Source organism: Schistocerca americana, chromosome X (assembly GCF_021461395.2).
Source record: "Schistocerca americana isolate TAMUIC-IGC-003095 chromosome X, iqSchAmer2.1, whole genome shotgun sequence".
In the NCBI taxonomy this organism is placed as follows: domain Eukaryota; kingdom Metazoa; phylum Arthropoda; class Insecta; order Orthoptera; family Acrididae; genus Schistocerca; species Schistocerca americana.
This window is the reverse complement of record NC_060130.1, coordinates 511,819,870-511,891,958: the sequence shown is the minus strand read 5'-3', so window position 1 is coordinate 511,891,958 and position 72,089 is coordinate 511,819,870.

Below are 72,089 nucleotides of genomic sequence, written 5' to 3'. Positions count from 1 at the left end.
AGCACTTTTGTTTGTTTCCTTTTTTACTATATTCCATATTGCTTTCGACTTGTTTGCTGTACCTAAGATTACTTTGTCATTGTGCATTGTCTTGGCTGTTTTAATTACTTTCTTATAAATTTTCTTAATTGTCTTAACATATTCTGCAAAGTGTTCATCTTGGATGTCTTTCCTCAGTTGACTGAGAAGTTTTAGCTTTTGACTGGATACTGTGATAGCAGGTGTTATCCACTGGCTACTGTTTCTTGGCATGACATTAATTCTTGTCAGTTTTTTTGAAAAACACATCACAAATATGGACATGAAAGTATAATAAAATGCACTGAATGATTCATCAGTTGGTGATTTTCAGTATACATCTTCTCAGGCTTCTGTTGCTAATGACTGATTTAAAATTATTAACCTTTTCTGGGTAGAAGTGCCTTTTATGTTCCCACTTGTATTTAACCACCTCCGGTACAGAAGAGTTTATGCATGTTACTAGTTTGTTGTCATCTGAAAGACCTAAGTTTACCTTTTGTGCCTTAGTAACATCATTTTGGATATTTGTAAAGATGTTATCTAATAGGGACGAAGATGACTATGTTATTCTAGTGGGGTCCATAAAGAGTGGTTTAATGTGGAAGCTGTTTAGGATATTCAAAAGCTCTCTTTTTTCTTCATTTTCAATTAACAGGTTGATGTTAAAATCCCCACATAGTAATAAGTTCACTTCATTGTTGCACAAAATGTTTAGTACTGCTTCCAGATTTTTAAAAAATATGTTTTTGTCACCTAGTGGTGACCTGTATATTGATATGACAATTAGTTTTTTACGCTTCTCCTCAGATTTTACCTTTATGGCACATGACTCAAAATGTTGCTCGATATTTGTATTGTATGTTTTAGATCTAACTTTATACTGCAGCCCAGCCCTAGTGTACATATAAGACTTAATTCAATGACCCTGCACCAATGTTGTGTAAGACAAATACAAGAGATATCTACAGAGTTGTTTACGGTGACTTCTAATTCTAACACTTTATTCTTGAGACATTGAATATTTTGACTCATTATCTTGAAAATTTGCAAGTATTTGTTATTTTGTCAATACCTGGTGAAGTTATGCTTTGTTGCTGATTTTTGAAACTTATCAGCAATTTTTCAGGCTGGGTTGTAACAATCTCTTCCTTTTCTTCGTTTGGTGCCATAAAAAAATCATCACTAAGTGAAGCAGCTATACCTAGGCTTTGGCTCCTCCTCAGGCAGTGTTGATCAGCTGCTACGGTTGTTGGAAGTTCAGTGGCTGCTGCTGTTGGTGACATGGTTTCTCGTACAGTGACTGTGTTTGCTTTTTTACTGACACTGTTACTGCTGGATGTGGGGCTGCTGCTGTAACTGTAGTTGGTTTTTCCTCAGCTACTGATGATTCTTTTGCTGTTGATGTAGGTTTAGTTGTTATTGCTGTTTCTTCTGTTGTTGTTGTCATTGTTTTTGTTGATGTTGTCGGTGGTGGTGGTGGTGGTGGTGGTAGGAGTGGTACTGCTGCTGGTGTCATTTGTGTTGTACTTGCTACAACTGGCTTTGCTGATTTTACTGATATTGCTGTTTGTTTTGCAGATATTTGCAGGTGTCTCTTGATTTTTTCCAGTAACTTCTGGTTCACAATTTCCTTCCCTAGACTGTTCAAGTGAATGCCACGTGATGTGTGAAACCTGTGCCCAATGTTGCTAATATCAACAACATCAATGTTTTTGAATTGCTTACATAAATCAGTAAGAAGTTCGTTGGCAGCTCTGATCTTCTTGCTTACAGAAGACCAATGTGGCAAATTGTAGCGGTGGCGAATGGTCACAAAGAGAACGTCTGTGTGCAACATATGAACCAGTTGTTTCCTTAATTCTGAGCAAGCTGTGGATGTTTCGTTTCTGCATATATCATTTGAGCCGTCAAACAGGGCTATAAAGTCGCCTGAAGATAACTCCATAATTTCTTTATAATGGATAGCATTCATTATTTCTGAGAGAGGCACTCCTCATGTAACAAAGCCCATGGCTTTCACAACTTCTGTCTCATTAACACGTGAGGTGATTCCGCATCCATGGCTATCAGCTAAAATATAAAGATTCATCAAGTGATCATGAATTTTTTGCTGCAACATAGGCACATGTTGTCATAGTTTGCGGGTTTTCAGGGGTGCAGAAACAGTTGGTTTAGGTATCTGAATGTTTGCAGTAGCATTTTCTGATGCAGATCTTTTCTTGCAGCCATCTGCTCTAAATTGCAATCTTGGGCCCTATGTGCCTTGTGATGAGAAACTTGAGGCTTTCCATGGGTGCTGCAGTTTCATACAATATATTCCCAATAAGACTGCAAAATATCAAGATCTTTGCTATGTCCCACTTAAAAACATTTTTTACTAGTTACTTGGAAGTACACTGTGGAAAACTAGAGGATGGCCCATATCAGACCTCATACAAGCCAAGTCACATAGTGATGCACCTTATTCCTGACATCGAAGGTAGCAGTAGGAATATCATTTTTGATAACTGGTGCACCAGTTACCTATTGGCGATATCTCTCCTGAAGAAGCAGATCACTTGTATTGGCACATTGAAGAAGGGCAAAAGAGAAGTATTTACTTAATTTCGGGCAAGCAAAAATCAAAAAGTTGAGTCTTCAACTTTTGGATTTCAAAAAGATGTCATATGCCCCAAAGAGAAACAGATCAGTGATATTATTATCAATGATGTATGAACTACCAAAACTTGATGATTGCATGAATTTCTTCCATTTAGAACACATGGCTCCAAGAAAAGATGAGTGGCAGCTAGTTTGTCTATTTTTCTTCTTTCAGCTCGTGTCCTCATCATCAAATCTCATATGTCAGAGTAAAAACAAAAATCTCCTGTAACTTACACATGCTCTTAGAAATTGCAGTCACATTCTGTCTGAGTTCCATAGTTTGAGTGCACTAGTCTGATGTCCATTCTTTATAACAAACCTGAAATAATAATGGACTACAACATGACAAAATAGGGAGTTGACAGCATGGATCAATTATGTAATGCATACAACATCTTGCGCATACCGAGGCGATGGCCAATGTGTCTTTTACTCTCTCATGAATGTAGCAGATTTTCTATTCTTCAAATCCAAAAAAAACATATATCAGGCATGAAGAACTTTTTTAAAGAATTTATCAAAAGCATTGCTGAAGCCCGATTGACTGGAAGATCCAAAATAATGTGTCTACCTGGTGACCATTCAGCAGTTTTGATTAAATATTGAGAACCCTTGGAAAAGAAAGACATATGTCAATCTACTTCTCAAGAATCAGCAAGCAAGAAGTGTAGGAGGTGTGTAATTTGTGGCTGAGCAAGAAATGTGTTGACATCATTATATGTGATATATGCAAAAAATTTGTTTGTAAGAAACATGTGACAGTTGCTTGCAATTGCAACAACTGTTACAACAAAGTCCTTCTTTCAACTGTGACATATGTTCAGCAGGCTTAAATTATAGGGAACATGTACAAGACTGAAAAACAAAGTAAGTAAACCTCAAGTGAAACACTTTCTATTAACTTTTCTTGAAATATTTAAATTTTTCCCTGAAAAAGTTCAAATAATCAATCAGGTTCACAAAAAATATAGAATTAAAATGACCAGTATCATATTCACAAAATAAACATCATTTTCCCAAAGTTTTGGACTGAGCTATGTAAATTATGTACTGGGGTATAAAATATCTGTGCACCTGCTCATGGGTTAATAGGAAGACAACTAATGTTGAACCAATTTATAATACCCATATGAAACTTATTAAATGACAGTTAATGAGCTATCAATAAGTACCATAGTATCATTAGCAAAGATAATAAATTCACAATATTCTATACAAAGTGGGTGATCACAATAAAAAACTATAAAAAGTAGGAGACCCTGAACTGAGCCCTGAGGCACTCCACATGTGATGATGTTCTATTATGATGATGCTGAGGCACTTGAGTAACTGCACAATACAATTTTCTGCTGTATGTTACAAAGGTATGATCCAAGCCACTTCCCTGCTCACCATTTATAACTAGATACTTATGCAGACAACCTTGTAGGTAGGGCTACCATAGTTATGAGTAGTCATCTTGGGTGTTAATAAATCACTTCAGCTCTGTTTAGTCCTTTTATTATTGGATCACTGCTTGTTTCATGGCACTGAAAGCCACATCTCCAGGTGAACATCTGACTAAAACATTAGAGAGTAAAAGCTTGGAACCTTTTTAGCCAACATTTGGTTTTCCATCAGAAAAAAACACCACTAGTAGGCGGTATGTCATAGAATAAAACATTCAGATTCCAATATAGTGGATGGGTCTTCTTTGCAATTCCATATAGATCAGAGAAGTTGGGTAAAAAGGTTCTGAGCTTTTTCGCTCTGATGCTTTAGTCATATGTTCACCAGAGAATGTGGTTTTTAGTGCTACAAAACTGGTAGTGATACAATAATAAAAGGACTAAATACAGCTGAAGTGGTTTGTTAATCCCAAATGTAACTAGATAATTACCTTTGTGTAAAAGTATTTGGTGACACACAGAGCTGAATATAGTACTTTTGTTACGTAACAAAATATTTTAACCATCTTCATTTTTCTGATAGATTATGAAACACTGATAGCAAATACCAATATTTCATCTTCTGTTGACAACCCTTTCTGAAAACCAAACTAACTCTCATTGATGATAATAAAGTCACTAAGCTGCTTAACAGTCCTAGAATGCAACAATTTCTCTTAAAACTCATAAAAACTTGTGAGTAGTGACAATGGCCAGTAGTTAAAAGTATCTGTCTTACCTCTCAACTTATACAGTGCTTTTATAAATGCATACTTAAGCCTTTAAGGAACTGGGAACTAGATTACTGGAGAAATCAACAACAATGTTTTACTTCGTAATATTACGAACATCAAATTTAGTGAATTCTAGTGAACTGTGCATAATTTGCCTTAACTCTATGTTAGGTAAGTGTAAAAGTAATAAAGTGAGATGGACTACTTCATTAATACAATGTATACCTCTGTGGGGATTTTCCAAGTTTTGTGTATATTTCTCAGCTTTGTAACTTCCTAATTTTCTTCCTTTTTTGATTTGCACATTGCATGGATACCCAAATGCATTTTCTATGACAGAAAACATAGGGCAACAAACATATATCATCAGTATTTGGAATTAAATAAGCTTAAATGTTCAAATGCCAAAAGTATTTTTAGGTGAGTGAAAACTTTATGATGCAAATAATAGTTTAGTTAGTGACTTTTCAGAAAAAATAAACTGTTTACTGCAAAGAGGGTAATGAGGCCTTTCAGATGGCTATGTCCTTTAGTGAATAAACAATTATTAGCTCACAAAATTTTTAAGATGACGTAGCCCATGAACACAGTAAACTACTAAAAACTCTTAAAAGAAAAGGTTTCCTGACTATGATTTCATAAGAAAATAAAAAAAAAGTAGTTTTCTCATGAGTAGAATTATTGCAGCTGGAGTTATTCCACTTTGATAGTTTTTACTCTTGCTCATCTGTCTAATAACATATTAAAAACTCAACAAAAAGTCAAATCACAACAGGAAACATCACAGAAGGTCTTTAGAAAAAACAGAAATTATGTTAACTGACTTGTTACATATAAACCACATCTGAACAGAAGAATGGAAATCAAAATAAAAGACAAATTTAAACACTTACAAGGGAACATAACAAATAACCTCAACAAAAACCCTACATGACACAGGAGAGCAAAGAAAGTGACAGAAGAATAATAGATCACCAGGAAAACATATAACAGAAAAGGCTCCTTAACAGCCACAAGATTGAAACTCTACAAATCAGTGAATAGCCAGAAATAATACAGTAGAGTCCCGTTAATCTGAACTAACTGGGACTGGACTTTGTTCGGATAACCAATTTCTTAAGATGAGCCGGAATTACGGTGACAAGTTTCTAGAATGAAGTATACCAAGAACATAGGTAAGTACACCATGGTAACAAATGGAAACAAGTGTGGGAACAATGGCTTACTCTCACTTCCTGCCCTTGTTGTGCACTGTAGAGACTTTCGTAGTACCTGATGGCAGTGCACTGACAGTTGCTCCCAAAGCGCTTGGTTATGTTAGTTATCAATCACTGGCACGTGCAACAGTTGTATTGTATTTGTGCAGGTGTAGTGGTGTATGTATTTTCGTCATGAGTAAACAGAAACGTACAACGTTAACTCTCAAAGAAAAACTGAATGCTTTGAAGTGGATAGACAGTGGTGAGAATGAATCTAAACTAGCAATGGAACTGGGTGTTGCTAAAGCAACCATTTGTGATTGGAAGAAGAACCAAGTGAAGCTTGAACAGTCCTGTGCAGCATCTTCGGGAAAAACGCTCAAAATTTGGCAGACTTTGAAACAGTCCCAGTACGATAAAGTGTATGAAGCTCTTTTTCTTTGATTTACACATGAAAGAGAAAGGGGAACTCCTTTCAGTGGAGCACTGGTTCAGGAGAAGGCTGTTAACCTGAACAAGTTAATGAATGGTGATGAGTCTTTTAGTGCAAGTACAGGTTGGTTGGACAGATTCAAAAAACGTCATGGAATGCGCAGCTAACAATTACTGTAGAGAAGCTTTCTTCTGACCGTGATGCAGCGAAGAAATATTTGGTGAGTTTGAAAACATGATAAGAGAGGGAAAGTATTCTCCCCAATAAATTTATAACACTGATGAGACCGGCCTTAATTTTAGGGCATTGCCAACAAAAAGCCTGGCATCAAAGCAGAAGACCATGCTCCTGGTTTTAAAATGTGTAAAGATCGTGTGACTTTATTAGCATGCAGCAACGCTGCTGATAATCACAAGCTGCCTTTAATGCTGATCAGCAAATCTGCTAGGCCCAGAGCTTTTAAAAACTGCAACAAGAAGTCCTTGCCTGTATATTATCGCAACTAGAAAAAAGCATGGATGGATGGTAAGCTGTTCAGAGAATGGTTTCACGGCCAGTTTATTCCCTCTGTTCAATGATCTCCCCATGCAATCCTTTTGATAGATAGCACACCATCTCACCCCAGCACTGACGATTTATGTGATGGAGAATTTGTGGCGAAGTTTTTGCCACTGAATGTTACACTACTTCTACAGCCTATGGATCAGGGCAAACATTAAAACTGATTTACAGAAAACAATTTTTAAGAATGCTGATCCGAGATGATATCATTCCTTTAGTGGACAAAAGACCAATGTGAAGGATGTTGTTTATTGGGCCGCTGAGGCATGGCAGGATATTTCAGAAAATGCTCTGAGAAAATTGTGGAGAAAACTGTGGACATTTTTTGAATTTCAGGACAACCTAGTTGAAAATGAAGAGGAAAATCTACTACAAATGATACAGACAATCCCTGGATGTGAAGAAGCTAGTGAAGGAGACGTATATGAGTGGATGGCAGCAGATGGGGCATGTGTGGAGAACCTTATAGATGCTGATTTAGTTGCTTCTGCGACTCAAGACCAGGAAGAAGTGAACTGCTGTGACGGAAGTGACAATGAGCCTGAAAGCAACAAAGGAGAGCTGGTGCCACACAGTGATGCAGCAGAAGCCCTTGGCCTCGCGCTACGTTATTTTGAACACCTGCTACACCTGCTGATTTGATGTTTATGAGATTATGGCACAACTATGCATCATATAAGAGACTGTCTTCATTATGCCAAAAAATGACTGAGTTTTTGTCATTTAAAAATTAGGGATAAAATGTCCGCTGTATTTTAGTAAGTTTGACAGCTTTTCTTTCATTGTTATGCGTTGTTTAAACCTAATGTTTTCTTGCCAATTTTTCTAACACATGTTTACTGTACTGCGTAAATTAAAATAGTGTGTATGTGCAGCAGTTTGCCGCACAGTTTTCCATAATTAGACTAACATTTTTCATATTTGGATCAACTGAACGTTTGGATTACTGGGGTTCAGATTAGAGGGACTCTGTTGTAAATGCAAGTCATAATATTTTCAAAGCTACTAATACTGCAGAGATACGCATAACACCCAATATACGAAAAAGAATAGTCAGGACATTTATAAACAAAAAACAAAGTACACAGACACTGGAGAATAAGTTCTAATAAAACAGTCTACATGGCAATGGAATCAGTAATAAGCAGAAGCAGGAAAATACACATTTTGTTCTTTAGATATCTATATTAAATGTAGATTAAGAATTAAACAGACAAAATCTAGAAACTCAGAGACAAACAACCATTAAGAACGGTGGTTTCAGTTGAATGGCAAATGTCGAGATTTGAATCAATGAAGAAATACTGGCTGTCAGAAAACTGAAAAACCTTTACCTCATTCCCTTGAATGGCACAAAATGCATATACCATATTTATAGATTTATTTATTCCTATTCAACAATACATCTATGGTATAGAAGGAGTTGTCAAGGAGATATGATTTCAATTTATTTTTGAAGCTATTACTGCTGTCTGTCAGACATTTTATTTCATGTGGTAATTTGTCAAAAATTTTTATAGCAGCATATTTTACCCCTTTCTGTGCCAAAGATAGGTTGAGTAAAGGATAGTGTAAGTCTTTCTTTTTTCTGGTATTATAATCATGAACGTCACTGTTGTTTTTAAACTGGTCCATGTTGTTAAGAACAAATTTCAGCAGTGAGTAAGTGTACTGTGAAGCTCTTGTAAGAATTCCCAATCTTTTAAATTGATGCCTACAAGATGTGTGACTATGAACCCCACACATTATTGTAATCACTTTCTTTTGAGCAGTGAATACTTTTTCTCTATTTATTGAGTTACCCCAAAATATTATCCCGTATGACATCGAAGAGTGAAAGTATGCAAAGTATATTAGCTTACTAATTTCTATATCCTCAAAATTGGCAATTACTCTGATTGCAAAAGTTGCTGAACCTAGTCACTTTAGAAGATCCAAAATATGAATTTTCCAATTAAGATTCTCATCTATATGTACACCTAAAAACTTAGTATGCTCTACCCTGTCTGCTGACTTCTGTTGATGTGTTACATTTATTGAAGGAACTGTACTTTTTGCAGCAGAAAATTGGATGTACTGTGTTTTTTCAAAGTTTAGAACAAGCCCATTTGCAGAAAACCAATTAATGACTTTTCCAAAGACATTATTTGTATCAGTTTCAATTGGAGTCTGTTTTACTGGATTAATATTGATGCTTGTATCATCAGCAAACAGTGTCAGTTCAGCTTCCTGTTTCAGATAGGAAGGAAGGTCGTTCACATATATCAAGAACAGAAGTAGAGCCATGATTCAACCCTGTGGAACAGCTAATGGAATTTCATCCCAGTTAGATGAAGTGGCAAACTTATTTAAATCACTTGGCCCATATAAGGAAACTTTTTGCTTCCTGTTCTGTAGGTATGACTTAAACCACTCATAGGCTATTCCATTTATACCATAGAACTGTAATTTCTGTAACATAATGTCATGGTTCACACAATCAAATGCTTTGGACAAGTCACAGAAAATTTCTGTTGGTCACATTTTACTATTTAAAGACTCTATTATGTGGACAGTGAAATTGTGTATTCCTGTCTCAATGGAACAGCATTTTTGAAATCCGAACTGTGATTTACTAAGTATCCCATTACTGTTGAGATGGCTAACCACTCTTGAGTACATTACTTGCTCGAATATTTTTGAAAATGCTGTAAGCAAGGATACTGGCCAATAATTATTGACATCTGTGGTGTCCCCCGTTTTGTAGAGATGCCTGACAATGGCATATTTTAACCTGTCTGGGAAAATATCTTGAGTTAGTGATGCATTACATATGTGAATCAGAACATCAGCTGTAATTGCTCCGCATTGTTTTAATATCTTACTAGAGATGTCATCTACTCCAACAGAACATTTATTTTTCAAAGATTTAATAATTTTACTTATTTCACAAGAGGTTGATAGGTGAAAGTTAATCTGATTAAAATTTTTCAAAACTGGCTCTTCCATGTACTGCCTGGCTTTTTCTTTTGAACTGTTCTCACCAATTTTTTCTTCTACACTTAAGAAATGGTTGTTAAATACATTAGCTACTTGTGTACTGTTGGTTAGGATGGTCTCGTTCTCTTTAATAGCAATGCTACTTACCCGAGTGGTTACTTTCCCTGTCTCTCTCCTAACAACATTCCATAATGATTTGATTTTATTGCCAGAGTTGTTAATTTCTTCTCTCACATAATTATTTCTTGATTTCCTTACAACTGTTCTCAATATGTTACAATAATTTTTATAGTGTACAACTACTTCTGGATCTTTACTAGTTATTGCTGTCTCATACAGTTTTCTTCTCCTTTCTGAAGACACTTTAATACCTGTAGTATCCAAGGTTTCTTTGAAAAGTGTGTGGTGTTACATTTAGTAATTTTGTTTGGGAAACAATGTTATATAAATTTATCAAGAAATATGTTGCATTTATCATTAGCATTTGGCTCATTATGTACATCTCCCAACTTAACATTTCTTAAGCTTTTTCTGAAGTGCTCTACAGATACCAGGTTTAGCGACCTCACACTTTTACTTAATGGTTTCCGAACTGTACACTCTGTTAGGTTTTCTAAGTTAATCAGTTCTGCATCATAGAGAGCATAATAGGGAGTCAAACTTTTTATGAACAGCTACCAGTCTCCTAATGGGGACCTGTACACTGTTGCTAATGTCAATACTACATTATCTAGCTGAAGTTCACATGCACACACCTCAAAGTACTGATCAACACAAAATTTGCTTACTTCTACAGTTTTGCATCTATACCCTTGTTTTATGAAAATGGCAACTCCTCCTTTATCCATCTTAGATCTACAAGTATAAGATGCTAAATTATACCCACTTATACTGACACTTTCCGTGCCCACAGTTACATGGTGTTCAGACAGACAGAGTATATCAATCTCATTCTTATTTTTGAGATCATGTAAACACACTAATAGCCCATCTACTTTATTTTTTATTCCCCTGATATTTTGATGAAGTAAGTTGATACTGCCCTTAGCTTTACCCCTATTTACTGTACATGAAGATTCATTTTGTTCTATTTATGTTGATTGTCATCTGTCTGGACTTTGGCTTTAACTTAAAAAACCTGTCTGCCTACACCCATTAACCACAGGGATCACCTTATTTTTCCCCATCCTATTCAGGTGCAGGCCATGTGTAATGTATCCCCACCTACCAATGGCATTTACTGGAACAACACTTATGTGAGATTTTGCCAGTGTCCGGAGCATCCTGTTCAGCTCAGTGTTAACATGCCTTACAGCAGTGTTTACCCAGGGCTGACCACAGCACTGAAAGACCTCCACAAACCCCACATTTGTGTGCTCAGTTTCTGCTCCTACTTTATCCAGGTCACTCCTAATACTGTATCTAGGATTCATAGCCAGGCTGTTTCCTACTCCCCCAACAATAATTACCTGATCTTCCTTCTCAAAGTCCCTGCATAGCTGACCTAAGTTTTCTGTCACCTGGCTAAGGCTAGCACTTGGTTTCACAAAACTAGTGACCTGGTACCCTGCACCTAATTTCTCCTGAAACTGCTGGCCCATACCCTTCCCATGACTGCTGCCTATAAACAGAATTCTTCTTTTTCTATTCTGGTTTGATTCCGACCTGTCTTTTTTCTTTAAGTTAATATTCTGCTTCACCCGAATTTCAACTACATCTGTATGAGGCCCTTCTTCCACTTCAGATAGCAAGCCAAATTGATTTACTAATTGAATTTGTGGAGTTTTTTCAAGTGTTTCCCTTTTTCGCCCTTTGCTTGCTACCTTTTCCCAGTTCCCATTCTCTTTTTCCTCCCTTAACCTACATAATTCCAAGTTCGCATTTTCTAATTCAGCCTTAAGGGCACAAATTTTTGCCTCCTGTTCAGTGATTTTTCTGTCCTTTCTACACAACCTACACTGCCATGGAAGAGCCTCATTTTCTACCCGCATTTCCTCACCTCTACATTCGCCCCAAAGAAACCATAACTTACAGTCTTCACAGAACACCCCCTCTTTCAAATTTCTAAGGCAACCATCACATCTGTCGCACTTGGTTTTATAGACAAACTTAACACAAAAGCAGAGAATAAGTTGGCACAAGACCACAGTAGTTTCGTAACCTGTAGCCTACTAATCTGTAAATAAACACTAATGTAAACAAACTTTTAAACTTACTTCTGAAAGTTTTAACTACCTAAACTCTGTATGACTGACACGAATTAATTTGACTTTGAAGCGATAACTCTAGTCAAAAACGAAATCTCCACTCCCATGAGATTTATGGCTAAGAATTGTTTTACAAGGAGGCCCTAAAATCTAACTAAATAAATAAAAAATTAAAACACTAGTCACAAATTAGTAAATTAATGTTAGACTTAACTCATTTAACACATAAAAATAACCTTGAGCTCTTGATTGACATTTCCTGCCTACTGTTATCACCAAAGATTTTGTGCACATCATATCTTTAGTTTTCAATCTTTTGTTTTCTTAAACCCTTATGTTTTTGTAAAAGTCATTGAATTGTTACTTGACAATTGCCTATAAATAAAAAGCAATTTGTAATAAATACAAACCATAACACACCACTTTTCCATGTAAAAAGTCTAAACCTCATCAAGATTCATGTTATACTATTACAACTGAATAATAATGACTTACTGGCTTCAACAATAGATCATAATGGAAGACAGTGAGTAAAATTCATTGGTATCCAAGGGGGTAAAAAACTGAAATGGGGTCACCACGTAAATTAATAATATTTCCATTTAGAACTACCTCTCATTTTATTGACTTGAAGACAAGGGTGTTAGCATATTTTGTGTAATTTCATTCCTGAAGATTTAAGAAATTGTTGTGGGGCAGTGTGGTTTCAGGAAATTAAATATTTTTTTAGCAAAGAGGAACAGTAAGAATACTATTAGAGTTAGATGGTTGCACATCTTGCAAAGCTTCCAGTGGTTCTGCATTCATTACACTTACTTTCCAACACATTTAATCCATAAAAGTATTTTATGCTAATAATAAAATTGTACTTCAATGAACTAAGAATTAAAAAACTGCAATACAGATAAAGAATCACAATCAGCATACATACAGCAAGAAACTAGGACTTTATCTAGATTTAAAAGAGGGATGAAAACATAATTCCTTAGTCAGGCTTTGAACAAATTATCTGATTATCTAGATTGAAGACTGAAAACAATCAAAATTGGTATCGTTAATTTTAAAAAGTTCTATAGTACTATAGTACCTACAGCATGCAGATAATTGGTTTTCTGTTTAACTGTCATTGTAGTCATGTAAATATAAAGTGAGAAGTAGTAAATAGTACATATTTAGTATAACTGAGGAATCAGTTGTTTTCTTTTCAAAGTAGCAGCTTTCTTACTGAATTTTATTATGTTTATTTTAGCAAGTGGAAGCAACAATGTGTAAGTTGGTGGCTGAATGCACAGGTTTCCTTGTTACTTTTTGCTTCTTTAACATCTGGTAAAGATTTGTTAGTGACCCAACACTGCAGTCAGTGAATTGTTCCTTTTTCTCTCTCTTGCACCTAAATGTAAGAACAAAAAGGGCTATCAGTGACTTATGTCTATTGGAAATTGATATTTCGTGGTGTACAAAAAGACATAGCATTTCTAAAGTGTATATATTATTGCTGATGTTTCTTTTTCTATTTGGTAATAGTATTGTCACACTGCTATGTTTTGAATGCAAACCCAATTAGCTGCACTTACCTATTCTTATCCTGATGGGAGAGTTCTGCATCTCCCTCATGCCGTGACTCCTTGGTTTCTAAGACAAGAATTTGACCCAGGTTAGAGGCAGCCAGAGAATGCTGGTTTAAGCGAATACTTAAGCTAATGAAAATCATAGTTACAGGCTGACAACAGCAAAAGCTTTATTCCTTTTCCTCCAGTTGTTCAAAGGGTGTACAATATAACAAGCTTTGAGGATAAAGTGAATATAATAATCAATTGTCTTACAGATATCCTGTAGCTTTTTCAAATTAGTAGAATTCAGTGTGCTGATTTGCACACCTGCAAAGCACAGTTTGAACTAGATTTTTCTCTGCTGCCAGTCACAGTTTAACACTCCTGAGTGCTGTTCTTATTAGAACTGGCACAGCTCAAAACAGGTGTTGGTAAATTTGACCATGTACATATGGTTTAACAGATGGACAAAGTCACAAAAAATATCTTTAAAAGAATATATGTGAAATATATATTAATGGTCATTTATAAAAAATGTAAGCAGAAGGGTTAAGTAATTTGTCAGTTGGTTCCAGATCCACATGAGCTGGTGTAATGGCATCTTTGTTCAGTATAACCCTTAAGTGTTCTTTGCTTAGCTGGAAATACTGGTATTCTTACCTCCTGCAATTTAGAACATAAATCATGTAGATACTGTAGAAGTTCCTGCTGTGATGATTATATTGTCCCAGTAGTTCACATAGATAAAAATGGAGTCTAGTAATATGTGACTAAACTTCATTTCTACCTTTTTTCTCACTTTACCTTATTAATCCCACCTGAGGTGCAAATCTAACAACTGTTTCACTCTGTCACTGTTAAGTGATAAACTGAAGCAGACGAAATGCCTAGTATATCCATGCACTCCTTGAAAGTGGAGCTGAAGCTCTGAAACACAATAGACAGCAATTAGAAAATAAAATTTGTGACTGATAATGGAATATAACTTGGGCTCGACCACATGGCTTTCATCTTCTGTACCGGTCAAAAACTTCCACATTTGCACTTAAGTTCTGAAACTATTTAAAATATTTATGAGAGTATTATATGACTCAAATGGTGTGTATCAACCTATTTTACTGTGATGTGAGTGAGTATTAGACTTACTATTATTTCCATTTTCATAACAGAGAAAATAAAATAAGAAATTGCAAAAATTATTTTGAGGAGTGACAGTTCACAAGTTTAGTTTGACATGCTTACATATTCAACATGAAATCTGACATGATTATTTACATTCAGAGTGACTTAATAATCATTGCAATTTCCTACTTCTGTTGCTAAATATGCAATTTATTCATTTTGTTATTGTAGCTTCATGTTATTTTAGTTATACATAAATGAAATTGCCTACAAAATGGCATAGAGTAAGTCCTGGGGGGAGTGGGGGGGGGGGGGGGGGGGAGTGGAGAGAGAGACCAGAGTAGATGGAATGAGATGAGAATGATATGATGTATCTATTTTTGAGCAAGGGCAAAGGAAATTGTGTTCATTGCTTCTTATGAGACTGCTGTATTAAGAAACAGTCATTACTGAAAACAGGAAGTACGTAATCTATTGTATTCCCTATCTGCCTGTTCTTTCAACATGTCAGTGGGCAGTAAAATCTATTTGTGTAATTTAAGTGCCTCTACGATACTGAATTTTGTGCCTCAAGTTTGTATGTAACAAATTGTGACATCTGTACTTATGTCTGGAATGCCGTCATAAACGTGAGTTGCCACTGCAGATTTATAATTTACAATTAACCAAAGAGCTGAAATGTGTTCTTTATATTGTCCAGCAACTGACTGCCCTGTCCCACCTGCGTAATAACTGGGACAGCCTGGACATATGATCTTGTGAACACCTATTTCTTTATGTTTGTCAAGTTTGCTGCAGCTGTGAGGTACGCTTTATTTTATTACATGTATAATAGCTCACTTTGATGCCATGCCTTTTGAGTTGATTGGCAATTTTATAAGATCTTTCAAGAATGGAAAAGTGGAATATGTTGTTTTTTTATACCAGCTGGTATATTTTTCATATGATTAAAGAGGTAATCAGTTGTGGATGGTGAACACCTGTCATTAGTGGCTATTTGTTTGATTAATGCAATTTCATAAAGAAGATAATGTGGTGCAATTGGGATATTAACTATACCATTAATCACACTCATGTATGCTGCTAAACTAAAAAACTAGTATGATATTATCAAATAATTACTCCTAACCTAGAAGTTACAGTCATGGACAGCCTACCATTTCATATCTGTTAATACCTACGTTTTTATCTGGTTCCTCATATGCACCAAATAACTGCTGAATTTGCCATCTTGTGGTAAGATGTACAGTCATGCTCAAAAGTATCCGAACGACCTGAATTGCATTTCGCCGGATTCGCATGCAACCCACATAACGCAGCTGTCTAGCAGGTCCTCTAATCGCCCTTCGGTACAACGGCGTTATGATAGAAAAATGAGACACTGAGAAGGGGATTTGGTGGTCTGTTGGGGTGATGACAGGTTCATGTATCTATGGTCTGGGTTCGCTTCTAACTTCAGTCAGTGATTTTAGATAGGGAGAGACAGATTCCATTCTCTTCTGGCTACACCAAGTGAAGAAGATATAATGGCATTGTGGTCTGAAATTCACTTTAAAAATGATATTCCTTCTCTACCAAGTAGGCGTTAGGTTGAGCCACAATAAAATCTGGAGTGGCGACATGTAGAAACTCTATCACCAACAACCTTTCTTATATTAGTTATTTATTTCTAGTGACGAAACAAACGCTATGTAGGTTCACAGGACACTTATTCCATCTTTTATCTGAGCTTATGTATGTCGATAAAATTGGTTCTGAACTGGGAATGCAACTCAGACCACCCTTAATGCAGAATTTGTTCCCTTCGCGACAATACAGCTTGTCTACAATTTGTTGTTTGTTCAAAACTGCAGATTCCTCAACATCTCCACATATTGCACGTGAATGGGTTTGAATCCTGGCCCGGCACTAAAGATTTCATTATGTATTATCAAGATCTACCATGAGAACACCTATCTCCTGGTGGATAATAATTTCGATGTTTAATGTATTTTCATTTGTTGTCCACACTAACGATATTTGACGTTTTTGACTCCCAATGAGGCACAGAACTATTTGTGAGATCACTGTAAGTTCAAGATGTTATTCCGAGTTGCTGGTGGAGAAAAATTTGGTAGCTGCCGTCTCTTTGTGTGTAGTCAACAACGATATGTGTGGAGCTCTATTCCCAGTCAGCACTGAACTCTTCGTCATATTATTTCTAGTTCAAACATGCTCACATGTTGCTGCTGGTGCAACAAACCCATATTTAACATTTGTTTTCTCTAGAATATAACAGCGATAGGTGCCGGGTTGGAGTCCTGGGAAGGAAAAAATTAATGTTTCGCCTCGTCATTTCCGTTAAAACATCTAGCTACTGCCAAGAAAATGCGATATGTCACAGTTGATTGTGCTTCGATATCTATCTTATTAGGTTCTGGGTTCGAATCCCTGTCCAACACAAAGGTTTACCTCACGGCATTTCAAGTAAGTTACTTGTTAAGAAACAATATTTAACATCTCTCGTCGTTCGTTAACAGGGACAATAGGTGCTGGGTAGGAATTCGCGTCCATTAAAAATGTTTGCATTATGTAATTTATAGTTGGTATTTGCTAATTGATACTGTCTAAAATTGAGGTATATCACTCTCTGTATGCCTAATCGGGAATCACTGTTAGTTTCCGTCAGTCATGAAATCTTTGCTTAGTCTGCATGACCTGGGTTTGAATCCATATGCAGAACAAGACAGTTCGTCGTTTCATTTGAAGTTCATACATATTCTCAACTAGCTGCTCGTGTATAACTTAAATTTTTAATGTAATTTTGTGTTTAATAATAAGTACGGTATGTTACTTTGAAGAGGAAATCATGAATACGACAAACTTACTACGTGCATTACCTATCTGATGTAATAATTAGAGTGGTAACATTTCAGGTATGTCATTTATTGTAATAAATGTGAGCTTATAATCCTTAAGGACAGTCTTATCTGTGATAAGGAGTTCCCTGATATTTGTAGTATCGTAGTATTACTTTACATATTGAGTTACTGCGATAGAGAGCAGTGTTTTCTAGTGGTGACTTGTTGGAACCATTTTCAATAGTCAAACGACTGTACCAAGGAGTGATTAGAGGACCTGCTAGACAGCTGCGTTATGTGGATTGCATGCGAATCCGGTGAAATGCAATTCAGGTCATTCGGATACTTTTGAGTATGACTGTTCATACTGAATGTTGACGTGAGACATTGGATCATCCATTAGCCTAAAAAGAGGTGACTTCAGAAAAGAAAAAGGTCTGGAATCCATGAAAGTTGACTGGTATGGCTGCAGCTCCAGTAGTGAAGCTGAACAGCTTCCACTGGGTCACACTGAAGGCTGCTATATCTCAAAGGCTTTGCTTAGCTGTGAGAGAAATTTCCAAAGCTTTGGATATGGCAATAACTTTGTGTTACACAATTTTTTGTTTCAATGCTGTTGATTTCAACTCCTAATCCAATAAAAAAAGAACAACAGCGTACTTAACTAACGAGTATCCACTGGACCTCTTAGCCTCAGTTTCGGAAGATGCAAACTGATGGTGGTGATCAAGGCCAGGCACAACTGCAGTCCAGAATCCATATAACTGTATTAGTAACTTCTATCATTGGTGGAACATGAAACTTGTGGTTATAATATGAATTTTTGTTGCATAATGAGCAGCCAACAATTATGAATTTCAGAGAAGGTTAATGTACTGACAGCTACGACTGTTGCAAGAAACACAAAATCTACAGAAAAATGAGAAAGAAAGAAGGCACAATTCTGCCTTGGTGATTCTACTGGCAAAACTCAGAAGTGTCATTGTAAAAGTCATAACTATCGTTCCTAACCTTGTACAACATTGTTAAATGACGTAAAAGGCATAGCATCTGGATGCAACACTGTTGTGGGTTGTGCTAAAAAGAGCTACGTTTATTTTTGATGTTGTTGCTGCAACCTCTCCAATTGCTGCTAACACCACTCTTAATGCTATTGTAAACATTACTCTTGTTATTCCAAGCGCTGTGCTTGGGTTTCCAAAAAAAAAAAAAAATTAAGTTGAAATGGATCCATACTGCACGAATGTAAATCCACTTCACCACCATGAAAAGTATGCCAAATGTCATTTCTAACACAGTGTAAAATACATAGAAGGCAAAATACAATCACATATACAAAATCCTTCAGAACACCTAAATCCAAATAATTGTGAGGTGTACAGCATTGTTATAGAGCTGGCAGATAGGCATTATTGTACAATTAGCTTTTCCCTGCTGGAGTCACAAGCTGGCAAGCTTCATGTATCACTGTTAGTTGCCAGCTTGGAGACAACATTACACAATGTAACTGAATAGAAGACAAATGATGACTTATAACTTTATGAAAGTGAAACTTACAGTGATTATAACAGTCTCAATTACTTTGCTCCAGTGCTTGCAATTTTTCCAGCCTTCTGTTAAATACTTCAGAATTTTAATCTTGTCTACAGCAACATTGGACCTTTATCATATTGTAGACTGTATTAGAAAAAAGCCTGCCTCCAAATGTCATGCAAAACAAGTGCAATGTGCACATTTAGCATGGAACAGTACAAATAGCCAATTCCATGAGAAGTAAGAAAAAACTTTCTCAGTTGACATGAAGTAGTAACAGATATCAGCTCTGTATAAGTATTTATGATCTTTTACATATCTATTTCCACCATATCAAGGATGTGTAAAATGGCTTTGACATCAATGGAAAAAGACAGTGAAGTCTTTATTAATCCCAGATACTACTTTAACAATCCTTGTCATTCTTAGAATTATCCTAATAAATTGTTCTGTATCACAGCAAAAACAGTGTTATCTAAGGTGGCTAATTCTACTTATTACAGTGCTAAAACATTATCTCAGTGACTTAAATGACAACATGTTTTTAATTTGTCTAGGCTGGGTAGACAACATTTCCAAAATTGACACTTGGAAGAGCGCATTTGGGATTTTATTTAAAGTAAATTCACGTTATAACTGGAGACTTCAACTGTTGTTGAAAAGGATATTTAGTTATTCGTGTTTTTGGAGCTCTCTGAAATAACTGTTTAATATTCTTTTGATTTTTAGTAAATGATAAATCAGAACTGCTGTAGGGAAAGGCATGATAAAGCAAAAGGCTGTTCTTCAAACAATGTCTCACTTGGAAATTAAAAATAGAAATACCATAATGTCAAGTAGATTAAGCATGATTTATTCACACAAATAATCCAAATAAGAACACAATTATTTGAAATGTAAGGAACACAATACCAAAAATACAAATAATACAAAGGAAAAAAAGCTCTTAATACCAAACAAAAATTACCAAATCACAGCTAATTAATCCAGAAATTTATAAAACTACAAAAATAAAGCTACTCTTCAACTTTATATCAAACAAATAGCTGGGTGAAAGAAATAGTTGTTATGAATTGTCCACAAACAGTCAACAGAAGAATTCAGTACTTTCAAATAACTTCACTTTATATCAAAGCAATAGCTGTGTGAAGGACACAATCTTACAAAAGGCTCACAAACATTAGTCATTGTTCGTCACAAAAAATATGATGAATACAATATTATAAAAATAAGATATCAAATTTACATCAGACAAGCAACTGGAAGAAACACGTGATTCAAAAGAAATTTGCAAAATATTGTTTGTTGTTAATCATAATAATAAAGCAAAAAAATTTACCATGAATAAAATTTTGTTATTTCAAAATAATGGACAAAGTTCTGAAATATCCACATTATATTTGGCATTATATACAGCTGATAGGATGGTACTTGAACTTTTACTATCAAGTATCCTGTGTGGGTTGAATAGTCCGTCTTCATCTCTTCCAGTGTCTCTCTGCTGTAACAAGTTAAAGAATAACATTGCAAGAAAGTCACAGCACCTCATTTTTATACTTTATATGAGAAGTTGCACATTAACACAAAATGCAATGAAAGTGTTTTACAGTTTTTTTATCAGTTACGGTAAAGGCACTTATATATGCTTATGTTGTTAATCCAATAAATATTTCTACTCTGTCACTATCACTTTACCAATATCAAGAAATTTAAATGTATCACTTTAGCACAGAATGACACCTTGCATTCTGCACAAATATAAACTGAAGGCCCCAACTGTGATTTCTGTCTGTACATTCAGGCCTACTCTCAGGAACTACTGTAGGGATCTTGATACCATTTTCCCTAGTAGATAGATTGATTTCCAAGGAAGTTTTGTGGGCACAGAAGATAGGTGTAAGACCATGAGAATGAAGTTCCAGGCCAATGGCCACTACTGCTACCAGGGGGCAAGTGCAAGCTACTGCTTACTTCCTAAGCAACCTGCAATGCTGGACATATTAGTATTTGTATTTGTATCTGTATCTTCATTTATCCGTGCAATAATTCATTGTACAGAAGTGTACAATATGATATGGGACAAGCCAGATGTTATGAGAACATATATAGACATAACATTGTTTCTTACAGTGTAAATCACACTGAATATATGTTACCAGTACATGTGCATTCATAATAATATAAGTTCAAATAATAATGCTAGTCATAATCAAACAGCTGAAATTCATTACTGGACAATAGCTTATTTCTAATAAAACAATTTAGTTTTAAAAGATAATCAAAACATATAATTTATGAAAGAATACAGTCAAGAAAATCTTGTATATCTAGAAGTGATGCTTTGTTAGGTGTTCTCAAAAAGCATATATACTTTTTTTGGATATGGTTGTCTAGTTGGATTTCTATACATTTAATACTATTACTATACAGTTTAGTAAAATGAGAAACTAGTCTTAACAGTTATTTTGACCTTGTATCATGGTGGTGACTGTTCAGAAGGTTCTTGTGCAGTATACTGATGTTTTGTTTAATAAAACAGAGGAGTTCAAGTATATATCGATTAGGGAGAGGCAGTGTGTTTAATCTTTTAAAGAGTGGTTTACAGGTTTCTCTTTACTGTTTTTTGCAGTATAAATAATTTCACAGATTCAGTACTTTGATCACAGAAAGTAATTCCATAGCACAGTACTGAATGGAAAAGAGCAAAATACATGCACGTCAATGTGCTGGCATTTAGCTCATTTCTCAGTGAGTGGAGCATAAAACAGACTTTGCATAGCCTTGAACTAATCATGTCGATGTGGTTTTTCTGTGTGAAAGTATCAGTGATGTGAAACCCTCAAAATTTAACACTGCTGGCACTTAGTGTTACTGTTGGAACCTGGGGAGTTCTGTTCTAAACAGTGTAGAAGGTTAGGCTTACTCTCTTCTTTGCATTGAGGATCAGTCTGTTTCATGCAAGCCATGAGTTTAGGAGGGCTGTATTTCTATGAACTGCTGACTGGAGAGATTCATCTGTATTTGAGATAAGGGCATTAGTGTCATCAGTGAACAGAAATGACTTACTAATGGGCAGAGTGGAGGGGAGGTCATTTATATAAAGTAGAAATAAAAGGGACCTATAACTGATCCTGTGGCAAAACATGTTTTATGACTTGTGTAAATGCATGGTCTTTGACATGATTGCTGAGCCAGTCATGGGCAGCCCCTTATCCCACAAGAATTCAACTTTTGCAAAAGTGTGTTGTGATTTATTATGTCAAAAGCCCTTGTGAGGTCAAGATAGACACCTATAGCTGGGCATTTCTTGTATCAGGAAATTCATATATTGCAACAGCAGTGGTTTTATTTTCTTGGAAACCATACTGAGCAGAAGAAAGAATGTTATTTTTTTCTAAGAAACGATTTTAGGCTGACAGTCACTGCATATTGAAATATTTTGCTGAATACAAACAGCACTGCAACTGTACAGTTGTTGTCAGGATGTTCTTTATATTCTTTTCTATGTATGGTTATGACTCTTGCTATTTTAAGATTTCTTGGGTATATTGTATCTGAAAACAAAGCATTTAATACACTAGACAGTAGCTTACTAACAAGTTAGCTGTATCTGTGGAGAAGGAAGCAGGGGATCATGTCTTCTCTTGCTGATGATTTTTCTTTATTTTACTATGAATTATCTTTTACATCTCTGCCCCCCATTCCAGCAATAAAAAATCGTGTTTATGAAGGTACTGAGGACTGACAGAGGAGCAATTACCTTTTACATGTTCTGTTAGTTTTCTACAATATCAATAAAGCATTAATTAAATATCAATAAAGTATTAATTAAATTCCTGGGATAATTCCTCTTGGCCAGTGTTGTGACTCTCCAATCTTTCGAAGTGCCGCCGCGCAGTTACGCGCGTCCTGTACATGCGGCGCTGTCTGCCAGCCATGCAGCAGCAGCGCCACCTAAGCGGCCAGCCAGCCAGTGGCCGCTAGACTTGGACTCAGTTATGATTTGACTGTTGAAGTGTATACACGTCTTACTCTGTTTACTTGATCTGTGACTTTCATGTATTGTGTCTTCCTTGAAATATATTTGTTCAACTTGAAGTTATTACAATTGGCGACAAGGATGGCATTTTTCTTTTCCATCGTTGACCCATGTGTTTCCATGGCTCCTTTAGAGCAACTATTGCAAGGTCTCGTAGAACAGCAAACGCTTCTCACAAATGCGATTTGTGATTTTGTCGTGGCATCAAACCTACTTTTCCTCCTTACGACGAGACGGCGGAAGACGGGTCTGATTACGACAGCACTTCTTGGCATTTCATGTCGCGAATGAACAAAAATGTTAAGTCTGTTCCTTTCATGGATTTCACCTCAAATGTATCGGTTGTTGGCTCCTTTGAAAGATCCTGCGTCTTTGACCTTTGCTGAAACGTGCTCACTTCTGTCCATCTATTTTCAAAAGCAAACGCATGTGGTAGCCTCTCGTGTTGCCTTTTATCATTGTCAAATACAACCGAATCAATCCTATCGCTCTTGGGTTGCTGAACTTCACGGCCTCAGTAGAAAGTGTCAATTTGTTACTGAAGTTCACAAAGAATCCTACGCCGATTCCATGGTATGGGATGCTATTATCCGATCAGCGCCCGACAAGGAAGTTAGGCAACATGCCCTTCAGTTGGCAAATCTGACTCTAGATGAAGTCCTATCCATTGCTCAGTCTTTTGATATTTCTCGCCCCGCTGGAGAGCAAATAGAGGCATGGGGCAACGTCGGGGAAATACAACCTCTGTGCGATGTTGACGAAGCGTGTGGCGTGTCCCCGCGGACCGACATGGCCGCAGTACGCTCCCAACCGTAAACAGACCTCTAAGAAACAGCAGCAAAACCCACGGCAACTTCCTTCATGTCCACGGTGTTTTACGAAACATTCATGAGAAGATTGTTCGCAACGTTGGGCCGTGTGTCACAAATGCAAAAAAAAGGCCATGTGTCATCCGTTTGCAAATCCAACCGCATATATAATGTTCATGAACATGACGCTGATTCTGATTCTGTGTTGTCTGTCAACTGTAATTCTTCCCTTTCAGGGAAGTTATTCCTCACTGTCCAAATACTTGGTCGAGATGTCTGCATGCAGGTGGATACTGGTTCTGCTGCTACTATCATCAATTCCCAGACGTATCTTCAGTTGGGTTCTCCAATCCTGTCACCTGTCACTAGGCAATTACAGACTTACAATAAACAGAAGATTTCTTTCTTGGGACAATTTGACGCTGAGGTATCTTACAAATCTGTTGTTCGCACTGTTCCCATACTTGTTGTCGACCATAGTAATGCGGAGAATCTTTTTGGTTTCGATGCCTTTCGCATTTTTGGGTTCTCCATAGATGACTGTCAATATCGTCTCTGATGCTATTCCTTATACTCAATTGGATTCCTTGTCGACAACATTTTCGTCCCTTTTTTCTCCAGGGTTAGGCCGTGCAAACGACTTTGAAGCTCATATCATGCTCAAACCCACTGCTCAACCTAAGTTTTTTCGGGCTTCGTGATCAGCTCAAATGGGAGCTGGATCGTCTCACTGCTTCAGGGGTCTTGCTTCCTGTCGTTGTCGTTGCTAAGCCAAATGGTGATATTTGCCTCTGTGGCGATTTTAAAGCCACTGTAAATGCTCAATGCCTTATCGACACTTACCCTATGCCTCGACCTGAAGAATTGTTCACTAAACTTGCTGGAGGCCAGTATTTTTCTAAACTTGACCTGTCAGAAGCTTATCATCATCATCTTCCTCTCGACACTGCTTCCCGGCAGTTTCTGGTCCTTAACACGCCTTTCGGCCTCTATCAATACCAATGATTGCCATTCGGGGTTGCCAGCACCCCTGTTCTCTTTCAGCGATTCTTGGAACAATTATTGCTCACTGTCCCTGGGTGTATAAATTACCAGGACGACATTGTTGTCACTGGCTCCAGGGTGTATAAATTACCAGGACGACATTGTTGTCACTGGCTCCACCACTGACGAACATCTTCAAAATCTCCACACACTTTTTCATGTCTTACAGACTGCCGGTCTTAAGTGTAATCTTCAGAAACCAATTTTTTTCAGGCATCTATCACGTACTTGAGGTTTCAACTCTCTCGGGATGGTATTCGTCCGCTTCAGCAAACTGTCGATGCGATCGATGCCCTTCCTCGTCCTACATCTGTAAAGTAACTGCAGGCCTTCTTGGGGAAAATACCATACTATCACAAGTTTTTACCGTCTGCTGCTTTGGTGGCTCAGCCGTTGCATCGTCTGTTGCATAAAAACATGCCTTTTCACTGGTCCGCGTCATGCAATGTGGCTTTCCAGAAATTGAAGACTATGCTGAAACAGGCCCCATGCCTGGCTACTTATCGACCTGAGCAACATCTTGTTCTTGCCACGAACGCCTCTCAATATGGGGTCAGTGCAGTCCTTGCGCACCGTTTTTCTGACGGTTCTGAACTACCCATTGCTTATGCCTCCAAAACACTCATGGATGCCCAACAAAAGTACTCTCAAATTGAAAATGAAGCTTTGGCCATTATTTATGCTTTTCATAAGTTTGGTGTTTTTCTCTATGGATCCAAATTTCATCTTGTTACGGATCACAAACCACTTGTTTCCTTGTTTCATCCATCAACATCACTTCCCGACAAGGCTGCACACTGCCTCCATTGTTGGGCTCTTTACTTGTCTCGTTTTAATTATGAGATTCATTTCCAGCCGACAGCTCAACATGCGAATGCTGATGCACTGTCTTGCCTTCCCATGGGTCCTGATCTGGCATTCAATAGGGACTAACTTTTGTGTTTCCACCTGGATGTTATCGAGCAGCGGGTTGTGGACAGGTTCCCCATCACCGGGGACCAGCTGGCGGCTGCTATGGGTTCTGACCCTACCTTCTCCCGGGTTTTACGCTGTATTCAGAAGGGTTGGCCAGATTGTCCGTCCGCTAAGACTTCTGATCCGTTGCGGAACTACTACGCTTTGCGTTACCGCCTCATGGCTAGGGATGGTGTTATCCTCCTTTCGACCGAAAATGCTCCGCCGCGTGTTGTGGTACCTGCGTCTTTGTGTGCTTCGGTCTTGTGCCTCCTTCACCAAGGGCACTGGGGTGTCTCTCGCACAAAATCTCTGGCACGCCGTCATGTGTACTGGCCTGGCATCGACTCTGAAATTGCACACATGTCGCTGCCTGCAGCACTTGTGCGTCACAGGCTGCCGCCCCGAAGTCAACTTTGTCACAGTGGCCTTTGCCTGAGAAGCCCTGGGAGGGTATTCATGCTGACTTTGCGGGAACTTTTTTAGGTACTTACTGGCTTCTCATTATTGACGCCTACTCTAACTTTCCTTTCATTGTCCGTTGCATGTCGCCTACCACCACGGCAACCACCAATGCTCTAGCTTGCATTTTCTCTTTGGAAGGCCTTCCCTCAGCTCTTGTTACTGATAATAGTCCACAATTTGCCTCTTCCGATTTTGCGGATTTTTGTGCCCGTCATGGTGTCATGCATGTCAAGGCCCCTCCGTTCCATCCACAGTCAAACGGTGAGGCTGAACGACTGGTCCGCACATTTAAGGCTCAGATGAGGAAACTCCTGACTTCTTCTGACGATGATGCGCTTCTCCAATTTCTGGCTTCTTACTGTTTCATCCCCATGGGCGACCACAGCCTGGATGAGCTCTTACATGGCCGACAGCCCCGCACGGTACTTCATCTTCTGCAGCCTTCCACCTCACGGCCGTGGGTGCCTTCGCTTGGCCAGTTCACCGACGACGACCTTGTATGGGTACAGGGATATGGCAGGCGGCCAAAATGGAGTCATGGCCGCATCTTACGACACCGTGGCCAATGCCTGTATGAAATCCAGATGGACACGGGTGTTGCAGTGTGTCATTCGGACCAGCTTCGGCCTCATGTGTCAGCAGCGCCTGTTCCAGATGCCGCTACACCACCTTCGGCTCTACCTGATGCTCGGGATACTGGAATCTCTCATTACTCACAACACAGTCCTCTCACCATCATATCGGTGCCAGCACAAGGACTGACACCACCAGGAGACGTGCCCATGCAGTAACCAGATGACCATCATCTGTCGGAGCAACTCTACTCGCCTCTTTCTCCTACGGATGCAGACACATCGCCCATGTCTCCTGTTATAACAACCGGACTTGCCGCAACGGGCAGACTGGTGCACGGGGCCCCAGCAGATTCGACCCCGACGTCTCCTGTCATCTTGACCCGTTATCATCGGGGACACTTCCGTCCGTATGGGAAGCCTCCTCCTTGCGACTTTACACCCAGTCAAACAACACCTATGGACGTTAGCAATCTACAAGCCACCTCCATCGAGACCTGTGCCAAAAAATTCAAAGGGAGGAAAAGGGTTGTGACTCGCCAATCTTTCAAGGTGCCGCCGCGCAGTTACGCACGTCCTCTACATGCGGCGCTGTCTGCCAGTCATGCAGCAGCAGCGCCACCTAAGTGGCCAGCCAGCCAGTGGCCGCTAGACTTGGACTCAGTTATGATTTGACTGTTAAAGTGTATACACGTCTTACTCTGTTTACTTGATCTGTGACTTTCATGTATTGTGTCTTCCTTGAAATATATTTGTTCAACTTGAAGTTATTACAGCCAGTAGTCAATGTTGCATTTACTTAAAGTTTCATGTTACTAACACTATTCCTATTCCTACCTGTTTCTGCATTACTTACTTGAAACATGCCTTTGCTTTTATTTTATGAAGACTTCAAAAGGATGTCATTTTGTAGTTTTTTGCAGCATTCATTACATTTATAAATATTCTTTTGTATGCAGTGAAGTAATTCTTAAATTGCAGTTATGATTTCTGCTGTAATCCAGTTGGAGGATGCTCTGTTGGTACACATATTTTTTGTGTTAAAGGGAAATAGCAACTGAAATGTTTAAAAAAGTTTCAAATATTTTGTTTACTATTCGAGAGTTGTATACAGTCTTCCAGTTTTCTCTATGCATATAGGACAAAAAATTACGGACATTGCTTTGACAAAAACTTCTGCTCTGTATTGTTTATTTTTTGTGTTAAAGCGAAATAGCAACTGAAATGTTTAAAAAAGTTTCAAATATTTTGCCTACTGTTTGAGAGTCTCCCAGTTTTCTCTCTGCATATAGGACAAAAAATTAAGGACATTGCTTTGACAAAAACTTCTGCTCTGTATTGTCATTTTTTGGGTTGAGGTTTACTTTCCAGAAAGACTGCTGTGTAATCAGCGCATTATGGTCAGGAAATCCAAGATTTGCAGACCTAATGGAACAATTCATTTCGCTAGTTACTTGGTCAAGAGCACTCATACTTTGCTTGGTTACCCCAGTTCGAACTGTACCCTTCATATCAAGGTTGTAGTCATTCATTGCCTTCTGTAGGGAAACTGATATAAAAAATGACCACAGATTATGACCCTTGATGGTTTCCTTTTTATCAGTTTTTCTAATACTGATGTGAAATTTCTATAAAAGGAAGCTTATCAGCATCCAGTAATTCAGAGGTCCCTGTAAATGCAAATAATGTGTACCAAAGAACCACAATAAAAAGAACAATGCCATCAGAAACCAAAAATATATCTATTAATATACCAGGGTGGCATCAGTCTAGTACTTGGGATGACATGCCTCTGTATGAAGAGCATGCAAAATATATTAATTTTTCACATGTTTTCAACAGTTCTATGTAATTAACCAACCTTAATGGTTCTCAAAAGTGTGCCCTTTTCCTCAGCATAAAAATAAGTGAGAAGTATGCAAAACTTGCATCAGTTTGGTAGCCTGGACAGACACTGAACTGTTGTTACATTGGTAATCTGGCAGCATATTTCATCTTTGCTGTAACCATCTATGGGGCAGTGGACTATCTTTGCCCTGTTGTTCCTTTGTCATATGCATATACGATGTACTTTTGATGATGACGTAATGTTTATATATCCATACCATCATAAACACCATCACATTCTAACAAATTATGAGCCCAGTATGGTAAATTTATGCAGTGAATTTCTATGTAATACTGGTAGGAATATAAATCACTGAAAGGTGTACCAGGTCATGTGACTACACTATTTGTGAAACTTGTTGGGTTAGCTTGTGAATTCAGGTTTTTAAGACTATTCAAATTTAAGTTTGATGAAAACCACGACTCCAGTGGCAGATAAATTGAAGGACAAAAATGATTACAACACATGGAAGTTTAGGATGAAACTAATTCCAACATGTGAAAAATTATGGGACTATTCCATGAGTGCAAGTGCTGCTATCAATATAAAGGATACAGAAACATTGACACTTATGCTTTTGCATGTGGATAATCTCTGTATACACATCTGGAAAAAACAACAAAACAAAGGCATCTTGAAATACCCTATAAAAGCTGCTTCCTGGTAAAAACACAACTAGGTGGACGAATCTCTGGGATGCTCTGTTGGATACCACATTATCCAGATTTGAAGAAAGTGATCATTATCACATAACTCATATTTTGAATGCAGTCAACAAACTGCAGAGCATAGGCAACCCAATTTGCAATGTACTAATTGCACTTATTAAGTGCAATGGAATAATTGCACTTATTACGATGAGAGGTTTACCAAAAAAAAAATTGTCCGTCTTACCAGATGGATAAAGAGTCAAGTACAATGGATGAAAATTTCACACCAGAAAACATGAAAGCGCAGTTGTAAAATGGGAGTGTGGATTACTGCATCAAGTTGGATAAAGACAGTGGTGACAGTAATTTATTCATAAAGCATTGCAGCAAATCACAGTAGGGTATTTACAATGACAAACAAGAAAATAAAGTGTTTCAGTTGCTGGAAGTATGGCCACTTCAAGATCGATGGTCTTTGGAGGCAAAAATAGTTATAAAAGGATTCCAAGGGAGCAGACAAGTCATCTTTTCATGCAATTGGTGTGGCAGGTTTCCACCAGAATGAGTGAATTGCTGGTTGTGAAGCATTATCACACATAATATCAAGAAAGGGATAGCTTCAAGATTTTATACCATAAAACTGCAAATAATAAATTCTGAGGCACGTAGAAAATTTTGAATTACTAAGTGAATGGAAAGGTAATTTTGTTGTCAATATATACATATACCTTCAATCAAAAATATTATTCATGTCCCTGGATTAGCCACTAATTTGTAGTTAGTTTCTGTTTTGGTTAAGAAAGGCACAAATGTTGTTTTTGGCAAAGATGGGTGTAAGATGTCCAAAAGGGGTGAGCTACTGTGCTATGGACCAAAGTTAAATGACATTTATGACTAAAAAAATGTTGAACCTGTGTTAGTTAAACATGCTGTAGCTATTACTAAAATTACACTGCCTGACAAAAAAATTAAGGAACCAGGAGACTTGGTCAGATGTAAATGTAACTTTGTACACGTACATGCCACTTGCAGATACATAAATGATTATAACTGCAGTTTTGTGTGGCAGAATGGCCACCAGAATGCACCAGTGTTGTTCATATTTAGTGTCAGTACCAATTCTGGTGGGTCTATAGGGAGTGTGAACAGCATCAACGTTGAGTGATCACTGTGATGAATGTGGAGATGCTGCTTACTTGTGTCAGAAAGCATTATCAGCACCTCACTGACTTTAAAAGGGGCCTCATTTTTTTGTGGGTCATTCAGATAATACAGTGGCATTATACTGGACTGCATGGGAAGTTGAGGGCAGACACAGTCATTCTCCACATTCTGGTCAACCACATCTGTCTGCAATAAGGAAGATTCACCAGACTGTACACCAATTGTGCTGCAACCCTTTCACATCTATGCTTGCCATCTGAGAACAAGTGATGGATTCACTGAAACATTCTGTTTCATCCTACACCATTTGTTGGAGACTAGCAGCAACCAGACTACAGAATTACTGTCTCATGCATAGGCTGCTGTTAACACACCAACACAAGCAGTTGCGTTGGAAGTGGTTCCATAACTGGGATTATGGACTGCTGATGAATTGCATTGCATTCTATTTAGGGATGAATTGTGGTTCTGCACAACTTTGGATACAATTTTTGGCAAGTATGGTGGTGACCTGAGGAGAGGTACCCTTCTTCCAAAGTTTTGTAGAAGCCGGGTGGTGTTACTCCTGACATCAGGGTGTGGAGAGCTATCGAGTATGACTTCAGGTCACAGTTTGTAGTGATTAAGGGAACTCTGATGGCACAATGGTATGTCACAGACATCTTGCATCCTCATACATTACCTATTATGTGACAGTTCCCTGGTGTCATTTTCCAACAGGACAGTGCTTGTCCTCACATTGCTTCTACTCATTGGTCATGTGATGCTGAGGTCATGGCCAGCAAGATCCCCAGATATGTCTCCAGTAGAACTTCGTGTGGAATCAGCTCAGATGTCAACTCTGTCCCAAAGCCATTATCGAGGGTATCAAGGACCAGTTACAACAGGTGTGGGTCGCTTGCCACAGGAATGCATACAGTGGCTTTATGACACACTCAGAACTGAATCAGTGCATGCATACAGGCCAGAGGGGGTTCAACCTCATACTGATATGTGGGCTCATACTAATAAGTTATTTATAAAGTTAACATGATTTTGTAATCATTGCAATAACATCACATATCCCCTTCACCCATGATGTTTCATTTCATTACCTCCTTCCCTTAAGGGTGCTCCACTTTTTTCTTCGGGTAGTGTAGTAACATGGGAGACTTACAGCTTCATGGAATTGGTCATGTTGGAATTGACACTGAACTTAACCCATGTTTACAGAGTGAAAGGTTGATGTTGAAGTGGTGTGATTCTGAATCAATTGAAAAGAGTAGTTCATGTGTGCTTGGTAAGATGTTTAAATTTCCATTTCCTAAGGCTGGTAGACATTGTGCATCTGAGGTGCTTGGTTTGCTGCATATGGATGTATGTGATCACATGGAGCAAATGCTACATTGCATGGGTAACTACATGTGTTTACTAAAGAATGACTATTCTAGGATGATGTTCTGTTATTTTCTCAAGGATTAGGATCAAAGATTTAATTTTGCTATGAGTTTAAACATCGGGAAGAAAACAGTATTGGTGCAAACATCAATGCTATTAAATCAAACAATGCCACTGAATTTGTGAACTCTACATTTGATTCAGTTCATAGGGAGAATGAGGGTGAGCATCAGATTAGTGTGCCCTATAGTTTAGAACAGACTGACGCTGTGCGCAGGACTAGCAGATCAGTTAATGAGATGGCACAGTGTTTTGTTATTTGTCTCTGGTCTACCTCAGCAATGTTGGATAGAGGCAGGCAATATGGATGTTTACATTAAGAACTGTGTCCCTCATACAGTACTTAATGATATGACTCTACAGGTGTTACAAAAGGGTGAAGTATCTTCTTTGGACCATTTAAAAGTGGTTGCAAGCCCTTTTCCAAGTGCCAGATCAAAACAGTCAAAGAGGGATGCCATGGCAAGCCACTTCTTTTTATAGCTTACAATGAAATGACTAAAGTTTACAGACTATCTGATCAACACAGTCCCAAGGAAACTGTGAAAGGCAGGAATGTTGTTTTTGTGGAGAATGAGTACAGGGCTGGCAGTAACAGGGCAACCAGCTGTAAGTGAATATTAAGGTATGTTCTGGCCAAATGAACAGTATGCTGAACAGCTTGAGGCAGGGGAAGTAGTGGAAGGCAAGAGTGACAGTGTAATGCCACTTGAGACCTCGACTACATCCTGGATGCTCAGTCAGTGGTAGACATAGAGGTGAGTGAGATGGTGCCAATGGACCATGAGATGACCAGCCAGTCAGACTGTCAGCCCATCTACCCAAACTCAAAGAGTACAGCCACGATTATATCATCTATCTGCTAAGTGATTTCTCCAGTTTGGGAGAATATCTTGTGAACTTGTATGAAGCTATGTCAAGGAGGGACAGACAAGACTGGATAAAGGTCATGGAAGAGGAAATAAAATGTGATCAGGTTATTGGCATTTGGGAACTTGTGCAGCCAGCAACGAGTAAAAGTATCATAAGTAACAAGTGGGTATGTAAATTGAAATGGAATGCAGGTGGTGCAGTACCCTATTGTGATACATCTGTTGCTGAAGGATTTCCTGAAAAGCTAGGTATAGATTATGATGATGACTCTACTAATTATCACACATAGTACTCTTAGTGCTTCATTAGTTTAGCTGTAAATATTGTTGGGGCTGAGCTGCTCAAGATGGTGGTCATGCGTGTTTGCTTGTGTGCATGAATGTGTATTTCCTTGTCTGAAGAAGACTTTGGCCAAAAGCGAATGTGTAAGTGTGTTTTTGTTGTGTCTGTCTGTAACTCAACATGTCATCTTTCTACTGAGATGCAGTCTTTCACAAAGTTAGTTATAAGAATATAGCAGGCACTGACAAACCAAGGCCTACGGGTATGTTCATGGATGATAAATGCAGGAGACCATCAATGTGAAATAAAATTATGTTTAGAAACATTTCACAATTATCATAGCATTCTATGATCCTTTGATTCATCCATAATATACCCTTTTCCTTTTTCCCTTTCAAGCTAGGTGGTACAGCAGTAAGACATCAGACTAACATTCAGGAGGGTGAGGGTTCAATTCTCTGTCCAGCCATTGACATTTAGGTTTTCTGTGGTTTCCCTAAATCATTTAAGACAAATTCTAGGAATGTTTCTTCGAAAAGGACACAACCAGTTTCCTTTCAAATCCTTCCCCAATCTGTGTTCATGTTCCATCTCTAAGGACTTTGTTGTTGATGGAATATTAAACCCTAATCTTCCTTCCTTCACCTTTTTTCTGTATCTATATGGTATACTTTTTTAAGCCCTTAGCATAACTGTTGCTGTGATGGAAAAAACTAAAAGTTTCAACAGATTTACAGGAAATAACATGAGATAATATAGATGTTGCTAGGAAGGACTAATCGGCCTTTTAAAGGGGTTTTTACATGAATAGTACTATTATGATGGGTCAATTGTCCCCTGTCGATTGAGTTTTCCCCTGTGCTCCATGTACACTGAAGAGCCAAAGAAACTGGTCCATCTGACTAATGTGTAGGGACCCCACGAGCATGCAGAAGTGCCACAACACAATGTGACATGGACTCTACTAATGTCTGAAGCAGTGCTGGATGGAACTGGCACCATGAATCCAGAAGGAGTGTCCATAAATATGCAAGAGTATGAGGGGGTGAAGATCTCTTCTGAACAGCAAAAAAACGGTTCAAATGGTTCTGAGCACTATGGGACTTAACATCAGAGGTCATCAGTCCCCTAGAACTTAGAACTACTTAAACCTAACTAACCTAAGGACATCACACACATCCATGCCCGAGGCAGGATTCGAACCTGCGACCGTAGCAGTCGCGCGGTTGCGGACTAGAGCGCCTAGATCCGCATGGCCACCGCGGCCGGCAAACAGCACACTGCAAGGCATCCCAGATATGCTCAATAATGTTCATGTCTGGGGAGTTTAGTGCCCAGCAGAAGTGTTTAAACACAGAAAAGAGTTCCTGGAGCCACTCTGTAGCATTTCTGGATGCGTGGGGTGTCCCATTGTCATGCTGGCGTTGCCCAAGTTCGTCAGAATGCACAATGGACAAGAATGGATGCAGGTGATCAGACACGATGCTTATGTATGAATCACCTGTCATAGCCATATCAGGGGTCCCATACACTCCAACTGCACATACCCCACACAATTACAGAGCCTTCTCCAGCTTGAACAGTCCCCTGCTGACATGCCAGGTCCATGGATTCATGTGGTTGTCTCCATACCTGTACACGTCCATTCACTTGATACAATGTGAAACAAGACTTGTCCGACCAGGCAATGTCTTTCCAGTCATCAACAATCCAATGTTGGTGTTGACAGGCACAGGCAAGGCATAAAGCTTTGTGTCGTGCAGTCATCAAGGGTACACGAGTGGGCCTTTGGCTCCGAAAGCCCATATCAATGATGTTTCATTAAATGGTTCACACGCTGTGGTTGGCAATGCCTATATAAGACAGCAACTGTCTCGTGCTGTTGTTAGATAGATTACTGCTGCTACACTGGTGGGTTATCAAGAGTTAAGTGAATCTGAATGTGGTGTATGAAAGAACAGACACCACGTATTCATACAATTGAGAAATGAATGTGTTGTTAAGGGCATTCACAGTAGTGGCAGACTGCAATACCAGAACTTTAACCTGATGTGCCTGTATAGGAATATCTTGGTTCTAGTAACATGAGCACTTTGTGGATGTGATGTTGCAGTTTTCATAAATATTTACAATATCTTACATAGCTGCACATACACACTTTGGAGGAGTGGTCTGAAGAATACATGTTGAGTTCCATCATTTTGAGTGAACCCCAAATTAATTACATATCGGTTATCCATCAGTCAATGTGATCTCAATCTCTGTATGGAAACTGAAGCCAAATTATAAATAGTGTGGTTGGGCATACCACAAAACTACTTACAACATTTAATTACAACACTGCTGTATCACACTGCAGTGACACAGAACACAAAAAGTTTATCTATACAGCATTAAATAGGTTAGTCATAGTTCAGCGATGATGCTTTGTGCTATTTAGACAGAGGATGTAACAAAATGATACCAACAAACCTCAAAGATCTGAAGAAGGTGTCTTGAGGCACAAAAGGGGGGGGGGGGGGCTGGAACCCATATTGGGAATTGCTAACATCTTCTGCTCACAAGCCCTTCCACAGCTGGAACTTCACATAATGGGCATCACAGCTTTCATGTTACACAGGCATCTAAAGCTTCACTGTACAAATATAAAACTCACATCTGCTGCCAAACAAATGGCCAAGTGGCAGGTGTTGGTCCAGTAACTTCGACACTATTTAGCACCATTGGATGATGTTTTCAAAAATGGATTCCCCTTGACAATTTGCACCTCAAGGTGCCCACTACACTCCTAGACATTGAAATCATTCTGTTACACTCAACAAATAACGGAATTGCTGTAGAAGGTGCTTTGAGGAACAAACTGGGGAATGGGACCTACGAATAATAAGTAAATGCTAGATGTAGTGTGTATTTCGATTCTTGTTAGTTAAATTGGAAATGAAATTAAGCGAGAGGGTAAAACTCCATCCTGAGAGGCTTCATCAGGAGCATATTGGTGGTAAAAGTGTAAAGTGAGAATATTAGATTTTCAGGACTTTGTGATAGAGAGGTTACTAATGTACATTCAACTATGTACTGCCTTCAAAAGATGCATGCACTAAAACTACCAACTTTTGCAACTCAGACAGAATTTATGCATTCGTTTCTTCTTGAAAATGCTAATGATGCTGCTTTCTGACAGGTGACAGTGGCAGATCAAACCTACTTTACACATCTTATCTGTTCTCATAGCTAAATTACATAAACAGTGCACCTTACTACATGAACCCATATGTGTTTGTTGTAAGATCTCACTAACAAAGTTTTCCTTGAACATTCAGACTGAAGCTGTTCCTCTGCAGAACACTTAAATGGACTGACTTACTTTCAGTTTCTTTGTACTGCACTTATGGAACTACTGGTCACAGCACTGCTCGCTGTTAGCAGCAAGCTCTGATTCCAGTGTGATGGAACTGATGATGGTTTAGCATGGACTTGTTGCTTGCTCAGTGCATTTCTTTGATTTAATCAAAGTCTTTTTATGAGGGAGGTCAAGAGGTCACCTACAATGCTCCAGTATCCACCAGAGTTGAGTTGACTGTCTGCATCAGTGATGCATTTCAGAAGATGAAACACAATAATGCCCTCATACAGTAGTTTGGTCAAGTCTTCCAGCATGTAGTTAGGCAAATGGCTGGCTGGCTGGCTCTCAGCACTATGGGACTTAACATCAATGGTCATCAGTCCCCTAGAACTTAGAACTACTTAAACCTAACGAACCTAAGGACAGCATACAACACTCAGCCATCACGAGGCAGAGAAAATCCCTGACCCCGCCGGGAATCGAACCCGGGAACCCGGGCGTGGGAAGCGAGAACGCTACCGCACGACCACGAGATGGGGGCTTAGGCAAATGGAAGACTGTTTGAGCATCTTTCATAAACTTATTTTAGTAAAATTAATGTTGTGTACAGTTGTTGTTCTTCATTCTATCATACCAATATCTCCTGTACATAACACATGAACAGTGGATCAAAAATATATTCCATATTTGAAGGTGAAGCATTAAGCAGAACCAATAAAACATTTCAATAAATTAGACCTGGATGATACTGGCACACTAAAAATACATTTTCTATTGCTACAGCAATAAAACAATTCAGACTAGATGCTCACTGGAAAATTATGCAAATATGACACATTTCATCTGTTATTTTGTTGTGCACATATGTTAGCTGCAAAGTCTGAGAAGTTATTTCACATTTAAAAAGAATGGAGACAAAGCCGCTGCTGATTTATGTAATGAGCTGATGTGGTATCCATGCACAATAATTCAAAAGAACCATAGAAAAATGCAATTAGGATGAATAAGCAGACATTAATGAATTCAATTAACACAAATACTAGGATCAACAGTAAGAAAACAATGAATTTAAGAGCTAATAGGCAATCACACAATCACACCTTCCCCATAATGTAGAAGTTTGTTATAACATGCACCAGTGACATATAATTCTTTCTTCTCTTTCACTTTGACTTTGTTCTTCAATTATGCTACAATTATCTAAGAGAGTAAGAGACACTTGCCTTATCCATTTTTGTCCTAAACAAAATGAAGTCATATGCTCTGTACTAACACTTGGTTCAAGAATCATTAAAGAAGGTTGTATACATGGAAGAAGCCTGGAGATACTGACAGGTTTCAGATTATATAATGGCAAGACAGAGATTTAGGAACCAGGTTTTAAATTGTAAGACATTTCCAGGGGCAGATGTGGACTCTGACCACAATCTATTGGTTATGAACTGTAGATTAAAACTGAAGAAACTGCAAAAAGGGGGGAATTTAAGGTGATGGGACCTGGATAAACTGACTAAACCAGAGGTTGTACAGAGTTTCAGGGAGACATACGGGAACAATCGACAGGAATGGGGGAAAGAAATACAGTAGAAGAAGAATGGGTAGCTCTGAGGGATGAAGTAGTGAAGGCAGCAGAGGATCAAGTAAGTAAAAAGACGAGGGCTAGTAGAAATCCTTGGGTAACAGAAGAAATATTGAATTTAATTGATGAAAGGAGAAAATATAAAAATGCAGTAAATGAAGCAGGCGAAAAGGAATACAAACGTCTCAAAAATGAGATCGACAGGAATTGCAAAAGACTAAGCAGGGATGGCTAGAGGACAAATGTAAGGATGTAGAGGCTTATCTCACTAGGGGTAAGATAGATACTGCCTACAGGAAAATTAAAGAGACCTTTGGAGAAAAGAGAACCACTTGTATGAATATCACGAGCTCAGATGGAAACCCAGTTCTAAGCAAAGAAGGGAAAACAGAAAGGTGGAAGGAGTATATAGAGGGTCTATACAAGGGCAATGTACTTGAGGACAATATTATGGAAATGGAAGAGGATGTAGATGAAGATGAAAGGGAGATACGATACTGTGTGAAGAGTTTGACAGAGCACTGAAAGACCTGAGTCGAAACAAGGCCCCGGGAGTAGACAACATTCCATTAGAACTACTGACAGCCTTGGGAGAGCCAGTCCTGACAAAACTCTACCATCTGGTGAGCAAGATGTATGAGACAGGTGAAATACCCTCAGACTTCAAGAAGAATATAATAATTCCAACCCCAAAGAAAGCAGGTGCTGACAGATGTGAAAATTACCAAACTATCAGTTTAATAAGTCACGGATGCAAAATGCTAACGCGAGTTCGTTACAGACGAATGGAAAAACTGGTAGAAGCCGACCTCGGGAAAGATCAGTTTGGATTCCGTGGAAATATTGGAACACGTGAGGCAATACTGACCCTACGACTTATCTTAGAAGCTAGATTAAGGAAAGGCAAACCTACATTTCTAGCGTTTGTAGATTTAGAGAAAGCTTTTGACAGTGTGGACTGGAATACTCTCTTTCAAATTCTGAAGGTGGCAGTGGTAAAATACAGGGAGCGAAAGGCTATTTACAATTTGTACAGAAACCAGATGGCAGTTATAAGAGTCGAGGGACACGAAAGGGAAGCAGTGGTTGGGAAGGGAGTGAGACAGGGTTGTAGTCTCTCCCCGATGTTATTCAATCTGTATATTGAGCAAGCAGTGAAGGAAACAAAAGAAAAACTCGGAGTAGGTATTAAAATCCACGGAGAAGAAATAAAAACTTTGAGGTTCGCCGATGACATTGTAATTCTGTCAGAGACAGCAAAGGACTTGGAAGAGCAGGTGAACGAAACGGACAGTGTCATGAAAGGAGGATATAAGATGAACATCAAAAAAAGCAAAACGAGGATAATGGAGTGTAGTCGAATTAAGTTGGGTGATGCTGAGGAATTAGATTAGGAAATGAGACACTTAAAGTAGTAAAGGAGTTTTGCTATTTGGGGAGCAAAATAACTGATGATGGTCGAAGTAGAGAGGATATAAAATGTAGACTGGCAATGGCAAGGAAAGCGTTTCTGAAGAAGAGAAATTTGTTAACATCGAGTACAGATTTAAGTGTCAGGAAGTCGTTTCTGAAAGTATTTGTATGGAGCGTAGCCATTTATGGAAGTGAAACATGGACGATAACTAGTTTGGACAAGAAGAGAATAGAAGCTTTCGAAATGTGGTGCTACAGAATAAGGCTGAAGATTAGATGGGTAGATCATATAACTAATGAGGAGGCATTGAATAGGATTGGGGAGAAGAGAAGTTTGTGGCACAACTTGACTAGAAGAAGGGATCGGTTGGTAGGACATGTTCTGAGGCATCAAGGGATCACCAATTTCGTACTGGAGGGCAGCGTGGAGGGTAAAATGGCTAATGGCTCCGAGCACTATGGGACTGAACTTCTGAGGTCATTAGTCCCCTAGAACTTAGAATTAGTTAAACCTAACTAACCTAAGGAGATCACACACATCCATGCCCGAGGCAGGATTTGAACCTGCGACTGTAGCGGTCTCGCAGTTCCAGACTGCACCGCCGAGAACCGCACGGCCACTTCGGCTGGCTGTGGAGGGTAAAAATCGTAGAGGGAGACCAAGAGATGAATACACTCAGCAGATTCAGAAGGATGTAGGTTGCAGTAGGTACTGAGAGATGATGAAGCTTGCAGAGGATAGAGTAGCATGGAGAGCTGCATCAAACCAGTCTCAGGACTGAAGACCACAACAACAACAACAACACTCTGTACATGAACATTTATAAAATCGCTCAGCCAAGAATATATGTGATTAAAATTAAGATCTACCAGATATAATGCATATGAAAAACATAGGTTATATGAAAAAAAAAAAGATTTCTGACTTTGACACTTTCGAATTGTGTAAGGTCTCAAATGATGCAAAGGGCCGCGCAGGATTAGCCGAGCGGTCTAAGGTGTTGCATTTATGGACTGTGCGGCTGGTCCCGCCAGAGGGTCAAGTCCTCCCTCGGGCATGGGTGTGTGTGTTTGTCCTTAAGATAATTTAGGTTAAGTAGGGTGTAAGCTTAGGGACTGATAACCTTAGCAGTTAAGTCCCATAAGATTTCACACACATTTGAACATTTTTTTAATGCAAAGGTTATACCGGGGGGGGGGGGGGGGGGGGGAAAATTTCAGACTTTGACAATTTCGAACTGTGTAAGGTCTCAAATGATGCAATCTGAGATAGTACGTGTTGCTAGGAGATCTTCCTTTACATCATTTGCATGTGAGACTACAAAGTATTAGCTATGGTTGCTGAAAGATCATGGTGAATAAGTTGTCTACCAGTTCATGAGATGCACTTGACAGGATGCAGACAGGTGAAAATTTATGATGGATAAATAGTGTTTTTGTATGAAACAGGGTTGTATATCCTTCACCACTTGAACTTGGACACTGTTATGCTGAAATATGGAAAGTGGAGTTACCCAAAAGTAGTCCAGAACCTCATACTCCAAAACGCTTCATGGTATAGTCGTTGTTGTTCAGATAGCCTTCACTACCTGTCCAGTATAACCACTTAATTACATAATGGCGTTTCTCTGCTATGCCACTCACTAATAAAAACAAAGAGACTATGGCCTCCAGGTCAGTGTCTAACAAAATGGTTCAAATGGCTCTGAGCACTATGGGACTCAACTGCGGTGGTCATCAGTCCCCTAGAACTTAGAACTACTTAAACCTAATTAACCTAAGGACATCACACACATCCATGCCCGAGGCAGGATTCGAACCTGCGACTGTAGCAGTCACACGGTTCCGGACTGCGCGCCTAGAACCGCGAGACCACCGCGGCTGGCAGTGTCTAACAAATATACAGTCACCTCAGTAGGAAAAGTTGAAGTGGCATTCATCTAAAAAATCTGAATTTGCCACTCAGCATCATTCCAATTGGACCATCCACACTCTCTTTACAGTGAAAGCTGACACAATGCACACATGCCACCTGTGGTTTGTTCTGTTTCAGTCTCTGTTTCCAAGAAGAAAAATGAGTGGCAATAAATGAATAGAGTTACCTGCAGATGTCCTTAAGCTTGTGGCATCCAGCACGAGCAGGTCTTCGGATACCATCAATTTGAGTCTGCACTTTGTTCCTGAGTCTGTTTTATCTTACTGTTGGCCTGTGCAGTATCCTGACTCGTACTTGATGTTGGCACAGGCAGATTCATTTCGAGGGTGCCCTGAGTCTGTTTTATCTCACTGTTGGCCTGTGCAGTATCCTGACTCGTACTTGATGTTGGCACAGGCAGATTCATTTCGAGGGTGCCCTGAGTCTGTTTTATCTCACTGTTGGCCTGTGCAGTATCCTGACTCGTACTTGATGCTGGCACAGGTTGGTTCATGTCGAGGGTGCCCATTAAACGACGCATTTCCTGAAGTGGGGTCTCTACATTTTGCAAATGTTTACCCCACTCCTGGCGGTATTTGGAGTACTGCCCTCGTGCTTTAACCAACTTCTGGCCTTTCACAGTTTGATCAAGTGGATGCTCCCTTTGCTTAGCAACGACATCTCGTGAAGAATCGCGACTACTGGAGAGAAAAAGTAGAAAAAGTAAAAAACGTGAGAGTACTGAAATTATGTTTCACGTGGGGAACTCTATTGGTTAATGAATAATGGGTGACTGTTGACGTACCTCACGTTCTTCGATTTCGCCAATTTTCTCAAATCTGGCTCGCTGCGTGGACGCTTATCACCATTGTTGTCCTAAAACAAAGAATGGCGCCCACAGCAACAGTGAGAAAAGTCAGCAATGAACTATATCTGGCTGCAGTCATGAGATAGTAAAGCAACGAAAACTATGAACGCATTCACAGAAAAACTGAGAAAAATAGAACATAACACTACATTAGCGTTCTTCTAGAAAGTGAAGTGTCTCACTGATAGTTTAGCTTCAATGAATTAAACCTTATTTTAGAAACAAGTATCTTATTTGCATCAGTAATTGTATTCTGCCGGATGACAGCGGAAGGTGCAAACTACACCATATCATTTTGGTGCAAATGTATTCCATTACGGACGGGTAAGCAATAAGAACGGTTTTTGGTGCGCCTCTGAATTTCTCTATTTCAAAATTCCGAGAGCCCACGTTCCAACACGAGTAAAGAAATAACCGCAACAATAACGTAAGTGATGTATACTGGGCATGTAGTATCTTTTTTTACTCGTACTGGAACGTGGGATCTGGCAATGTTCATAATAGGGCCCACAAGATGAACAATACATTTTGCAATATGGCGTCAATTGAAATGATTTGGGCGAGAATTAAAATCTTCGTTTACTTTTTGGTCGTAGAGCTGAACTAAGAAAATAAGAGAGAAAAGTTGATTTCGCGCAAAAATAACAAGAAGGTATCAAATACACTTACAAAAGAAACAGCGCTCTTAAGGGGAACATACAATCGTTAACTGTATACTGTACCAGAACAGTTGGCATTTTGGATTTAAAATAGCTTAAGCTACGCTGAAGTTATTGTCTCCAGCCCTTAGAAAGTTAGCTGACTTAATTTCATACATTCATTGGCCAGAAACTGCATTTATGCTCTGATTTAGCTGCCATAACCAGAATTGCTAGTTCAGCACGATGGTTTGTAACTCAACATTATTAACTTTCACATTTACTGGAATGAACTGAGCTACTGGGATAGCTATAAATTACATGTTACAAATTAATTTAGTAATTGCAGTAAGCGAATTTACTGCACGACATCAGAGACTCACCATGTTGGGGAAGAACGTCCGACTTACGACCATTAACACTGAAACTAAGTAAGGTGGCTGGGGGGGAGGGGGGGGGGGGGTTAGGAAAACGAGTGGCGTCACTACCGGTAAGTTCAAACTGCTCTGGTAGAGTCGTTATACAAATGCACGGAAGTTTCACCAAATTTTTATAGTTTACTGCCTAAAGATAATAACCAATCCTTCCAAATAGCGTACCGGAACCATATGACAACAATTATAAATTTCACTTGCAATATATTGGCTCTCCAACAATTGTGTAGTCAGATTAGTGTGAAATTTTAAAAGTATTTCGCCGTTCGCCACTATTCTCTTTGCTTCCGAAAATGTGAGATGGCTCTGGATACTAAAAGCTTGTAAAAGTGTTGTACCTTTAATTAGCGATGTCTTTTTTTTTTCTTGCTGTCAGCCAGTGGCAAAAAATCTACGAAAATATTCGTGTAGCGAGTATTCACATTTATTGCCTGAATATTAACTGTCTTGACAGCAAAATTACATGTAGAAACCACACAAAATTTTCTCTCTCATTTACGTACATTGTTGGTAGAGTCGCAAGTAGCCTTTTGGTAATCAATAAACACAATTTTTTAGCAGTGTTGAGTTTTATTTTATAAAAAAGTATTGCATTGGCTCGGAACTACGTTACTATTTGGAAACACATAATTCCTCACCTCTCATGCTTTGCCACAAGATTCTAAAAGGCAGATAGCTTTACACACTATTTAACTATGTACAGAAATATTCTTATTAATTCCCACTACTTATGAGTACTGTTAGTCTCCGAAGCAGGGGCGCCGACTAATAAAAAATATTGGAAGGGGGGGGGGGCATACTGGGGTCTTGCCCCGGGAAAATTTTCTAATTTTTAGATGAAAAATAGTGAGTTTTAAATTTTTTAAAGTATTTTAGAGTCATATGATCAACATTAGAACCACGAAAACTGGCCTCTCGATAACTTGGCACTCGGGGAAACTCGACAAGCCTGACACATGTTTTGCCTTTGAAAAAAGAAACAAAACATAAACATGCACAGTGTTTTCGTAAAAAGCTAATTTAATTTACAGTAATATTCATGCTTATAGACTATTACAGAGCAGTGAATATATAGCTCTCAAAAGACTGAAATTATATTTACATAAATCCTAAACTACGTGTCATTGAAAGAATAAAACATAAAATATTGCTGTCGCACAGTAACTGCACTTTGATCAATAAGTGATATAGCTAATTTAAGCTTACTCTGAATAAGGCTCAGGGTTCATTAAATAAAAACGGTACCTCAAAGTTAATGATTTAATACAGCTAATACAGAATGCCTAATACTTTCAGTAAAAAAGTATGTAAATAGCGGGTTTTAATTGGGTCATACACCCTAAAAATATTGAAGTACAGTACTATAGTAATGTAGTAATACAGTACTAAACTAGTACTAATATTTCGAAACTGAAAATTTAACATTATGTATGTATTTAATCCTCTATTTTATAAAGATTTTTAATATTGCTCTAAATGCCATTATTAGGGCTAGAGAGTCTTTAGAATGGTGCATTGTCGACGGTCTGACTGGATTACTGAATATGAAGTCGTTGATGACTGGTCGAATATCCAATTCATCCAAAACATCTCGGTGTTCAATCGCTTCTGCCCCATCGTTGATCGGAGATATGACTTCAGACGTCTAAGGGCGCTAAATGATCGTTCTGCTGTTGCTGTCGTGATTGGAACTACTTGGAGAAGCTTAATGCACTTCACTACTTCACATAACAGTTCTCCAACTGCAGGCTCTTGTGTAATGTACTTTCTTACATTACACGTGTTTTTTGAGACCAGTTGTTTTTTATTAGCGATATCGGCTAACATATTCAAGTGTAAGCGCACTCTTTCAATGTCTCGGCCATTTTCGAAAAACTCGGTTGATTTTTCCAAATTTTTTCCACCTCTGTTTACTAAAAGCAAGCACTCTTGTTCAACTGGAATGACCTGTGTGAGTCCAGTTGAAAGAAACCGCTCAGTAATGCAAGATTGCACCTTTCCACAAGCTTCAGTGTAAATAGCTTTGTAGTATTCCTTTGGGTTTTTGACACTGTGCGGTGAGCTGGCTTGTTTGGTATACTTCGATTCAGAGGAAGCGAAGGATCCTCAACTTGTGAAGGTTTTTCTTTTAAACACATTTCCCAAAAGTGTTCAAAACTATCACGCCTTCCATTCAATATACAAATCAACCCCTCATACATTTTTTCCAGATCAGCAACACTTAGATGAGGACACTAAATTTTTTCATTGAAATCCTCTACTTGGTTCATTATATGGCAATAAAGACGTAAAAAGAAATAAATCTTGAATTGTAACATTGACTCAAGGTAGCCTGCACATGTTTCAAAAAGCTCTAGAAGTTCTTCAAAGTTTTTCAGTATTCTCAAGATACTAGGAGCTTGCATGGTCCATCGAGTCGAGCAAAGGGGTTGTAGACCAGCTTGGTCGTTGGCGCTCTCACAGCGTATGCTTCTGATAAGTTCCATCCTTTTGTTGGATTCCCTTACGGTGTTTATTAAGTCCTTGGCTATAGCCATAATATCCCTCATAGACATAAGATGGCGAAGACTGTCTACAACTGCCAAATCTAAACTCTGACCAGTGCAGTGCACATAACGTGATTTTGGTTGTATATCCAAAACTAACTTTTTTAGTCCTTTGACCTTACCTCTCGAGGTACCATCATCCATTGACAAGCAAGAGGAGCAAAAACGTCTTTTAAGATACTAAACAGAGTTTGTGATTCAGTGATGGGGGTCTCGTATACGCCAATAAAGTCTTCATTGATGATTGAGGAATCATCGACAGTACAAATACAAAATGACACTTGTCCGTGAATCGAAGAACCACTTGTTTCATCAACCATGATAGAAAAATATTCAGTCATCTTGATTGAAGCAATACTTTTCTCAACCCATACTTTCCTAGTAGATCAATGATTCCCAATCTTTAAACTCAGGTATGTCATTCTTTCGGAGTTCTAACAATTGAAAAAAAAATTGAGTTTACATCTTCGTGCCCTCTAATTGCTAGTCCTTGTCAGCATAGAAACTGCACGGTAGTAAAAATTGTCTCAAGAGCTAAAAGGCCTTTCTTTATATCAATATCTAACTGTTCATTCAATTGGGAGGCCACACTTCGGTTAGTGATGGAATTTAGTTTCAGAACACCTTCTTTATGTGTAAACGTGTTTTCATGAAGACGAAATTTTTCCAAATCCTTTTTCCAGTTAGAAAACCCTACGGAAGTAAATGCATCTTCTTTTTTTGAAGAAAATTGTAATAGATTTTTAGCATCTGCCCTCTTTGCAGGTTTTGCAAAAAACTTTTTCGGTAGATGCTTCATATTCTAGCCACGTATATTTGATCAACCAAGACTTCTGAAATTATATTCCCTTACCGGATTGTCCAGGTTCTCGCCTGAAGACGACGAATCAATTGATGACACCATAATCGTTGGGGGTTGGCTTGCAGTATCATCAACTTCCAAGCGCGCCTTTCTGGTAACAAATTTATCCACTGCAAACTTAATTCACTCTATACTAAGAGACTAAAGTAAACGAATAAAATACAGTCATATAAAATAGTCCACTAGTCACTAAAGTCGGAACACTAAGCACGTCTGCAGCATGCACTGAACAAAACTATCCACACTGAATGACTGCGACAGCAGGGTGGGCTTTATATAGCCGCGGCGTCGTAATGTCTCAAAGCATCAAGGCAACGCAAAGCGCTAGGGCTCCAGGCGCTTCTGCTCCAGACCTTTTGATGTCGCCGCGGGCGAAGCGCTGGCTCGCCGACGCCAGGCTTCACCCGAAGGTTCGTGCACAGGGACAAATTCTAAGTGTGCTCGCAACACCGCAACACTATCATTATTCACACCACTCGTTTTCAGTTAACCTGCTTACTACCGTAATAATTATTTGTTTTCACTCATTACTGAATATATTTTAAAAGGTAACAATCGTCAAACGAGGAAAATAAAAAATTCCAACATAATTTTATGATTTTCAAAACATAATATAATTTTTGAGGGGCCCGGCCCCCTCAAGTCCTATGGAGTCGGCGCCTGTTCTCCGAAGAACTTTTCTCGTTAACAAAAAGACAGATTTAAAATAATACATCCACAATGTATAGTCACCATGGAAGTTGCAGGGACTTTCTTCTTCTCTGATGTTTTGTAAGATAATCGATTGCCCGTATTTATTAGTTATGTCTAATTGAAATTTACAGGTCATCGACATAGATCTCAAAATTATTTTGAAGGGGTTTCTGGGACATAATTATACACCCATTGCCGTCTGTATGTCACAGTACCGATTTCAAATACGCGGCCAAATACATCCGGACAACAAAATTGCTCTCGAAATTGGGCCGATGACGGAGGGGTGGCACGGGCTCCATGAAACATGGAAGCTTTATGGAATCATCCTAATCCACGACCGCTCAGTCGCTGCATACAACTTAACGAAGATTGGTCAGTGCTAGGACGCATTTCTCTCGATGCGTTCCATAGCTGTTCAGTAGGGCTCAAGTCGGCGGTGGCTGAAGTGGGCACAGAAGCACCCTCTGTCCTCAAATTGTGTAATACAGTTTGGGAGCGACAGGACCATATACTCTTTTTTAAAAGTACCGGGTGACCAAAAAGTCAGTATAAATTTGAAAACTGAATAAATCACGGAATAATATAAATAGAGAGGTACAAATTGACGTACATGCTTGGGATGACATGGGGTTTTATTAGAACAAAAAAAAAGTACAAAAGTTGAAAACATGTCCGACAGATGGCGCTTCATCTGATCAGAATAACAATAATTAGCACAACAAAGTAAGACAAAGCAAAGATGATGTTCTTTACAGGAAATGCTCAATATGTCCACCGTCATTCCTCAACAATAGCTGTAGTCGAGGAATAATGTTGTGAACAGCACTGTAAAGCATGTCCGGAGTTATAGTGAGGCATTGGCGTCGGATGTTGTCTTTCAGCTTTCCTAGACATGTCGGTGGATCACGTTTCACTTGCGACTTCAGGTAACCCCAAAGCCAATAATCGCACGGACTGAGGTATGGGGACCTGGGAGGCCAAGCATGACGAAAGTGGCAGCTGAACACACGATCATCACCAAATGACGCGCGCAAGAGATCTTTCACGCGTCTAGCAATATCAAATATCATGATCTTAAAAAATCGCTCATTTTAATAATACGGATTTCTAACATACATGAGAATAACGTAATTATTATGGTTTTATCTACAGTAGGCACCTACAGTACAACATACAGGATGATTATAACTAAAGTTAGCCGGCCGGAGTGGCCGTGCGGTTCTAGGCGCTGCAGTCTGGAGCCGAGCGACGCTACGGTCGCAGGTTCGAATCCTGCCTCGGGCATGGATGACTGTGATGTCCTTAGGTTAGTTAGGTTTAATTAGTTCTAAGTTCTAGGCGACTGATGACCTGAGAAGTTAAGTCGGATAGTGCTCAGAGCCATTTGAACTAAAGTTAAACTTTCAAAACGCTCTAGAAATAACACCACTGGTCACAATGACGTCAAATTGCAACGGAATGTTATCGGAGATGGCCGAAAACGTATGGCAGAAGAAAAAAAATGTGAAAACTGATCAATAGATGCCGCTATATATGTCAGAATGCGTAGATGAAAACACCTGTCATGCGCACCACCCATTGAAGTTGGTATAAACACGCCGGGTACACAGCTTTTCCTCCTTTCGCGTCTGCGACGTTCGCCATGACTGGCTCAAGGCAGGATCGCGCACTGCTTGTTCAGATAGTTCAAATGGCTCTGAGCACTATGGGACTTAACATCTACGGTCATCAGTCCCCTAGAACTTAGAACTACTTAAACCCAACTAACCTAATGACAGCACACAACACCCAGTCATCACGAGGCAGAGAAAATCCCTGACCCCGCCGGGAATCGAACCCGGGAACCCGGGCGTGGGAAGCGAGAACGCTACCGCACGACCACGAGCTGCGGACGCACTGCTTGTAAAGCTGTATTATAAGAGCAATGACTGTGCACACGTCTCTCTGCAGAAGTTTCGGAAACTGAAGGGTCTGAAAAAACGCGTTGGTATAACGACTGCCGTGCGTCTGGAGAAAATGATTAGGAAATTCGAAAAGACGGTTTCTTTTGGTGTGCAACCTGGTAGAGGGAGGAAATGATTTGATTCGACGTCAGTGGAAGCAGTGGCCACAGAAATGCAGGGGGAGACGAATGGTGGTATGCAAACGTGTAGTGCACGGGGAATTGCCCGAACATTGGACATACCCGTGAGCACGGTGCGTAAAATCCTACGAAACACCCTTCTTTGCTATCCATTAAAAATTACCCATGTGCACAAGTTGTTTCCTGTTGACCTGCCAGCAAGAGAGACCTTTGCTTTAGAATTTCGTCCGCTCATGGAAGTGGACAATGATTGGCCGTGGAAGATTTTGTGGACCGACGAAGCCCAGTTTGCAGCGGCGCGGTTCCTTTTCCTCCTGTTAAACTTGCACCTACCTGTGAACTCGTTGCTGCAGATCGCCGGTAGGAAACGGAGCAGAAAACCAGCGTACTGCAACTCGCACCAGGCTGCGTACAACGTAACTGTTCTAAGAATCGGGAAGAGGTCTTCATTTTGAATGAAAAGTGAAAATACTGGCAAAACTTCGGTATATTCGAATTACAAGTCACTGCGAAGCCAGTGCTCAATCCTAACAGTCATGCACAAACCCTTTCATTCATGTTAGCAAGTCTATGGTAACGTATTTCCCGAAATCCGAACAGCTACTAAGCACGGATTGTTCTTAAATGAAAATGCTCGCCATATAGTTTATCAGTGTCTAAAGCACTCCAGTTTTTAGTCACCAATCTGCCCAATATGTCACGCGGAATTACTGTCTTTTCTCATACATGAAATTACTTAAAAAATCCGTACTTTCTATAAAAAAAACCATGTCGGAATAAATATGCCTACACTTTAAAGCACTTTTGTGGCATGCAGCACAATTAAAACCGGCAAACTTTAACTTCCTTCGGAGCTCATACTACACACGACCGTACCACTGGAAGGCTGGGCTCCGATTACTTAGACTGCTGTAAGCATTCTACATCTTCAAGAGAAAAGGCGCGGGGAGAATACTCGTTCTCATTGGTCAGTTTTCTTTAAGGCCAATAGAAAAACATTATTCTCCCACGTTAGTCCGCGCTTTTCATGACTAACCACTCAACAAATAACACACTTTCGAACTGTGCTTTTTCCCGAAATAAATAGTTAACATTGTGATATTTTGTTTCTACTTTACATTATTAACAATTTTCATTTGCACTCGAATTAGCCTTCCTTTTACCATAAACTTACGTAACATATTATGATACAAAATTCCCCGTCGTCTGCATTCACACTGGCTTAAAAATTTCTCACGCTAGTTCGTACAGCGTTTATCAGTAGAACAATGATCTACGTCCATTCACGCATCATTCACAGTACTAAAAGCATATACAAAACTGTACAAACATAAAACAAAAAAAACCTTCAAGGATTAAACAGAACAATTCACAAAAACATTCTCTTGACCTGTTTCTTGAATGTCTCTGTGCACTACTGGACTCTGGTGGGTGAAAATTAAAACTACGTTCTCGACTGAACCCGCTTCAGGCCACCTGTCACTGTGCAGTGTGCACGCATGAGTCATTCTCCCGTTGCACAGGCTCTAGACAGGAGCGATATAAGGCGCCACGCCTCAACTTCCACCTGACAACAAATGTCAGCACACAGAACTGTCGAATATGGCAACGGAAAATCCTCACGCAAACCATCCAGTACCGCTTTATTCTGAAAAGGTCACTGTGTGATGCGGGTTTACGCCATCATTTATCATAGGGTCATATTTTTTCGAAGAGACAGGTGCTTCCGGTCCTGTAGCCTGTACCGTCACTAGTAAGCTCAATGAGTGTCTTTTGCTCTATCACGTCATTCCAGCTCTCCAACAGCGTGAATGTGCGGATGGAATCATTTTTATGCAATATGGCGCACCTCTGCACATAGCAAATCCAGTTAAGCAGCTGCTGCAGCGCCATTTCGGAAATGCTAGAATTATCAGCCGCCATTTTCCGACAGCCTGGCCGTCCCGATCACCTGATCTTAATCTGTGCGACTTCTGGCTGTAGGGCTATCTGAAAGACGTTGCGTTCAGTGTTCCGATTGCAAACTTAGCTTCAATGAAGGCACGCATTGTGCAACACATTCTGAACGTGATCCCGGAAACACTTCGATCAGTTGTGGAACATGTTGTTTCTCGATTTCAACTTGTTGCAGAAAACAGTGGACAGCATATTGAACATGTTTTGCGCGAGTCCCACTGAAATTAATAATTCAAAAAATGGCTCTGAGCACTATGCGACTTAATTTCTGAGGTCATCAGTCGCCTAGAACTTAGAACTAATTAAACCTAACTAACCTAAGGACATCACACACATCCATGCCCGAGGCAGGATTCGAACCTGCGACCGTAGCGGTCACGCGGTTCCAGAGTGAAGCGCCTTTAACCGCACGGCCACACCGGCCGGCATTAATAATTCGATTTGATTTTGATTCATGCTTTTTATGCGGTTCTTGGCATGTGAATGGTGCTTTTTATGCGGTTTTTGGCCCCAGGACAATTAAAAACCGATTCTTCCCATCCGATGTGATATGACCTTGCCATGGTGGATGGGTTACGTAACTAGCAGTATCACACCTGTACACCCATACATACTGAGTAGTACAGTTCGTTTAATGTCAAACGTACACGTTAGGCATTGTTGTATGATTCGTTTGTCATTTGTAGTCGACCACTATTAAATTATGATGCTTACAGCGCCAATTGCTACATTTTGTAACTATTTATTTTTCTTCTACCATACGTTTTCCCCTTCTCCGATAATATTCCGTTTGAAAGTTTAACTTTAATTATAATTACCCTGTATATTAAGCTCGCTGATGATTTTCTCTGTGATAGGATCTTTTAAGATCTTTGCTGATTTCCTCTGTGATAGGACCTTCCTGGTTACACAGCAAGGAAAATGCTTGAGGATACGTAAAATGTCAATGGGTACCCCTCAACTGTCTGTGTTCTCTCCCATCGTCCTTAACATTTATGTTAATGATATGCCAATCATCCCACACTGACACCTGATGCAATATGGCGACGATATGGCGTTCTATACGACCAGCCACAACAATGGCCAGCTCATTGCTCGGCTCCAGAGGCATCCAGGTCCCATTGTCCCCAGATACCAAATATCTAGAAGTCCACATGGATAAATAACAGTTCTTCTACCAGCTTGTGGAGCACGTCACTCAAAAGAGGAAGAAAACATTGTAACCACTCTTCAACAGTAACTGTTCTGTATGGTTACCAACCCTTCCCTCACTTATGGTTCCATGGCGAGGACCACAGTAAGTGCCTCCAGGATGCCGACCCTCCAAGGCCTGCAGGATAAGGTGCTTCAGTGGAGCCTGCATTCCTCTCCAGTCTCGAGGATTGCAGTCCTTCACGAGGAGACAAACATCGTCCCTCTAAAGATGGCCATTCGAGAGAAGGTACGACATCCTCCATGACACGGTCAATAGCTTGCAACACATTAGCACCACGCCTCCCCACTGCACTGGTACCACCACCCTGTTCCTCTTACCACTCTCAAGGACTTGGTTTCGAACCACGGCTAACGATTACCCTGGAATGGACGTTCATAATGCGACAGTTTTTATACAGTCACTCATCGTACGAAATTCTTGGTATGGCGACCACTGTAACTACCAATGCAATAATGTCACTTCTTTCCGACAACACCGAACTCTCACCGTCGAAGGGTGGTACTGGACTTCAAGTACCACCGCCAAACCTTAACACGTGCAGTACAATAATGTCTTTGAAATTAGGAAGATTTTACTCCTACACCAAGACAGATTGCACTAAACCGGTGACGCTATCACAACGTCCCACAAAAAAATAAAAAAAAAGTTCTAGCGGCCAGTTGCAGTTGAAATTTCGCTTCAGGCCACTCTCCGGTCGCCTACGGCGTTCCACAGCCGCCTCTGGGGCACAAGCTGCGCTATGCTGCCCAGAAGCCATCATCACTCTCCCTGGGACCCATTGCTATGGTGTAGTTGCATAGCAGTGATTACGTCACGATCTACGTTACGAGCTGGGTCACGATCCAGATTACGACAAGCTCTTGGTGTTACTACGTTAACAGTGATTAAGGACGATCATTTCTGTTATCTTTTTCTTATGTGGAACTTTACTTTTCGGCGGTGAGACAGCAACAAATATTAATTGTCAAACGTAACTGTGGAATCATGAATCATTGTGTGCAATACATACTATCGTCGAACCTATGGCGCTGATAAGCTCGCTGTTGAGCGCCCATAACCTACAGACATAGAAGATGCAGATGAGCTGGCATGAATAGTGCAGTGCAATAGTACAGACCGCTATCATGGAGTGAGGTCACGAAACGTGGCATAGGCAGAATCACTGACTCAGATGTTTGCCTGTTAGTGGGGATAGGCCTGGTCCGGCATTTCTTGTGTTGACCTGAACTACTGTATCTCCATCCTGGCCTTCACCTCGAACCGTGGTCCGTTTCTGCGGGCCGGTGTCAATCGTTCGCACTGGCTGCATTTGTGTTAATCTCCATGCTTGTCTCTACGTGCTGTTCGGACTCTGCTTCCACGCAGATTGACTCGTACGTCGAGTTTAATTCCATCTTCCGGAATTCGGCTCGTGTGCTTTGTTGTCGAGCCACAGTCGACTCGTATTGGCAATTTGTGTGGATATAAAAGTTATTGTCCAGCAGTGCACTATTCAAAGTTGTGCAGAATTTTATGCCATCTACCGACCCCGAGTAACTTCGATAAAATTTTTCGGTTTCTCACCCAGTATTTTTGCCACCAATCTCATGTTTGTCGACACGGTTTCAGTTTAACCAGCACCACAATCGTCTTGGGCAATCGTATGTGGCGTGGATCGCCAACCTCCAAGGTCTCTCACGCTGTTATCGGTTTGAGTATCCTCAAAGTATTACCTCGCGTGCGGACTCGCTAATTAGGATCACGATCGCCCGGTTAACAACCAACCCGGAGATCCAAACCAGGTCACTGGTCTTGCCCGACCCTTCTTTAGCCAAAGTCGCTAAGATTGCGGAAGCACATGAACTTACAGCAAACGGTAAGGGACATACAACTGGCAGATGGCGAAGTTAGATGTTGGTGGTAAACAACCCCTGGTGCTCCGAGGGGTGAGCCTTGCCTTCTGCTGAGACCCCGTGTTTTTTCTCTGTTGACGATACGAGTGCAGTGTCGTCATGGCGCTACCCGTCTTCGCCTCCATCGGGCTCGGCGGGTACGCGTCAGTCGAAGCATCGTAATCCCCGCTCACGAAAGTTTCCTGTTTCTCTATGTCGCTCTCCTTCCGCACCATTTTCCGCTCAATAAGCAAACCGGCAGCCCCACCCCCTTTGTTATGTGGCGTATGATCGACAGGACTACCAGCACGTAGATGCCATTTGTGGGATATGCCATAAAATAACTCATCTGGCAACGGTTCGTGACAGTCGGCGAGCCGCAGGACAGTCATTGGAGGCCCCATTGTTTTCACTGGACTCGGAGTCTGCCTCTGATGCCCCGCAAGCACCGCCCTGGCGTACTCTGATAACGTCGGTCGCGGACAGACAACCGATTGAGTTTCTGGTAGACACGGGAGCGGTGGCTGGTTTGGGGGAGTGGATCGAACAGCGAGGTCATCGGTGCCGTCGGGTTAGGGATGGATGGGGAAGGAAGTCGGCCGTGCCCTTTCAAACGAACCATCGCGGCACTTGCCTGAAGCGATTTAGATAAGCCACAGAAAACCTAAATCAGGATGGCCAGACGGGGGTTTGAACCGTCGTCCTACCGCATGTGAGTCCAGTGTGCTAACCACTACGCCACCTCTCGATGGTCAGCCCAATTAATTTACTCATTTAGAAACCTACCCTGAAAATTTTCGCTCAGGAAGTATACACCGAAAGTAATGCACTGTCAAAATGTTAGCTTCTAATGCGCACTGCAAGTTTTTTTTAAAAAATGTTTAAGTTATTTATCTTTGCTGTACTAACATCCTCTTGTAACAGCGGTTTGTACAGCCCTTCCAGTCTAGCGCGCAAATCGGCGAATAAGCAGACGAAGCCGTGACAAGAGAATGTAGCACGAAGTTCAAAGGGCACACACGCTAATTTTATGCACTTAAACCATACCACAAATGATTGCCGGCCAGAGTGGCCGAGCGGTTCTAGGCGCTACAGTCTGTAGCCGCGCGACCGCTACGGTCGCAGGTTCGAATCCTGCCTCGGGCATGGACGTGGGTGATGTCCTTAGGTTAGTTAGGTTTAAGTAGATCTAAGTTCTAGGGGACTGATGACCTCAGCAGTTAAATCCCATAGTGCTCAGAGCCATTTGAACCATTTGAACCACAAATGATTAATTTTTCAGTTAGCATGCAGTTCATATCGACAGCTAAACTGTTGCAGATGCAGGCCTAATTGTTACATAAGTGATTCGGAGAACAAGGAAAATCAAGGCAGAGTGTGATGTTACACTACAGAAGACATCCATCAATCGGGGCTTTAATTTGTTGTCATGAAATATTTTATAACAATTCCTATAGCACAGCTCTTATGATAATTTTTCAGTAACATATATTTTACTAACAATAAAACAGTTCCTTGTTTATTTCTTGTAGTCGTGACAAATATGCGAATTGTGTATTGGATGACGAAAACAAACATTTTCCTTACGTCAGACACCCCTGATAACAGAAAAACAATGCATTCAGGCACTTCACGGTAATTACTAATTTTATTTGGACAAAACTGGGATGGAGTGAGAAATGGTCTTGGCGGTCGTTCTGCATATTGTGCTGTACTCGTATGCCTGACATACTTGATCAGATTCGTAAAACGTGATGATGTAAACTAACAATACAAAAATGACTGAAGTTTAACAATACTGCCTAACTGATAAACCTGAAATGACGAAGAGCTATGGAAATTATACTGCGTGACCGTTTTCTGAAAAATGATTAACACTCTTGAAAAATTCTTTTATCGAGAGGCTGAATCACACTATTATCTCTGGATGGAATATGACTTATATTTCGTCGTTCTTCTAAAGACAAAGGTGTTGTCATGTCCAGGCCAAGAGTGCAACAAAAGCAATGAATCTTTTTCTGAAACTTGTAAGAAGACGTTTTGGATGTACCATGGAAAATTATTCTCTCCTAGTTTTCCAAATTTTGCTACAACGTTTACAAGACTTTAGCAAATAAACAGTTCTTTTTCTTAATTTTTTGAGCCTAATTTACCTTGATGCTCCTGAAAAAAGAGATAAAGCTGCAGAAACTGTAACCCACTGATAATTATCAGTGGCATTGTTGTGCACAAGTGTATCACAGCTTTCATCGAGTGCAAAGCGGCTCTGCCTTTTTTCAGTCGAATTGATAAAGTGCAATGTGTATGCAGTATTTGCACAAAAAGCATTTTAGAGGATAAGAAGAAGTTCATCTTCACGTAAGCTACGAATTTCTCTGTAGTGTTATCTATAAATGACGTCTCCTCTACACATTTGCTTTAAGTAAACACTTAATTTTTTGACGTCCTTTTCCATGAACTTCCTGAAACTGTTTAACTAGATCGAAGAAGTCTGAGAATCAGTAATGTTCATCTCACTTGCAGTTCCGAGGGCCTTGTCTCGCAAATCTCTCTCGGTAACAGTGCACTAACTCTCGCCAGTAGTTTAAATCTTTAGAATAGTTTTTCTTTCACACTTTTGCGAGTTTCATTTTGGTGCGTATTTCGTAGTTCATGTAAATCATTGTTCCATTTATACAGTTCACGTGCAGATTTTACGAAACGAAACCGGCTACGCACAGTCCTTAGCTTGAAGCATTTTCTCCATCCTTTGGTTACCAATAAACTTACGGCCATTTCTTGTCAGTCAAAGTTGTAACTGTAATGTTTTATTTAATGTAGGAGGTACTGTATTTTTGTTCCGGACTTTCATTGGCACAACAATCATCGCTTGAGCCACAATTCACGGAATAATCAGAGTCATTTTCTGTATCTTTTAATGTTTCCACAATTTCTCACAAAAGGTCGACATCATTCGAATGAATATGCAAGAAATCAACTAACAAGTAACACATATGTACGTCTTCAGGAGAAGTATGTTATTTCTACTGCGTACCGCGTTCTTCATATTTCATCTTTGTAAGGTTGAAAACGTTAATTGAATTCCACATTACTGTGAACCTATGGAATCTGCATAGATACATATGCTATTAGCAAGCATATAATAGGGAAACACAAAAAAAATTAATTCACTTTTTCTTCATTGTTAACACTTAGTGACATCACAAAGGCAGCTGCTAATTATTATGAATATTAAGTGAGCTGCAAATTCTACCGAACAGTAGCTGTGAGCGATTGTGACAGAGAAATTATCAACGGAACTGTAATTCGATTTACGAGTTCCGATCGCGTTGTACCGTGTTGTCTGTTTACCGATACGAATCAAAATTGGAAATTTGTGGTAAGGGCTTATGGGACCAAACTGCTGAGGTCATCGGTCCCAAAGCTTACACACTACTTAACCTAACTTAAACTAACGCTAAGGACGACACACACACACACACACACACACACACACACACACACACACACACACACACACACACACACGTCAGAGGACGGACCGTGACAGCACGCCCTAGACCGCGGGCAACCCCGTATGGCGATAACCAGTCAGACAAGGATATTCACCTGCCATGTTGAGCGTGCGCTGTCTGCTGTAGCTACTGCAGGAGTGTGCCTCCTCTAGCCGCCCGGTAAGCTACGAATTTGGCAGCTTTCTACATGTCTGAATAAATAATTGCAGCTAAAATTTTGAAATAGAGTTTCTTTTGTTGTATTCTTCCCGCGTAAAAAATTTCAGGACATACTCTGACATGTCGGATTGGACTGTTCCCATTTTAGACATATACAGGCTCTGGGGCTTCCCTGCATTGCAACGGCTATTACTCCACATTGTGTCTTACAGTAGCCGGCCGCTGTGGCCGAGCGGTTCTAGGCGCTTCAGTCTGGAACCGCGCGACCGCTACTGTCGCAGGTTCGACTCCTGCCTCGGGCATGGGTGTGTGTGATGTCCTTAGGTTAGTTAGGTTTAAGTAGTTCTAAGTTCTAGGGGACTGATGACCTCAGATGTTAAGTCCCATAGTGCTCAGAGCCATTTGAACCATTTGTCGAGTGAGTGTGCCACCCCTACATGGTGTTTCGGAAACCAGCACAATGTGTTGTGGTGAATGCGCACTGTTTCTTCACTGAAGGCCTTTGGAGTGTATTTGTGTTTACTATGGGTGTCATCAATTCTTAGAAATGTCAGTACTACCCTTGAGGTGTCATTTCCTAAGCCAGACCGAGCGAGGTGGCGCAGTGGTTAGCACACTGGACTCGCATTCGGGAGGACGACGGTTCAATCCCGTCTCCGGCCATCCTGATTTAGGTTTTCCGTTGTTTCCCTAAATCGCTTCAGGCAAATGCCGCGATGGTTCCTTAGGAAGGGCACGGCCGATTTCCTTCCCCATCCTTCCCTCATCCGAGCTTGCGCTCCGTCTCTAATGACCTCGTTGTCGACGGGACGTTAAACACTAATATCCTCCTCCTCCTCCTCCTCCTAAGCCAGAGGAGCCTGCTGATTGTCACTGTTTAAAGGGAATATCAGGGAAACTTATTTAAAACAAGTTGAGTGTAAGTTTTGTATTCTTTCTGGGCATGAGCTACCATGTACCAAAGATGTGTCACTTAGCAGTGAAACTTGTAGGTGATTTGAGAATGTGGCATATGATTTTTCTGAATATCTTTGGGCAATGACATGCCAGAAACGTTAGTGTGTACTTATTGATGGTGTGTCTAGGTACAGTTTCTTTTTATTTTTAGTCGCTGTTGTAAACTGCAGTAGTAAGTTACACCAGATGCTTGAGTGAGATTGTTGCCGCTATGACTGAACAGACGGGGTTAAATACCTAGCAACAGCAGGAGAAGTAACGGTTACATAGGAAAATAGGAGCTTTACAGGTGTGGTTCAGCAATTGCTGTCAGGTTACGATAAAGCAAAGGCAGTAGCCCGGAAGCGTAGCCGACCGGTGTGGCCCAGCGGTTCTAGGCGCTTCAGTCTGGAACCGGGCGACCGCTAGGTCGCAGGTTCGAATCCTGCCTCGGGCATGGATGTGTGTGATGTCCCTAGGTTAGGTTAGGTTTAAATAGTTCTAAGTTCTAGGGGACTGATGACCTTAGATGTTAAGTCCCATAGTCTTCAGAGCCATTTGAACCAGAAGCGGAAGGAGTTCGTAGAGAACTTTTCTAATAGGATCTGAAGGGGCAATGAACAGACGCACCAGCTGCCACAAAATACTGAAGCAGGGAGAATCTTCCTCTGGGAAACTGAAAACAGAGCTTTAGACGTTTTCTTACATGGTATTCCTGCAGACATCTCACATAGGACATAGGACGAGGATGGAAAGTCTAGGGGATTTAGCTTATCCAGTAAAATGTACTGCTGTGGGGAAATAGATTCAAGTAAGGATGCCAGAAGCACTAATTGTTTCTAAGCATGGAAAATCTCAAGCTCTTATGTCACTGAAGGACCTACAAGAGTGTGTGTGGGAGAATATCATCATTTGTCCAGCAGGAGAAGTGCGGATTGATGTACAAACAGGCGAGATGCAATAGTTTCTAGGGAGAACAATAACAACAAAGTCCTGGAAAGAAATATTGACACCACGCCCTCATTTCCTAAAGACAGGAGCTAATTGGTCAAATTATGTTTTTCCTCCAGAAACTGTAATTATAAACTGTTTCAGGAAAGGGAAACCTCAGTGCATCGTAAAACTCGAGTTACGTGATGGTGTCATTTTGGTGCATGGTAAGATGTGTGAGATAGGCGGGACAAAGTTTCCGCATTCCAGCTATGCTCACGAGTACGACTGCAAGAAATGGCTCTGAGCACTATGGGACTTAACATCTATGGTCATCAGTCCCCTAGAACCTAGAACTACTTAAACCTAACTAACCTAAGGACACCACACACATCCATGCCCGAGGCAGGATTCGAACCTGCGACCGTAGCAGTCGCGCAGTACGACTGCAGTCCGGTTCACTCCTTCTGCTTTTTTATTGCCCAGACAAACAGTTTGAGGTACTGCCAACCCAAAATTTGACTTATCTTAATAACAAGATGAATCTTGATCTCATACATTCCTTGGATACAATGACAGCATCTCAGAAGGGCAAAATTTGTATGGGCAAATGTTGCAACGTATTCAGCAATTCCAAGAAAACCGACGACGAAACGTAGTAACCATAAGCGTTAAAACCGGTAGCTTTGACGTGTTACTGATAGCAGTTTGCATACTTTACTTTTATCTCAGGCGTAGGGGTATTCATCCGCCAGACTTACTAGAACATCAGAAATCTGTCGAGTGTTTAACTAGCACAAACCGAAGTATAGAATAAGGGAAATTTAATAAGAATATCAGGGTACAACTGCAAGAAAGCCTAAAATTTGAGAATAACGAAATAATTCATGTAACCATCTCTCGAGGACAACAAAAGTTCTGAACCAGGTACAATCATGTAATTAGATTTAAGAAATATGTAGAAACAAAGCAGTTGCGAAATTTGGAACGAATTTTTTGAAATGAAATGGGCATTTTACATAGCAGAAAAATGCTGTTGTGCAGGTATAATAAAATGTATTACAGTTCATCGAGGCAAGCCTGGAATGGTGTAGGCTAGAGTTGAACCGATGTGTCAATTGTGATGTCACATGTCGTACCGCCAATACATCAGACCTTGTAATGGGGTAGACAGAAATGCAAGCACTGCTGTGCTACTTAGCAAGGCACTGTGGAGTAACACTATGTAGCTCCGTGTCCGAACACCGCTACGAAGTCAAACGTTGACAGAAAGACCGAGCTCGATCGCTTAAAATCGTTACTGAAATTACCACAGTGGGACAAGGAGCCCTGAAGGGTCCGATAAGTAGGGAAAAATAGGCTCATGTACTCAGAGCCACCACATCATGGGTGGGGTCTCGGTCCCTCTATATAATGTAGCTTTCCGAGCCCAAGGACACATTCTGTCATGCAGTCATTCTGTCCATGTCGAAGAACCAGAGAGCATGACAGTCTAATGAATTTCAGTGAAACCACGGAAACCACGGTAAGATGACTGACAATGGCCATCCTGCTACGTGCTTGCTGACTTCAACAGCTTCCCGCGCCCGGGTTCCCGGGTTCGATTCCCGGCGGGGTCAGGGATTTTCCCTGCCTCGTGATGACTGGGTGTTGTGTGCTGTCCTTAGGTTAGTTAGGTTTAAGTAGTTCTAAGTACTAGGAGACTGATGACCATAGCTGTTAAGTCCCATAGTTCTCAGAGCCATTTGAACAATTTTTTTTTTTTAACTTCAATAGCCAAACATGCTGCATATCACAGCCTTGGTCTGCCATTTCTGTCTACTGGGTCATCGCAGATGAGAAGACTGGGGACCAGCCAGTCCTCCTCCTTCACTGGATCATCGCAACTGATCTACAAAATACCATACTGGCGCCGACAACGCGAGGCGCTTCCGCACAGCCTCCTGGCCAACTTGTCAACATCTGCTGTAGTCTTGGTAGAATCATGCTATGCGACCAGTGCGTGCATGGCAACGGCATGACAACCACAGCTGGCAAACTCCATCTGAGCGCATGAAAGTGCGATCTTCGAGAATGCTGAGGTGGCAGCCGACCTGGGCCACTGCAGTGCGTCTGTCGGGCCGCACCTGGATCACCTGCCACTGTCGCTAGCACAGCACACAGCCGAAGCTAGAGCACTGCATCCACTTGGCGAATCCGTGAGAGTAGCGTTCGCCTACACCACTAGCTACGCACGCGCACGCAGAACCACGTGACCGGTAGTTCACTCATTCGGTATCATGCGGTGCTCACTCACGGAATTATGGCCAACAGCCGCGTGTCCTTGCCACTCGGGTAAGGAAACAAAGACTCTACAGTCTAAACAGATTCGACACAATGCAGCGGCAGTAATGGGCCTGGCAAGCGTTCGAATGTATTTGGAATTAGAATTTCTTTTTAGCTGTTCATTTTCCATGCTTTCTATGGAGAAGATGTGTGCTGTAAACCTTAGATTCACCAAGCATTACCACACTATAGCGAAGATTAAAGTGATACCCAAATATTGAATGTTACTCAATGTCATTGATCAGTTGTGGAACTGTATATTTTCGTGAAATAATAGCTGATGAAATAATGCTCTCTTTCAGACAGCTGCTAAAGCCTCACTGACATTTAGACATATTTTGGACAGAGCAAATTGAAAAGATTTATGTTGAGAAGTGTGACAATAGACTATTATTGTCAACTTTGTAATTAACAAAAAACTTCAATCTAGCTACACCATAGGCATTCCTGAGTAAATTGAGCAAATGAACCAGTGGGGCTTGTTACAGCTGATAATATGAACAGAAAGCGAAAGGAAGCGTAAGTAGAGCGTTCGAATAGATTTATTCACCAATAAATTATCTGTAAATTAATAGTAACGAATAATATATAATGCCACTGTATTTTCTTCGTTTATTTATTGTACATAATTAGTATTTGTTCCTTTGGCTCAGTGCAGTTTTTGTTTGTTAAATAAACTATTAATGTTCCTGGAGGTATGTTACGTCTTTGCAACTAAATGAAAGGCAGTTTGGTTTTTGCCATACATGTTTCGCTTCTTTTATCTATGAAGTATCTTTGGTGGCAATTTTCGATAATGCTAGTCTATATGTGTGGTCCTGGAGATGTGTTTACTCGGTCCTCATACTACAGATGGACGATTTTCGGCTAAAAGTGTACGGCAAAGAAACAAACTGCCTTTCATTTAGCTGCAAAAACGGAACATTTCTCAAGGAATTTTGAAGCAACTGAGGAACGATGGAAATAATGACGAACTTCTTAGTGGGTTTTCTGAAAATGTGCCTTTGTGGTTCAGTGGTTTAAGTTCCAGACTCAAAACTACACGCTTAGAGTTCGATCAACGGTTGGTCCTACGATTTTCTCTGTTCTGATCGCTTTTTTCACCTATAACAATGACAATAATGCCAAGTCAAGCTGACCGTATTTTGGAGTACGTGTTGAAATGTAGATCCCGCTGTAACTGGCTGTATAAGTCTGTTCATAGATGAAAGGAAGTCAAAGGCACATCACCATGCCTAGTCAAGCACTTCAGTACTGAAAACAAACTCCGAGTTCAGCATAGGTTTACTTGATTTACAGCTCAACAAATAAAACATAAAACCTTTTTTAGGCCTCGGAAGTTTGGGCTATAACACACTAGCCAGCCGCGGTGTTGAACAGTCAGTTTATTCAACCAGTTGACAGTTAGTCGTGGCTGATCAGCCGATCGAGATAGACGTGAAATATGTTATGCCTTTTTTCTCATAACAAATTTACTTCACTATAATCATAAGAATTATTTTTTGGTCGTTTTACTTGCTTCATGCGCTGCGGATTATAAGTTTACTTACATAGATATTATAGCATATGGAAAATGTATTGACTCACCTAGCACACGGAAAATAAAGTGACTCATCTACTTTTAAGCACTCAGTATTGAATGAAAAATTCTTCAGTAAAAATTTACGAATGTCGGAGAAAAGCCCCATATCAAACAATGGAGTACCGATGCTGTGCGTCATTGTCAGAGACAGAGAAAAACCCCTATCAAACAATGGAGTACCGATGCCGTGCACCATTTTCGAAAACGAGGCATTTGTTATATCAGAAAATTTAATGCTTCCTTATGGAGGAAGTAGTAGAACCTTCAATTACCGACTGTCTAGGACTAGGCGGCTTTAGCAAATAAATGGAGAATGGAGAACTTTTCATCGCTCGGTGGACATTCGAGAAGTATTTGCAACTGTCATAATAACTGCGTCCTGTTTTTTAAAAAAAATAATGTGCCAGAAAGAGGTGACTATAAGTTTGAAGACGTATTGTGGGTCCCTCCAGAATTAGAAACTCCCCTCAGATCCTACAAGCTTTCAAAATTCAACGTGAAATTTGTTTCAGGATACAAGAAAGTTCTGGCTACTTCGTAAGTACACGGATTTCGAAGGCAGCCATGCAGTAAATGAAGCAGGCAAAAAGGAATACAAACGCCTCAAAACTGAGGTCGACAGGAAGTGCAAAACGGCTAAGAAGGGATGGCTAGAGGATAAATGTAAGGTTGTAGAGGCATATATCACTAGGGGTAAGATAGATGCTGCCTACAGGAAAATTAAAGAGACCTTTGGAGAAAAGAGAACTACTTGTATGAATGTCAAGAGCTCAGCTGGAAAACCAGTTCTAGACAAAGAAGGGAGAGCAGAAAGGTGGAAGGAGTACATAGAGAGTCTATACCAGGGCGATGAGCAGGAGGGAAATATTATGGTAATGGAAAAGAATGTAGATGAAGATGAAATGGAAGATACGATACTACGTGGCGAGTTTGACAGAGCACTGACAGATCTGAGTCAAAACAAGGCGCTGGGAGTACACAACATTCCATTACAACTACTGATAGTCCTGACAAAACTCTACCAACAGGCGAAATACCCCCAGACTTCAAGAAAAATATAATAATTCCAATCCCAAAGAAAGCAGGTGTTAACAGATGTGGAAATTACCGAACTATTAGTTTAATAAGTCACGCCTGCAAAATACTAACACGAATTCATTACAGACGAATGGAAAAACTGCTAGAAGCCGACCTTGGGGAAGACCAGTTTTGATTCCATAGAAATGTTGGAACACGTGAGGCAATACTGACCTTACGACTCATCTTAGAAGATAGATGAAGGAAAGACAAATCTACGTTTCTAGTATTTGTAGACTCAAGAGAAAACTTTTGACAATATTAACTGGAATACTCCCTTTCAAATTATGAAGGTGGCAGGGGTCAAATACAGGTAACGAAAGGTTACTTACAATTTGTGCAGAAACCAGATGGCAGATATAAAAGCCGAGGGGAATGAGAGGGAAGCAGTGGTTGGAAAGAGAGTGAGACAGAGTTGTAGCCTATCCCCAGTGTTATTCAATCTTCATATTGAGCAAGCAGTAAAGGAAACAAAAGAAAAATTCGGAGTACGAATTAAAATCTAAGGAGAAGAAATTAAAACTTTGAGGTTTGCCGATGACATTGTAATTCTGTCTGAGACAGCAAAGAACCTGGAAGAGTAGTTGAACGGAATGGACAGTGTCTTGAAAGTGCATCAACAAATGCAAAACGAGGGTAATCGAATGTAGTCGAATTAAATCGGGTGATTCTGAGGGAATTAGATTAGGAAATCAGACTCTTAACGTAGTAGATGGGTTTTGCTATTTGGGGAGCAAAATAACTTATGGAGGTCGAAGTAGAGAGATATAAAATGTAGACCGGCAATGGCAAGGAAAGCGTTTCTGAAGAAGAGAAATTTGTTAACATCGGGCATAGATTTAAGTGTCAGGAAGTATTTGCAGAAAGTATTTGTATGAAGTGTAGCCATGTATGGAAGGTAAACATGGACGATAATAGAAGAGATAAGACGCTTTCGAAATGTGATGCTACAGAAGAATGCTGGTTGTAGACAAGCCCTCACGCAGATGTGCCAGCTGCTTGGCCTTGTGTACAGGGCTATTACAAATGATTGAAGCGATTTCATAAATTCACTGTAGCTCCATTCATTGACATATGGTCACGACACACTACAGATACGTAGAAAAACTCATAAAGTTTTGTTCGGCTGAAGCCGCACTTCAGGTTTCTGCCGCCAGAGCGCTCGAGAGCGCAGTGAGACAAAATGGCGACAGGAGCCGAGAAAGCGTATGTCGTGCTTGAAATGCACTCACATCAGTCAGTCATAACAGTGCAACGACACTTCAGGACGAAGTTCAACAAAGATCCACCAACTGCTAACTCCATTCGGCGATGGTATGCGCAGTTTAAAGCTTCTGGATGCCTCTGTAAGGGGAAATCAAAGGGTCGGCCTGCAGTGAGCGAAGAAACGGTTGAACGTGTGCGGGCAAGTTTCACGTGTAGCGCACGGAAGTCGACGAATAAAGCAAGCAGGGAGCTAAACGTACCACAGCCGACGGTTTGGAAAATCTTGCGGAAAAGGCTAAAGCAGAAGCCTTACCGTTTACAATTGCTACAAGCCCTGACACCCGATGATAAAGTCAAACGCTTTGAATATTCGGTGCGGTTGCAACAGCTCATGGAAGAGGATGCGTTCAGTGCGAAACTTGTTTTCAGTGATGAAGCAACATTTTTTCTTAATGGTGAAGTGAACAGACACAATGTGCGAATCTGGGCGGTAGAGAATCCTCATGCATTCGTGCAGGAAATTCGCAATTCTCCAAAAGTTAACGTGTTTTGTGCAATCTCACGGTTTAAAGTTTATGCCCCCTTTTTCTTCTGCGAAAAAAACGTTACAGGACACGTGTATCTGGACATGCTGGAAAATTGGCTCATGCCACAACAGGAGACCGACAGCGCCGACTTCATCTTTCAACAGGATGGTGCTCCACCGCATTTCCATCATGATGTTCGGCATTTCTTAAACAGGAGATTGGAAAACCGATGGATCGGTCGTGGTGGAGATCATGATCAGCAATTCATGTCATGGCCTCCACGCTCTCCCGACTTAACCCCATGCGATTTCTTTCTGTGGGGTTATGTGAAAGATTCAGTGTTTAAACCTCCTCTACCAAGAAACGTGCCAGAACTGCGAGCTCGCATCAACGATGCTTTCGAACTCATTGATGGGGACATGCTGCGCTGAGTGTGGGAGGAACTTGATTATTGGCTTGATGTCTGCCGAATCACTAAAGGGGCACATATCGAACATTTGTGAATGCCTAAAAAAACTTTTTGAGTTTTTGTATGTGTGTGCAAAGCATTGTGAAAATATCTCAAATAATAAAGTTATTGTAGAGCTGTGAAATCGCTTCAATCATTTGTAATAACCCTGTATATGCGCTCATGCGGTTGTCGTTCGCATGGATACTCTTCGGGAACTTCCTGCTAGGTTCGCGAAGCGTATTCGCGCTCTCATACTGTATTCTGTAACTAATGAGGAGGTTCCGAACAGAATTGGGGAGAAGAGGAATTTGTGGCACAATTTGACTAGAAGAAGGGATCGGTTGGTAGGGCATGTTCTGAGGCATCAAGGGATCACCAATTTAGTACTGGAGGGCAGCGTGGAGGGTAAAAATCATAGAGGGAGACCAAGAGATGAATACACTAAACAGATTCAGAAGGATGTAGGTTGCAGTAGGTACTGGGAGATGAAGAGGCTTGCACAGGATAGAGTAGCATGGAGAGCTGCTCCAAACCAGTCTCTGACTGAAGACCACAACAAAACACAACCGATTTCCTGATATTCACGGCACACTCGTAAAATGGTCGTACGGGAATATCCCCACTTCATCGCTACCTCGGAATTGCAGTTTCTCATCGCTCGCGCGCCGACTGAAAAATTTTTGCCAGTCATATCTCTCTCATGTAACAGTATCTCTGCTTCAGCGCATCGCTTCCTTTTTTTATCGTACAGCTCTTTGGAAACATTTAGCAAGTATAATTACAAAAAATGGTTCAAATGGCTCTAAGCAATTGGGACTTTACATCTGAGGTCATCAGTCCTCTAGACTTAGAACTACTTAAACCTAACTAACCTAAGAACATCACAATCATCCATGCCCGAGGCAGGATGCAAACCTGCGACCGTAGTAGCCGCGTGGTTGCAGACTGAAGCGCCTAGAACCGCTTGCCCACAGCGGTCGGCAGTACCATTACACCTGCCCCTGCTATGGGCTGTGGATTCATATACATGGCACACAGCAGAAAATTTCCTTTTCTTATTAGTTTACACAAATTTATACAGTTTACGTTTTTTATCCAGGTGGGCAAGGTTTTCACATCTGTTTTATGACCGAAGGGTCAGAAACATTTATTTTGATCTTTCAACTATTGGGATATTTGTCTATTATTCTTTAATGTACTGTTTGACAAATTTGTGTTAGCTATGTGGAAGTCTCGTTTTTGTCAAATTCTTTATATGTCACATATTTTATCAAGATTTTCTTTCTTAGCATACGTAAGGAAAATATTACAAATGTTTTCACATTATGTAGTCCTTTTTCACATTAAGTTAAATATTAACTTTCTTTGTTTACATGTAGGACAACTGCGTATCTTTCCTTGTGTTTGCAAAAAAAAATGTGTTCTCTTTGTCCTTTGTTTGTCTGTTGTCGTTCAGTAGTGAGCGTGAGCTGGTTCCATTGTTTGAAGGTCGTCGCGGCTATTGTTTCCATACCGCGCATTATTCGTGCTCGCGATGGAGTATGAACAGTTCGTAGTATCCATTCAGGGGAACTATTTGCACCTGCCCACGGATTCCGTAAGGTACAACGGTCTGCACTGAATTGTAAGGCAGCAGGACCCTGCTGGACTAGCTACCTCTGGATGAAATCTTCATCGACATTTTGGTGATTGTTCATCTAGCTATTAGCACACACGTGCCGTTGTTCTGCTTCTTCAGCACAGCTCTGCAGATTTGTTAAACTTTCTACACTGCAGATGATGAATCACTTGATGATTGCGAACCTGAGTCGTCGCACAGCACTGATGAATCACTTGGCGGTTGAAAACTTGAATCGCAACTTAGAAAAATTTTTTTACCACTAGGTGGCAACTCCGCATATTTGAGGTACGTTGCACAACTCACGGAGCACTCTTTCACACCTATTTGCGCTTTCTAATAAGTCTGATGTCGCATGAGATACGTTTTCACAGGTTTGCAAAATATACATGAACATTTTCCAGGTTTGAAAAATATACATGAACATATTTTTCACACATATTTGCACTTTCTGATACGTCTGTTATCGAATAATATTGGTTTTCGCAGGTTTATGTAACATACCTGAGCATATTTACAAGTACATTAAACAAACAAAAGTCATAGAAGCACAGATAGTGTCGGAAGTTCCATGCGGCTTTTCGCGGATGATGCTGTAGTATACAGAGAAGTTGCAGCATTAGAAAATTGTAGCGAAATGCAGGAAGATCTGCAGCGCATAGGCACTTGGTGCAGGGAGTGGCAACTGACCCTTAACATAGACAAATGTAATGTATTGCGAATACATAGAAAGAAGGATCCTTTATTGTATGATTATATGATAGCGGAACAAACACTGGTAGCAGTTACTTCTGTAAAATATCTGGGAGTATGCGTACGGAACGATTTGAAGTGGAATAATCATATAAAATTAGTTGTTGGTAAGGTGGGTGCCAGGTTGAGATTCATTGGGAGAGTCCTTAGAAAATGTAGACCATCAACAAAGGTGGTGGCTTACAAAACACTCGTTCGACCTATACTTGAGTATTGCTCATCAGTGTGGGATCCATACCAGGTCAGGTTGACAGAGGAGATAGATAAGATCCAACGAAGAGTGGCGCGTTTCGTCACAGGGTTATTTGGTAAACGTGATAGCGTTACGGAGATGTTTAACAAACTCAAGTGGCAGACTCTGCAAGAGAGGCGCTCTGCATCGCGGTGTAGCTTGCTGTCCAGGTTTCGAAAGGGTGCTTTTCTGGATGAGATATCGAATATATTGCTTCCCCCTACTTATACCTCCAGAGGAGATCACGAATGTAAAATTAGAGAGATTCGAGCGCGCACGGAGGCTTTCCGGCAGTCGTTCTTCCCGCCAACCATAAGCGACTGGAACAGGAAAGGGAGGTAATGACAGTGGCACGTAAAGTGGGTGGCTTGCGGAGTATAAATGTAGATGTAGATGTAGTTCCCAGAAAATCTTATCTATGTTTTAGTTCGAGGTTGATCGTAATTAATTTTAGCTGACACCTTTATTTTTAACCCTAAAAAATGTTCTCCTTTTTCTTTCTTTCAATGAATGAAGAATTTACTTCTCAAAATCTTTAATCTCCCGTAACAATCTGAAAACTGATATTATCATCAACACAAGCAAGAGAAATTTCACCACTGCACGAGGAAAGGGAATGCATAGGAATTGCATCAACTAACTTCTGTATAAGATAAACATCATCCAACTTATACTATACTTGTTTTCACAAATAGTTTACGCTACTTGCTACGAAGACAGGTGAGACACTTGTTGTAAATCCATATTCTGCTCACAGCATAGAGTTTCTTATATTCCTATCTACACCTTAAAATCCTTTGTCTAAATTTGTATTTTTCACTCAGCTAATCACTGTCAAAAGCGTCCTTTTATGCTACAAACCGATATATACGTGTACATGTTTTCATTGCATTTTATGTTCATGTTCACTGGTAATTCGGTGTTTGAATATAGTGTTGAAACGTTTCTACTACGCTAGTTTTGTATTACTCTGTGTACAACGTGAACGTGTTCGCCGATGACATTGTAATTCTGTCAGAGACAGCAAAGGACCTGGATGAGCAGCTTAACGGAATGGACAGTGTCTTGAAAGGAGGGTATAAGGTGAACATCAACAAAAGCAAAACGAGGATAATGGAATGTAGTCAAATTAAGTCTGGTGATGCTGAAGGAATTAGATTAGGAAATGAGACACTGAAAGTAGTAAAGGAGTTTTGCTATTTGGGAAGCAAAATAACTGATGATGGTCGAAGTAGAGAAGATATAAAATGTAGACTGGCAATGGCAAGGAAAGCGTTTCTGAAGAAGAGAAATTTGTTAACATCGAGTATAGATTTAAGTGTCAGGAAGTCGTTTCTGAAAGTATTTGTGTGGAGTGTAGCCATGTATAGAAGTGAAACATGGACGATAAATAGTTTGGACAGGAAGAGAATAGAAGCTTTCAAAATGTGGTGCTACAGAAGAATGCTGAAGATTAGATGGGTAGATCACATAACTAATGAGGAGGTATTGCATAGAATTGGGGAGAAGAGGAGTTTGTGGCACGACTTGACGAGAAGAAGGGACCGGTTGGTAGGACATGTTCTGAGGCATCAAGGGATCACAAATTTAGCATTGGAGGGCAGCGTGGAGGGTAAAAATCGTAGAGGAAGACCAAGAGATGAATACACTAAGCAGATTCAGAAGGATGTAGGTTGCAGGAGATACTGGGAGATGAAGAAACTTGCACAGGATAGGGTAGCATGGAGAGCTGCATCAAACCAGTCTCAGGACTGAAGACCACAACAACAACAACAACGTGAAAGTAAGCGTTAATTTATGCTCAAACATGACTTGCATAACCATGTATGTATTTCACTGGACATAGTACTCAATGGAATCACGTACTCCCTTAACACGCAGGCTATGTTAATGTGAGATCCACTGTGTTTGTTATTACTCTTCAGCTGGCAA